Source organism: Enhydra lutris, unplaced genomic scaffold, assembly GCF_002288905.1.
Source record: "Enhydra lutris kenyoni isolate GAN:26980312 unplaced genomic scaffold, ASM228890v2 scaffoldscaffold44, whole genome shotgun sequence".
NCBI classification, from domain to species: domain Eukaryota; kingdom Metazoa; phylum Chordata; class Mammalia; order Carnivora; family Mustelidae; genus Enhydra; species Enhydra lutris.
The window spans coordinates 5,809,819-5,881,907 of NW_019154128.1; positions in this window are offsets into that span (position 1 = coordinate 5,809,819).

The window sequence follows — 72,089 nt, forward strand, 5'->3', positions numbered from 1 at the left end:
TCATTGGGAGCGGCCTCATCCTGGGAGCAGCTTCCTCCAGAGTGGCCTCTTCTTTGGAGCGGCCCTGTCCGGGAAGCGACCTCACCAGCAGCGGCCTTCTTGGGAGTGGCCTCTTCTTGGGAGCGGCTCCAACCAGGGAGCGGCCTCATCTGCGGAGCAGCCTCGTCCGGAGCGGCCTTCTTGGGAGTGACCTTGTCGGAATCATCGTCGTCGTCTTTTCGTAAGAGACAGCCCTGACCGGTCAGTTTGATGTTTGATGCTTGGCGTGAAATAAAGCTTTGTTTGATTTTCGCTTTATATCAGTCTCGTTCCTTTGATCACGGACCCCAACATTTAGTATCTCACAAGAGCTGAATGTGCGTATCTTTGTCCCACTTCCTTGTGCAGTGACATCACATTGGTATCTTGAAATTATACTTGGTGAGAGCATTTGTGGGACAAATTTGGAAAATGCTGCAAATCTGGGTGGGTTTTGTTGTTGTTGTTGTTTTGTTTTTTGTTTTTTTCCCAAAAGCTGGTTATCTACACACTACTATAGTGTGTTGTTTCTTTTTTTTTTTTTAAGATTTTATTTATTTATTTGACAGACAGAGATCACAAGTAGGCAGAGAGGGAGAGAGGAGGAAGCAGGCTCCCTGCTGAGCAGAGAGCCCGATGTGGGCCTTGATCCCAGGACCCTGAGATCATGACCTGAGCTGAAGGCAGAGGTTTTAACCCACTGAGCCACCCAGGTGCCCCTGGTGTGTTGTTTCAAGTTTAAAGCTAAACTTGCCAAATTGAATGGTCCTATTTGCTATAATTGGTTCACAGAATATTGTATGGGGAAGAATTTACTGTGAAAATTAAAGATGTAGCTTCCTGAGGTTGTCTGAACATTGTGATATTGGAACTCTGGGATTTGGCCCAGAAATCTTATTCACTTTGTGAGTTTGTATCTTTATGAATTTGTATCATATGACTAACTAGCTATGGGAAGCACTGACCTAAACCCCTTCATAAGGCATGCAGGCAAAATCTTGCCACTTTCTACGTTTCTTTTTTACTCTTTTTTTTTTTTTTCCTTTCCTTCTGGTTTTAACTGTCTCGATCATTGGTCTACATATATGATTTTCTTGGTCTACTTAGCAAGGTAAATATTTCCTGGTGGTTTTCTCCTGCTTTTATTACCTCTTTCTCATTTTCTAACGGATCTGGCATTTCCAAAATAATTTCAGGAAGCAATTATCAAATGTGTACCCCTAAAATCTCCTAAGGTCTTTCAATGATTTTAAAGGAATCAGTTCCCAGATTCTCAGCTGCAATATGTCCTTTCCTAACGTTGATCTGCCTGAGAATTCCCTTGTGTCACACTGCTTTGTAATTCCTCCCTCACTTCCTTAGCATTCCTATTGTTTATTTTTCCAGCACAGAAAAGTATTTGAGATACCAAACAAAGGGACAGTTTGAAATATTCATTCAGGTATTATAAAAGTGAAAAACCCCAAAACCTAGGTAACAAATAATTTTGTGACTCAGTTTATTTCCAAATCTTTGTTTTTAATAAAACTAAAGAAATATTTAATCCAGCAAGAAGTTGATAGACTTCTAAAAATAATTTTTGATGATTATTTGAAGATTATTATAAGATTTTTGGCAAAGGATATGGAGAAAATGTAAGGGAATGGAATCGTCATGGCAAAAATTATGCCATTCTCTTTCTTTTTAAAATTTTTTTTCTTTTTTCTTTTTTTTGCTTCACAGTTTTTTTTATTATGCCATTTTAATTTTTTTAATTTATAGGCAAGTTTTCTCATAGCTTACAATAATAGAAGTAGAATTAATAAATGAGGAATAGAATAGGGTTGAATTCTTGCTCATTCCAGCAAAAAGTAGTATTTATCCTGAATTCAGTAAAAACGTAGTATACAAAATCAACAGAAACAGAAATCTGTTGCATTTTTACACACTAATAATGAAGCAACAGAAAGAGAAATTAAGAATTCATTTTTAATTTTTAAGAAATTAAGAAAATGATTATTTGTGCATTTACAATTGCACCAAAATAAGATACCTAGGAATGAACCTAATCAAAGAAGTGAAAGACATGTACTCTTAAAACTATAAAACATTGATAAAGAAATTGAAGATGATATAAGGAAATGGAAAGGCATTTCAAATTCTTGGATTGGAAGAACAAATATTGGTTAAATGTCTGTATCACCCAAAACAATCTACACACTGAATTCAAACCCTATCAGGACCCTGAGACCATGACCTGAGCCAAAGGCAGAGGCTTTAACCCACTGCGCCACCCAGGCGCCCCGGTCAATTAATCTTTGACAAAGTGGGAAAGAATATCCAATGGAAAATACATGTTTCTTCTAACATGAGAATTGGATTGCTCATTATCTGTGATTCATGACCCAGTTTCCCAAACTCCCTACTCAGCTCACAGTTAAAGATTTGTGATGCTCCTCGCCTTCCCCCAATTCCACCCCCAACCCCCCAATCCGCAACCAAGGTCACAGCATTCTGAGTCTTATGTGTCTCATTTTCTTGATTTTTTAAAATGTAGTTTTATTTGTTATGTGTATTTTTAGTTTAAAACAGCAGTAATGTTCCTGTACCTACTTAGGATCAGTAGAGCATGAGAAGGTGTGTTTTCAAGGCTGCTGGGAAGATTCTCTCTTTTTCTCTTATGCCTTAAAAACTATTGAAGGTTCTTATTCTCTTGCTCACAGGAGATTTGCAAGAAAGCTTACAAAAGCACTGGAGAAGCCAACCTCAGTGTTAGACTCTGGAAAACAAGGCCAAGAGAAGAAAAGAACCAGTGACCACTGGCCAACTGGAAAATATTATATTTTTAGTCCACCTTAGCTTTTGTTTATTTGTTTGTTGTTGTTTGTACTTGTTTCAATACATTTGATGTCCATCACTTTTTGCCCTTAAATTTGGGTTGGTTTTTAGATAAGGTGTACTCCTTCCCAATCCAAGTCAGCCTCCCTCTCTGCCAATCTAATCTCTTCACCACTTCAGAACTCTGCCCAGCCCCCATCTGCATTTCTCTTCAAACCTATCTATCCCCCAGGCACATATTATCTATGACGGGGCTGTGCCTATTTCTGTACCAAAGAGTCAAAATAAACGACTTGCCATTTAGCTACAAGCTATGGACAGAGAAAGCTACTTCCCTGAAAAGGTGTTACTGCATGTGGCAATTGTTCAGAAGGTCACCATGATGAGTTTTTGCATGCAGTGTTCTGGGAAGATGTTCAGAGATCCTATGAACAGGTAATCAGAATCTCTGTCAATCCCTGCCCTTTCTGTGCCCATCATAGCATTCACCATACCCACATGTATGGTGACCAGGTAATCAACCTTCCAAAATAGAACACTTTGGAGAGTAAACAGGAGGGGAACTGTTGGTCATTTTTCTGCAAGTGGTAACTGGGACTGTCCCAGAAAACCTGGGGTGGATGGTTACCCATGAGTGATCCTGAGAGGATGGGGAAGGAGACCAGGAGCTCTCAGCATTCCTCTTAACAACATTCTAGGACAGTTTTTCCCTTAAAAGTCAGAGAAAATCATATGACTTCCTGAATCTCTCATTTCTGATAAACTGCCTCTCCACACAAGAGGGTTAATTTTATTTTTGTTATTTCTAAATGAGCAAACTGAAATTCTAAATGGGAAAACACAAATAACTATTGCATAAATTGGAGTGGGGCAGCAGGGGAGGAGTAGGGGGACTGGAAAGCAAGAAATGCTCTGCTGGCTAATTAGACATCTTAGTCTGCTCCACAATACATAAAGAAGCTAGGTGTTAAGTAGGTGAGTCAGTTGATTCATTGCAGACACAATGCAAAACAAATATTGGGACCCCTTGTTCAAAACACAGAAAAAAAATGTTGTTAAAGGTACTTAAAGGGGTGCCTGGGTGGCTCAGTGGGTTAAAGCCTCTGCCTTCGGCTCAGGTCATGATCCCAGGGTCCTGGGATCGAGCCCCGCATCGGGCTCTCTGCTCAGCGGGGAGCCTGTTCCTCCTCTCTCTCTCTCTGCCTGCCTCTCTGTCTACTTGTGATCTCTTGTCTGTCAAATACATAAATAAAATATTTTTAAAAAAAGTACTTAAATATCCAGTTTTACTTTTTCTTTGATTTCTTTCTCAACTTTTCACAGTGTTCTTTGTTTTTAAGAGATCTTTGTGTCTGAGGGAGACTATGTGTTAGGTACCAATCAATGAACCAGAATGCTAGTTCATAAATCTTTTTTGTTTGTTTGTTTTTGTTTTCAGAAAAAGCATGACATTTTAACATTTATTGATTTCAAAAAATGCATTAATGATGCCTATGGTTTTATGCCTAGTATCCATTGCTTTCTTTATTGTTTTTCCCATTTGGTGAAGTAATCCTCACAAGAACACTGGTTATCACTTTGATTTATTCTTCAGAAATTAATAAGCAAAATAGAAGCTTGCATTGCAAATCTGTTTGTCAGAAGTACAGGGGGCAGAGTTCACTAACAGACAGCAGTTTGTTTCCCTATCAAGGTTATCAATAGCCTTAGAAGAACATACCATTATGTTTAGTTCTGTGCATCTGATAGTATAAAGATGAGGTCAAGGGAAAAGAGCTGAGTAAACCCATCTCTGGAAAACAAAACCAGAAATAGATCATCCTGACTTCTCTCTCTATCTTTGCTTTGACTAGAAGTAAATACATCTTTATGTACTTCCAGAGCAAATGGGTGACCATACTTTACCTCCTCCTTCTGACTTCTTCCTTTGGTAGCAGATAGTGACCATGTTATTTGCCCCAAGACCATCATACAACATGTACGTGGGAAGATTTACTCCCATATCTTGTTAATTTATCTTGACTATTTAGATCTCAGCTTACATACTTCTTTTTTGGATATTTTCCTAAATCTCCCTAGTTCATGCTGTCTACAGTTTCATGACTCTTATCATTTTTATTGGTATGTTTGTGTAATACTGTGGATGGAGATATTTATTTAAAAAATAAATGTTGTTTTTCTGTTTAAAGAAAATAGTAACAGAGATCTTCATTGTTCAGAGTACCATCTTGTGAGGGAGGGCCTCTCATTCTACACAGAAGATCTGGGAGAGGTGGTATCAGGAGAAGAAACTTTCAGACTCTATTTACAATACCTCTGTGGTTCACCTGATACCCTGGTGGCCTCCTTCTTAATTTCATTTATGGTTATAGTGAATAAAATCTGTGAGGGCTTCCAAAGGTTTTGTGCCATCGGTACCTCACCTCAACTATACACATATCTCTTTCTGCTTTCACCTGGTTGCTTTGACAGCCCCTTCGTGGTACTTCCACATGTGCAGTGAGTTCATATGCAGAGGAGTTCCTGACTATGGGACAGTCTCAACCAATGGGGCAGAGGTGGCAACCAATGGACATGTGCTCACCCTTTGTCTCTCCGTGTGGGGACAATTCTGAGAAGATCCTATCATCAAACTTTTATCTCAGCTATGTTCTAAGTGGACCACAGCTTAGAAATATTCTTCTCATGCTAAAAGCTGCTTCTTTCACATAAACTTAAATGTGGCCTTGGCCTTAGTCTTGTATTTGTTTCCTTAAGAGTTTGGAAACCTGGGTGTCCACCATTTTGTCTTTTCATTGGTATAATATTTTAGATTCACTTAAAACATATTATAGGAAATTAAACTTCCTACATTTCACTTATATATAAATATTTGATTTGTGAGGAGATTATTTTGGAAGAATAATGCAGTACCTTAAAAACTTACCTACTAGAGAAAGGACATTTGGTCCTTTTGTGTCTATTTATCAGGGAAATAATAATATGCTTTCTTGGTCATCTGTTTATAGTGTTCTCTTCAGCCTTTTTACAAATCTATTAGGATGTTGACATTTGGGTTGATGTTTCAGGTGGGAAGGACAACTTATTGATTTAATTAAAAGAGAAACTCTAATTCAACACGAGTTAAAAAATATATATAGCTTTGTGACCATGATAACCTACAGTTAATGCATTTCAAAGTACTTGCCATAGATGTAATTCAGACTGCAGGTGAATTGATTATTACACTTACATATGACCAAGTATTGTTTCACATTTTTATTATTGATGTGAACATGACCATTTCGATCTTTTCTTACATAAATCTGATAAAATTGCTACATCACCCTCCTGAGCATTTGATATAATTCATCTTTATTCTTTTTTCATTTTGTGGAGGAATAATCACTCTTTTTATTGACATTTCAGGGAAATTTTTTAAAAAAGAAATTTCCAAAATTTAAAAAAAAAAAGTTGAAAGACCTAATAGCATGCTAATGTCTTGGAATTCAGAACTCTTATGAATTGTTCCACTCATTCCCTTTGCTGTAACTACATATGATAATATGCATGTGACGTATGGACTCTTATCATAAGCCTTTACCATATGACAAGTGTGTGGGCAGGGATAGTGAGTTCCTTCAGATTCCCAGTCACTAGCAAAGAACATGCTAAAATAGAGACATTAGCTAAGAATTCTAGAAAGAATGAATTATCTTTTCTAATACTTCTGTGCTGATATTCTGCAAAAAGAATTAAGCACATTTGATGTTATTTCTAGTTTATTTAGTCCTAGTGTAACTCTAAAAGTGACCAATGTTTCTAAATCTCATTGAAATCAACCCAAAACCCAGTATGGAAGAAAGGAATTATGTAGATATCCTCCAGCTGTCCCAAATAAAAATGAGTATCTAATAGGTGTAATTCAGGTGTTTGAATGCTATGAAATTAGAAAGAATGAAAAACTAACCTCTTTTACTTATGGAACTTCTAGGACATCCTGGGTGGTGTCAGACAGAAAACCAATGTACAGAGGGATTGTTTGGACTTGATTTGGAGTGGCCAGGCCTATAGCACACTGGAGAGTGTAATCCTCTCCCAAGGACAAGAGAACTCTATTTTTTTAAACCCATCAGATTGGGCTAACTTGTCACCATGAAACTGATCTTCCTCTACCTTATCTCTACAGTTTTATGACAACTGCATTTCCTTAAGCTTCTGTAAATTCTTTCCCACCCTGTGGATCTACCATTATATCCCATCAAGTACAACAAATATGTCTCCAGTTTTCACAGTGCTTTGGCAGCAAACAAACAAACAAAGAAACAAAAAACAACCTTTTAAATTGCAAAAGATAATTACTTCAAGCATTTGAATCAAATCCTATAAAACTGGTCTGGGTGAACGGTACAGCACAACACGGGATGATATACCAGGCGGAGATGTGCCTCTCCAGTCTTCCTTCAATGGCCTTAACAAGCTTTATTTGGTGGATTTCATATTTCCAGGTCTTTATTTGGTTTGGTTAGGACATCTCCATCTCCATTTTATACCTGCCCAGATGAGCCAAAGAATACAAGCTCCTTATCAGAGGAAGCTTCCTGATCTTGTTCAAAGCTGTTTCACCACCTCCCAGAAAAGCACTTTGGAGTAAAAGAAGTGCTCAATTCCAGCCCTTGAATAGTGAAGTCAAGTCAGTGCTTCAACTACTTGTAGGTGGGATGAAAGGGATCCCATAGAATTCTTCCTTAAATTTTCAGTATTCAGCTTTCAGAGAGAGTTTTATGGCATCCCAGAGTATCCAAGATGTGTAGGACAAATAAGATAACCTTCCCCTCATAACCATAGCCCACATGGTTTACAAAGGGTCACTGACCCCAAGGCAGGATACCTTAGAGGTAATCTAGAACAGACCCTCCTATTTCTGATTCTCAAATTCTGTTTTTAATCTCCATTGGACAATTGTCTGATATATGGCCATTCCTATGGTAGAGGAATCATTTTGCCCAGAGTTATGTCATGTCAGACAATATTTTCTTATTTAAGATGAAGTATATTTCCTGCAGGGTTCATTTTGTTGTCCTTCCGATGACTCTCAGAATCATAAAAAATGTGACTGACCTCTTTGTAGTGCAATAGTCCTTCAAATATTTGAACTCAATGAAATCATTATTAGCTACCCTAACTTACAGTTTTACATATCTTGAAATACACATTTTATATTAATTTTTGATTTCTTTGTGTGGAAATAAATCCTTGTTTTTCTTTACATTCCTAATAATCATAATTTCTGCTAAAGGAAGTTATTATGGTTACAGTCCGATGACAGTGTTTCTCACACTTGGATCAAGTTTTCTGCTACAAAATCTTTTTTTTTTTCTTCTTCACCTCATCCATTTTTCTTCTGGAGTTGAAAACAATTTTTATTGTATTGTATTTGTACCTCTTATGGTTTTACTGCATATGCTTTTTTTTTTACTTGCTTACCTATCATCACATAATCCTGCGGTACTCCATCCGTCACTAGAGCCTTCTTCTCCCAGCCCTGTCTTACTAAACTAGGGTGTAGGGCTCCTATACAGCTGCCATGTCAGTCTACTCTTTGCTGTCTTCCTATCTGCCATATTCTGGGGTGTGTGTGTGTGTGTGTGTTGGTGTGTGTGTGTGTGTGTGTGTTTTCCCCTTTCTGCATTATACTGAACTCATCAGTAGCATCCTAAGAAAGGGTGCCCATGAGCTAAGTAATTTTGTGTTTTGAGCATCTTATTCTGTTTTCATATTTTGTTGATAATTTGACAAGACTTAGGACTCTAGGTGAAAGTCTTTTTTCTCTCAGGATTTGAAGTTATGGTGCATCACATCTGGCTGTTGACTGTGCTGCTGAATAATCAAATGCCATACCCCTTAGTTACTTGGTATATGACTTTACCTTCCTCTTCTCTGTAATCTTATAGGTGCTCTCTCTTTCTTTCACTCTTTTTTAATCTCTGGTGTTCTGATATTTCAGAATGATGTTCTCTGATGTGGGCATTTATTTTTTATTGGTTTTTCCTGGTGGATCTCTTCAACAATATGTGTTATTTCAGTTAATCCTCAAAATGAAGGTGGCCATTATTTTCCTCATCTTTCAGAGATGAGGAAAGGGAAATTTGAGTAAGTTGTGGGATGTCTCCGGAAACACAGAGCAGAAATAGTAAATGAATTCTGAAACATGAACTTCAACTACCCATCTACCTATTCTTCCTCCATACCACTACTTCCAGCTAAGTTTATATCTCCTACACTCTGATCTCCTGTCATGAGGTTTTCCTTATTTTTTTGGTAATTTCTGTGAAACATATTTGGAAACCATTATGTACTTCTGACTTAGTGAAAATGAAAAGCCTTCTCTGTCTAATTTGACCAAATATATCTGGATACTGACAGTGCCATTAGTTGCATTAATGATTGCTTTCCACTTGATGTCATCTCCAAACCTGGTAAATAAGGCAAAATTTCCCTTCAATAAGAATTTTCCCTCTAACGACCATAAAACCTGTCACTTTGGGATACTCTTGGTAAGGTAACATGAGAATAGCCTGTCACTTAAAACATGGGTTTTGGATTCAGACAGCCCTGAGTTTAGAAACCAAACATGAAATGATTTCTTAACCTTTCAGAGCCACCTGATACAGAAAATTCATATGAAAACAAACTGGTATAAGAAATGTAAAATGGCTATTTAAGAAGTGGCTGTTTTGAAGACAATTTCTGAGATAAGGTATTCATAAGGGACATAAAATACACTTATGATATATTTTGTATTGAATGGAGCAGAAAACAACCCTTCCTTCAAAATACTTAAAACTATGGAATGCAAAATATATGTACATTATTACATTAGTTATAAGAATCCTCTTATAAAGGGGCTAGATTTAATTTCTTTTTAATGAATAATATCTGTAATTTATTGAACAGATGTTAATAATAACTATTTCATTAGAGTAACTTATTTTAAGGAATTTTCAAAGAATATGCGATTAGAATATATAAATCCTTGGCTAATTATTAGGACTCAGTATTTGAGTCAAGGATACTCATCTGTGTGTATGTGTGAGGGGGTATATGGTAAATTCCATTCTGTATAGTATTGTATATTTAATCTCACCTCGCATTAGTGACATTGTGGCTTTAGATAATTCTTACATATTATCTCAGTGATGGATTCTCATAATCTAAAATACATATGTGAGATAGTTACTTGGAACATTATTGATTTTTTGTGTGTGTTTGGAGAAAGAGATAGTAACATTGATTTTTTTTTCCCCCTGAAATATATAGTTGCTACCTTACTGAGGAAGTTGTATTTGAAACTTCATGTGATTTTTTTCATTTTGATGTTAAATCCATGTGTTTGGGTAATGTCTAGAGAGGTGGACAACAAACAAACAACTATGAAAATATTGGTTTAATATATATCTTCAAGGTCATTTAATTAATGCTGGATAATATTAAGAGGTTCTTGTTTGCTTAGAAAAGAATGGACAATTTTAAGTGGAGTCCAAGGAAAATTCATCACTGGGATTGTTATTGCTGATATTTATTGAAGAAACCAAGGATAAGGGTCCAATGGTCTGCCTTGCCATTTGTTGACTGTCTTAACAATCATTCTTCTGTAAATGTTCATAGTCCACTGACTATCTTTGCACCTTAGAAGTAATGGAAGCATTTTATTTTGGGGAGAGATCTTTTCTTTCTTATCAGGCCATCTTGACTAGATCTGTATTAAGTGTAGACACATTCCAAGCCACTGGCAGAGGTCTGGGAGAAGCCCAATGAAATCTCTGATTCAGCACACATGTTATATAGAACATTCCAAATTAGTCAAACTAACCTGCTCTATTTGGGAACTGCAGGTAGCTAATGCTTTGGTTTCCAAAAATTTTAAGAGGATCTGTTTTGGTAGAATAATAGTTGTTATCACTTTTCTCATTCTTAATAACAATTTTCCTTGTTGCCCATTTGCAGTTATGTCTTTAGAGTGATCCAAGGAGGCGGTAGCATTGATTGGCTCCTAAGAGCCATGTAGTCATGAGTCTAGAATGAAGGAGTACAGCCTTCTGACAAAAAGGCCCTTTGTTTTTGTAAACATCAAAAAGCTTAGGCTAGCTTAATGGTTTTCTGCTGGTACATATGTAAGACTGTTTCTCATAATGCTATCAGGAGAAATTTCACATATTCAAATAAAATAATTCGAAGAAAGATGAAGAGGAAACACTGCTTATATGGGCACAAAATGAAAACAAAACAAACATCAAAAGAAATGTTCATTCCAGGTGGAACTTTCAGCAGCAACTAAGAACATAAACATATCACAGAGCATTGTGTGACAATTAAACCACTGCCACACTGTGAGTTCTGATGTGAAACAACTAAAACTAACCCACTGAAAGGGAAGTCTATTTCTTCTCTCTTTCTCCCTCTACACGTATATCCCACATATACAAATATTTCTATATATACGTACATTTGAAAATCTCTATATACACATGTATTTGAAAAGTCACCATCACTGTAAGGTTTAAAAACCGTAATTCTATGAAGTGAGAAATAAAATCTGTTCAACTTCCACCTACGTGGCTTTTAAGCTTTCAGTTTGCAGGAAGTAACCTAGAAACATTTACATCGGGCAGTCTTTTATGCTTAGAAAGGCAAGCTCTGTGATGATATTGATTGATTTCAAGGGCATATTAGAGACGAAGCCAAGTCTCTGGAGAGAGGTTGCCATCACCTTGGCCTTGGGTCAGCGTTAGACCACTGACCTTTGAACCTAAAGACCTATCTACCAGATTCTGATATCTTCCATGCCACCCGAGCAAGTCAGCAGGGGACACGTGTCGATGTGGCTCTTGGCAAATCAGAATTGACTGGCCAGTAGGAAGCCTGCAAGCCACGGGAAATGTGGGTTAAAGTATGTCAATAGTGTTTCAGAAGAACGATTTCTCCCAAGAATTGTAGCTGTTGGAATGTTTTGACATTTATTCGGTAGAGAAATGTAGCATGTTTTGTGAAGCACTTCAAGAGAGCTGCTGCTAACTGCTGTGGTATATTGATCTTTCTGTTAAATTGCACGGGCACACTTGGGAGATCATTGAGATTCAGGCAACAGGACAGAAAGGACCGGCTGCACCCGATGGTCACGAATGGTAATTGGTTTCGATCCCTGCACTTGAAGAAGCCATGATTTACTTGGTTCACTGATGAATTGTAGACACTAAATATTTTGAAAAGAAAAAAAATACATTTTTTTTTTTTTAGTATTTCCAAGGCAACACCTCCATTCTTGAATGTTTCATATATAATAAATTTGGCAATGTAGAAAATATACCAAGTTATATGGTTGAAAGTTCTGATTTCCTTGCTGCTGCTGCTACTCTATAATTAAACCATTTGTTTGTTCATTGGTTTGCTTCTTAACTGGCTCCAAGATGAATTTAAGGTAGCCTACTCTCTTTATGTGTTTTCACTTAAACTTTATTTTATAATTATAAAAGAAATATATCCTCGTGGTGGCAGGAAAAGAAAGAATACGTAAGAGCATAAAGCAGAAAACAAATGACCTCTCCTTCATTCAGTCATGCACTTTCCCCGACCTTTGATTGTACTATAGAATTTTTTAACTTGTGATAACACACATACTTTCACACATATACCAATAATTCATTATTTGAGTGATTACGCGGTAAATAGTATAGTGCTCTTTTTCAATCAATAATTAGACTGCTGCTAGGTATTTTATTTCAATTCTTTTGCTAGTTCAAATAATTCTGCAATATGTATATGTGTACACACACATTATCAGAATGTTGTCTGTGTACTATAAATATATGTCTGATATATATATCTGATTATATATAATTCTGAGATTAGAGAGAGAGAGAGAAAGAGAGAGAGAAACCACTAGCAAAAGAATTTTAAAATGTACCCAGATAAAATATATCCACATATTCTGAGGACTAGTGCTGGTTTGTCTAAAGTACATTCCGAAAAATGTAGTCATTTTAATCTTAATAAATATTGCCACATTTCACTTTAAATAATTGCACCATTTTATATTTTTTAGCTATTTCTTAATTTTTCCTATCTGTGTTTTTGATCCTAAGATAACATTAACTAAAACTTGAATGACTTCATTAACTCTAATATAATTTGGGGATTCAAATATTAAATAAATATTAAAATTAATTGAAGAATAGAATTAATGGAATTATAGCCTTTATAAATCAATGAAATATCTTAAATTTCATCCATATTACATTATCAAGTTGACTTGCACTATCTCTCACCTTTGCGTTCTGGATTTCATAATCAAAGTATGGATAAACTTTGATTCAGGATCTATTTCTTTTTTTTTTTTTTTTTTTTTTTTTTTTTTTTTTAAAGATTTTTATTTATTTGACAGACAGATCACAAGTAGGCAGAGAGGCAGGCAGAGAGAGAGAGAGGAGAAGGAGGCAGGCTCCCTGCTGAGCAGAGAGCCCGATGTGAGGCTCGATCCCAGGACCCTGGGATCATGACCTGAGCTGAAGGCAGAGGCTTTAACCACTGAGCCACCCAGGCGCCCCAGGATCTATTTCTTTAACCCACAGTTGGATGAGAAGGAGATCTTCCTCATTAGAAGCAGAGAAGAGGAGAGAGAACTCCTTTGGCTATTAAAATTGAGGACATGTTGCAATACTGTATTACACAGGGAAGTCCTCACATAATTCACTGAACCACATTCATGAGGAATACATAGTCCTTAGTGGTCTCCATTGTGTTAAAATGTAAAATGTGCACTAGAGGCCCTTGGGAGGCTTTTGACCATGAAGGTAAATAACATTATCATTTCTTTGGAATCTCATTTTCCATTTCTGGATGAAGATAATGTTCATAAGAGCCATCAGCAGGAACCACTGGAGGCAGACCTCTGTAACTGCTGCCCTTAGGGTAGTGGCAGTGAGCTTGCCTTACAGATTGCTGACAATGTCTTTCCATCTTCTTTTCTGGAGGGATCAGCACTAGTGGAGATAAGGGGATTTTCCTTTCTGTCCACCCCATTCACAGGATCTCATCCAACCTTAACAATAAATGTGCTAATTAATGCTAATTGCTCTAATGGGCACTCCTCTAGTAGGACCCCACAGATACCACCAATTCACTCAGATAGGAAAGTATTTTGTTGCAGGCTAGGCATTCATGGGTTTAGACTATTTATTTCAAAGTCGCAGAAAAATATACTTCCAAACTCCCCGTAATTTCTGGTGCTTGTTTCTTTGTGTTTTGAAAGAATGCTTAAAATAAAATAGTTTCTGCTTGATTTTCTAATTTCACCAATGGGGAAAAGTAATTATCTCCCATGGCAATGGATTCATACGAAAGCAGCATGAGACCAATTACAATGCTAGATGTAATTCAAAGTTTCCTCTTTTCCAAATATTTCACATTCAGTTCTTTCCAGCAGTTTTCATATTCCCTGATATTTCCCACAGAAATATGTGTGCATTTTCCTCCTCCAACTAGAGTGTTCCCAACACACAGCCCACAAGTGAGGTCTGAATCTTAGAGATACATAGTTAGAGACAGACATACATATAGACACAGGTGTCAATACAGATAGGCAGTTGACCCTTGAACAACTTGGGTTTGAACTGTGTGCGGGTCCACTTATATGGAGATATTTTCAATAAACACAGTATAGTACTATGAACATATTTTCCCTTCCTTTATGATGTTTTTAATCAGGTTTTTTTTTAATAAAGCTTCCTTTTTCATAAAGCTTACTTTATTGTAAGAATACTGTATATCATACATAAACACATACAAAATATGTGTTAATCAATTGTTGATGTTTTTGGTAAGGCTTCCAATCAACAGTAGGTATCCATAGTTAAGTTTTGGGGGAGTCAAAAGTTAGACACAGATTTTTTTTTTTTTTTTTTTAGATTTTATTTATTTATTTGACAGGCAGAGATCACAAGTAGACAGAGAGGCAGGCAGAGAGAGAGGAGGAAGCAGGCTCCCTGCTCACCAGAGAGCCCGACACAGGGCTCGATTCCAGGACTCTGAGATCATGACCTGAGCCAAAGGCAGAGGTTTTAACCCACTGAGCCACCCAGGCACCCCTAGACACAGATTTTTGACTGTGCAGGGGTTTAGCTCGCCTAACTCCCATATTGTTCAAGGGTCAGCTATAGAAAGATTAAGGTAGAAGTAGAGATAAATCTAGCAGCATGGGTAAGTGGTTGCCCTAAGCCCATGAAATAGAATCATGACCATGTTCGTAGGCCCACAACTGCCCACTACAGCTGAAGCTCCTAGCTTGAACCATGTTCTACAAAGAGTTTGCAGGATTCCCAAAGCTTAAGGATGTTACCCCCAAATCCTCCTTATTTCTGTCATCATCATATTACAATTCTGAGTCTTTTGCCTTTCTGTATAAACTCTAGAATCAGTTTTTGATTTCCACACAGTAACTTGCTGAGATTTTGATTGGGTTTCTGTTGAATCTATACATCAACTTGGGAAGAACTGACATTAACTTAACAATATTGAATCTGCATATACATGAACATGGAATATTTTTCCATTTGTTTAGACCTTTGATTTCTTTCAACATCATCATATTCTACAATTGGCTCAGAAATGCTGTCTTGCGTGTGTAGAGAGTCCTTGAAAAAGCAGAAGTAACCATATTAACCAATGAAATAGTTCTCAGATAAAATAGAAGCTATTTGTAGGATAGAAATTGTTCTTAATGCTAAAAACTCACAGTGAAGTACTATTCAGGGACCTGGTCAAAAATCACACATTCTTAGCCCAGTATCATAGAACAATTTCTGCTATTTAACTGAATAAGTCTACTACATAAAAATGTGAATTTTTTTTAAAATTAGTCAAATGAAAATTTTCTTACACTTCAAAAATTATTCTTTCTTGAAGATGGATTGCAAACTATAGTTGGTGCTTTTCCAATTTAGACCATTTGGTGTCAAAAGGTGAGAGTGGTCAGACAGAGCCAATAAATCCGTACGCTCTAGCACAACACTTAAGGCAATGTGATCTCTTGGAGAATTTGTGAACCATGGTGGTGGCAAATTAAAGAAAGTGAATCAGTTCTTCCCTATTTTTTTTTTTTTAATCTCTTAAAAATTTTCTCCTGAGATCTACAGCTGCCATTTTATAATGTTGAAACACTGGATCAACACATGGTACCATATAAAAAAAAAATGTTAGGAGAAATGAAAATGGATTGATTGTAATTTTAATGACGCTGCGTCCTCTCCAACACTGTTGATGGGATTCCTACTTAGCTCCATAGCATTTACAACTGATTACACAAAATCGAACTTTTGAAATATTTACAAACGTTAGATAACAACAACCCCAGGAGATAATGTGGAAAGCAGCAAGCACAGAGAAGATAGCCCAAGGCAATCGCTGATTAGGTTAGATCTATGCGGTCTGTAGGCTTTACTGGAAATCCTTTGCTAAAATGTCTTCACACATGGTTTTGGGCTTTGGGATGAAGGAACTGTTCACCAAAGGAAGGTAAGGATTATTTGCTGCCATCAGTAACAGGAAATCCAATATTAAATGATACAAAGGTTATTATCTATCACACATGGAATTTACCAGAGCTGTTTGGCAGTTCTCATAGCAACAGATCCCATCTTTAGCAGCTCCAAGCTATGTTTCAGATGAAAGTTCATGTGATCACTTTAAAAGACTGTGTACTGCTAATCAAGAAATTTTGCTCCAGGCCCCTTGTTTGTTTTTCACTCCAGGCTATTCAGCACAATCTAGAAAAGGCTGAATCCCACGGGTCTGCCACCGAGCACGCCTCCATGGGCTTACGTATTTGCGTCAATAAGTGGCAGCCGGTGAGTCTGAGAGTTGAAGTGGTTGTAGTTGCTTATTGGTTACTGTGTCATTGGTCAGGGAAAACCAATGAATAGAGACTGATTTTACCCAGGTCTCAAACTAAATAATTGAATGTTGTTTCTGATGCCATGGTTATACATATACATATTCTGCACTCTGTTGCTGTATCTGCTTCTAATATCTGATGAGAACAGCTTCTCCAATGCAACGCTGAGAGGGAAAAGAAAAGCTTCAGATGCTCAGGTATTGGTAGATTTTCTAATGAGGAATTCTACTCAAGTAATTTGGTTCAACAAGCACTCAAGTTCGCTATGATGAAAATTTCGTATCAATTTCCAATAGTAATTAAACATGTTATTATTTTTTTAAGATTTTATTTATTTATTTGACAGAGAGACAGTGAGTGAGGGAACACAAGCGGGAGAGCTCGAGAGGGAGAAGCAGGCTTCCCTGCTGAGCAGGGAGCCTGACACGGGGCTCGATCACAGTATCCCTGGATCATGACTTGAGTCCAAGGCAGCCACTTAAAGACTGAGCCACCCAGGTTCCGCTGAACATGTTATTTTTGAGCATCTCTATTTGCCCAATACTGTGTGAAATTCTTTATATTCCTACTGTTGTTGTAGAGGAGGGCATTATTTGTACTTTACTTAGTACTGAACTGAGAATGTCTAGACAGTAAGTAGTGAAACTCTGAATTGAAACGTAGGCAGCACAAAATCCGTATCCCATGCTAAGATCCGATTTATTTCTTCATCAACAAATACTTATGGTCTCAACTCCAGGGAGGGGATGGTGTATAAGGTTCTTCTTGGTTTTGTTTTTGTTTCTTTTGTATGTTGTATGTATTTCTCGTTGTTGTTATAACCATGAACTGCCTCTCTCGCTCTCTCTCGCTCTCTCTCTCTTTTAAATTTTTTATATGGTTTCACTCACATGTGGAATATAAGAAACTGGGCAGAGGACCATAGCGGAAGGGAAGGAAAACTGAGAAGTCATCAGAGGGAGGAAATAAAACAGGAGAAACTCTTAAATACAGGAGATAAACTGAGGGTTGCTGGAAGGGAGGTTGGGGGGTGGGGTGTGGTAATTGGGGGATGGGCATTGAGGAGTGCACATGATGTGATGTGGTGAACACTGGGTATTATATGCAACTGATGATTTATTGAACACTACATCTGAAACTAATGATGTTCCATAAGTTGGCTGATCGAATTTAAACAAAAGGAAGGAAGGAAGAAAGAAAGAAAGAAGGAATAAGGTTCCCTCTTTGAAACCCCACAACACCTTTTTTCTCTCTGTTACTTCATCCCCCAGTCCAGGCAACCTAATCTTATCGCTGAGATGGAAGAATTGAGGATGATTTTGACCTATGTTTCTTTTGTCTGCTTTCTCTACATAGCTAAGATTCGGAATCAATTTTGAAAGCTAAAATCTAGGGATTAGGGGCTCTTGGGTGGCTCAGTCTTAAGCATCTGCCTTCAGCTCAGGTCATGAACCCTGGGTCCTGGGATGGAGCCCCGCATCAGGTTCCCTGCTTAGAAGAAAGCATGCTTCTCCCTCTCCCACTCTCCCTGCTTGTGTTTCCTCTCTCGCTGTCTCTCTGTCAATTAAATAAATAAATAAAATCTAGGGAGTAGATTGTTTACTAATCTTGTGTTTTTGTTTTTGTTTTTTTTTCCCTGAGCCAAGAGACTCAGAAATTATGTTTCAATTTTGAAATATATAGAAATATGTTGTAGTGAGCATAAAACATATTCTGCATAAATAACAAATCTCTTCGTGGCATGTCTGCATGTTTGTATACAGCCAGTATTATTTTTTTTTCCAAAAAGTTTTGAGATCTAGTACATGGACTCACCTAAAAGAGTATTAGCATTCATTTATTTTTTGTACTATTTTTAAATGATTTTTCTTGGTTGTACTTAACATTCTTGGTTATGTTTGGAATATCACCATTTATACTGAAGGTTGATACACAGTTGACACCCAGACAGGAACTGATATCTTAGAATAAACATTTACATGTTAGCGTTTTTAAGTGAGGCAAAAAAAAAAAAAAGAGAAAGAAATGTATTTTACCTGAAACTTTTTAAGAAAGAGTAATATCAGAATTATTGTAAAGACAAAAAATCTTCTAGAGAGAATTCTAATAACACTCATGTATGGCAGGAACACATCACCTATTACTATAATCATTAACTTTTCAAATGTAGAAGGTTGGTTCCACTATAGCTTATCAAAATGTCACAAAATTTCAGCGTTCAAAATTATTCCTTAGAGTTAACAAAATTTAATTCGTGCTGTTGTCATTTAAGTTTGTATATATTCTTTATCCACTAGTCAATAAAAAAGTTATCTTTGAGACTGCAATGATATTTTTTCTCATTAATCTTAATGCCAGAGAATATTTTCAAATATACATATAGATTCTATCATACATAGTCTGTTTACTTATACTTCTGTTTACTTATTAAAGCAATGTAATGCCTTTAAGATTGAAGATATTAACTTAGTTCAGTGATGTCTTATACCAAACCTAAAATATCTTTTTTAAAATTTTTAATTTAAATTCACTGTAGTTAACATATACTGTTTATTAGTTTCAGGGGTAGAATTTAGTGATTCATCAGTTGCATGTAACACCCAGTGCTCATTCCATCAAGTGCCCTCCTTAATGCCCATCACCCAGTTATCCCATCCCCCTGCCTGCTGCCCCTCCAGTAGATTTCAGTTTGTTTCCTACAGTTAAGAGTCTCTTATGATTTTTCCTCCCTCTCTGTTTTTCTTCTTTCTTCCTTCCTTCCTCCCTTTTTCTTTCTTTCTTTTTTTATAAAAGTATATATTGTATGAGACTGCAGTCTAAAACTAACAATTCAGTTATTGTTAGGACTGTAAGTGTTCTTATCTGAAAAATTAGGTGGTTAGATTTAGATGCCTTCAAAGACTGAAGGTATAACATTCAAAATAATAAGATTTTGCTGTCGTCTACAGCCACTACGTTTGGGACTGGTTACATAGCAATGGATAAATTGCAGAGCCTGGTAATTTAACCCCTGGAAACTGGGGGAGTTTATGACTTAACCAAAGAAAGATAGGAAAATGCAAACATCCCTTGGATATATACATCCCTAACTTTATCCCCACAATGAACTGATCTGCCTTTACAGTTGTTCATAAGTACTTATACTGATTTGACTTTTCTCCAAAGGAAAAGATACTCTTTTAAAATTTTTTTAAATATTCTAGGATACCTGATAAATATCATCCTTAAAAATCTAAACATATTAAGGTAGTCACTAGTGTACACATTACTACTGGGGAGAAAATAAATATGGGTGAGGAGATGATGCTTTCCACACACTATGATAAGATGTTCCCATTAAACATTCTCAGATTGTTATGAATCTTGTTTGTTTTTAAGATATAGCAGACGGAGCATTATCTTTCTTTTAATTAAAATATTTTCAAGAGTGTGAGGTATTTCAAAATGCCATTATCCTTTCAATTGCATGCCAGAGATTTTATAAAGCAGAATTAGAAGCTTTCATTAATTTCCAGTAATTCAATTTAATGTTAAGAATTATACATTATTTGAGAGCTCAGAATTAGAAGAAGAAAATAAATTCTTCCATTTAGTAATACTGTCTACTTGTAAGAAAAAAAGAACATGTTTATTAATTTATATTCTACATAATAAACATTATTTTCAAAATATCAAGGTTTAAATAAAGGGGGAGTATGCTGTAATTCATTTTTTAGAAGATCCATAAGTGTGTATTCATTTAAGTCCAATATTTGAATAATTTAATTTAGTCCTTTCCAATTAAATAAGACAGGTTTTTGATGACTTAGACTAGGAAATGTATCCTCAGACAGGCTTAATAAAAGCCCCTTTCCAAACACATGACATGTCTGAAGAGCATAAACTGTACCATTTTAATATTTGCATTTTCTGCCCAACATCCCAGCTGATCCAATAGGAATTTAGTATACATTCACTGAAAATGTGGCTTGCAACACCAATCATCTGAAAGCACTTACCCGCTCATGGTGCAAGCATACCTAGACAAAATATTAATTTTTTTATTTATTTTTTTAAGATTTTATTTGTTTATTTAAGAGAGAGGAAAATCAAGAGGGAGCACAGAGGGAGAGGGAGAGGGAAAAGCAGACTCGCCACTAAAAGGAGATCCCAATGCAGGGCTTGATCCCAGAACCTCAATATCATGACCCAAGAGGAAGGCAGACACTTTAACCGATTGAGATATCCAGGCGGGAGTCCTTCTTTTAATTTTTGTGATAACTTTTAAATAATATAAAATGACAGAAACCACAAATTCAAAATTATAAAGTGAGGGCGCCTGGGTGGCTCGGTTGGTTGAGCAACTGCCTTCAACTCAGGTCATGATCCCAGAGTCCTAGGATCGAGTCCTGCATCAGGCTCCCTGCTCCGTGAGGAGTCTGCTTCTCCCTCTGACCTTCTCTCCTCTCATGCTCTCTCTTACTGTCACTCTCTGAAATAAATAAAGTCTTTAAAAAAATAAAATTATGAAGTGACAAACATTGAAAAATAAATCTAATCATAATTCAAATATGAGGAGCCAAAGTAAGTAAAATGGTTTGTAATCAACCATACCTATATGTTTCATTCACTTGATAGTGAATTACAGTGAAAATACATTTAAATGTTTCAAGACTATTAAAAATAATTTAAAAAATCATTTTCTTAGACTAGAGTAAAAATAATGCTTTCATTTTCTAGAAAAGTAATTTTCATATAAATATGGTGTTTTTGAATTGCTGTGCACTATTTAGTAATTTATGCAATAAGCTAAAATAAATCATGAAAAATCCTCAATAGAAATACTAGCAAGAAAAACTAACCATGATTTCAGGAAATGTTCATATTAAAATAACCCAATTAGAAGTGGTAAGAAACCATTATTAGAAAATGGCATCAATATTCCAGGTTAAGGAAATTATTTCTTCCTTTATAGGATATTATCACAAGTTTTATATAAATAATACCATATTTAACTTTAGGTTTCTGATGAAATTATTTTATTACTTAAATTTTATTTTTTAAAAGATTTAATTTATTTATTTATTTGAGAAAGAGAGACCAAGAGAGAGATAGCATGAGTGGGGAGGGTGACAGAGGGAGAAGCAGACTCCCTGCTGAGTGGGGAGCTGGGTGCTGGATGTGGAGCTCAATACCAGGACCCTAAGATCATGATCTGACCTAAAGTCAGATGCTTAATTCACTGAGCCACCTAGACATCCCTCTGAAAAAATTATTTTAAACACTATATTATTTATATTTTATAATTATAGTGATTATTGAAGGCAATTTGGAAAATGCATAAAGAGCAATGACAAATTTAAGTTGTTTGTGTTCTTATTACCTAGTTAGGGATTAGGCCTAGGTACAAATGATAAGATCTCTTAGAGTTCAAAATGATGGAAGTTTATTTCACTGCCATGTAAAGGTTCACACTATTCTGTCAGAGAGCTAGGCTTTTCTCTTGATGCTGAGCCACATAAAACCTTGACCTCATGGTTGACTCCAACATGGTAACATCCTCATTCCAGATGGTAGAATGTGAAAGGAACAAAGAGAGAGCAAATGATGAATGTGGGCTGTTTCTTAAAGAAGACTCTCAGAAATGATCACTTAATCATATTATCACACCCAGTTGCAGTCATCACTAGAAGGCAGCCTATATTCTGAATGGACACTGCCTTGCATTTTTATAATAATGTGAGAAAACCATAAAGTTAGTTAAGGGAAAAGTAGAAAAATATGCCACACATATGATGGCCTCAGTTAAAATGTTAATGTTTCGGGCACCTGGGTGGCTCAGTGGGTTAAGCCTCTGCCTTCAGCTCAGGTCGTGATCTCAGGGTCCTGGGATCGAGTCCCGCATCAGGCTCTCTGCTCAGGGGGGGAGCCTGCTTCCTCCTCTCTCTCTCTCTCTGCCTGCCTCTCTGCCTACTTGTGATCTCTCTCTCTGTCAAATAAATAAATAAAATCTTTAAAAAAAAGTTAATGTTTCCATTTTTATAAGATTATTTTAAAAATTTTGATTCAAGGTATATAATATAGTGACTCAACAATTGCATATATCACTCAGTGGTCATAAAGGGAGACACAGTCTTAATCGTCTTCACCTATTTCCCCCTTACCCCCACCCACCTCCCCTCTGGTAACCATCTATTTGTTCTTTATAGTCTGCTTTTTTGGTTGTGTGTGTGTGTGTGTGTGTGTGTGTTTTCCCTTTGTCTGTTTGTCTTATTTCTTAAATTCCACATATGAGTGAAACCATATAGTATTTGCCTTTCTCTGACTGGCTTTTTACACTTAGCATTTTATTCTCTAGCTCCATGCTGTTGCAAAAGGCAAGATTTCATTCCTTTTAATAGTTATTTAATATTCCAGTGCACACACATGCATGCACATGTGTGTGTGTGCAGCATATCATCTTTATCCGTTTATCTATCAATGGACACTTGGGATGCTTCCATAACTTGTCTATTATAAAAAATTCTGTGATAAACCTAAGGGTACATATATCCCATCAAATTATTGTTTTCATATTCTTTGGGGAAATATCCAGTAGGGTGATTAGTGGATCATAGGGCATTTTAATTTTTTGAGGAACTTTCATACTGTCTTTGACAGTGGTTGCACCAGTTTGTATTCCTACCAACAGTGCTTGAGAGAAGGATAACAAAGCAAACATAATACTTGGGCTACATCAAAATGAAAAGCTTCTACACAGCAAAGGAAGCAACAAAAAAACTAAAAAATTACCTACTGAAAGGGAGAAGATATTTACAAATGACATATCTTATAAAAAGAGTTAGTATCTAATATATATAAAGAATTTATACAACACATCAAAGAAACAAATAATCCAATTAAAAATGGGCAGAAGACATGAACAGACATTTTTTTTAAATTTTTAAAAAGATTTTATTTATTTATTTGACCGACAGAGATCCTAAGAAGGCAGAGAGGCAGACAGAGAGAGAAGAGGATTTGGGGCTCGATCTCTGCTGAGCAGAGAGTGGGATTTGGGCCGCGATCCCAGGACCCCAAGATCATGACCTGAGCTGAAGGCAGAAGCTCTAACCCATTGAGCCACCCAGGCACCCCCAGACATTTCCTCAAAGAAGACATACAAAGGGCCAACAGAAGCAAGAAAAGATGGTCATCATCATTCACCGTTAGGGAAATGCAAATCAAAACCATAATGAGATATTACCTCATATCTATCAGAATGGCTCAAGAAACAAATCAATCAAAAACTCAAGAAACAAATGTTGGCAAAGATATAGAGAAAAAGGAATCCTGAATGTCTCTATTTTTATTTTATTTGTATGCATATGTGTGTGTGTGTGTGTGTGTGTATATAAATATAGTTTTTTTGGTAACATCAAGAGATATTCTGAAATTATTTTTAATTTTAATTAAATTGAATCTAAGCAATTTTTTATTGTTAAAAACTTAGCCTTTCTCAAAATTGTGTTAAAATAATAAATTTGTTGAAGTAAACATTATTGAACTGAAATGTTTTTGTATATCTGGTCATTAATTTATAATTAGTTGTATTTTAATTTTCAAAGACACCTCTTTGGCATGAAAACAAATATTTACATTAAACTTTTTTTTTAAATCAATTGTCAAGTCACTCAAATTATAAGTTAAAAGTTGAGGTTGTGGGGGCACCTGGATGGCTCAGTGGGTTGAGTGTCTGCCTTGGACTGGGGTCATGATCACAGGGTCATAGGATGGAGCTCCATGTGCCTGCTTAGCAAGACGTCTACTTCTCCCTCTCCCTTCACCCCTCCATCCATGCTTTCACCCTCTCTCTTTCTTTCTCTTCAATAAATAAATCTTAAAAAAAAATAAAACTTGAGGTTGCATTAAGCTTTTAAGCTCAATTTATAGATCATGTTATATAAAGCAATTGAAATTTTAAAATGTAGTATTTGTAAGTATAAAATCAATTTTGATTAATTTTATTTATACATTTAAAAAATAAAATTTCCCTATACTATTTAGAGAATTACCAATTTCATTAACTAAATTCCTTTAGACATTGCAAAATAAAATTTCAAATTTAATAGACTTGATTTTTTTGAAAATTTATAATGGCAGAGTTACAAATATAACATAATAACTCTTTATAAGTACTTAACTTCCTTTAAAACTAATAAATAGGGGTGCCTGGATGGCTTAGTGGCTTAAAGCTTCTGCCTTCAGCTCAGGTCGTGATCTCAGGGTCCTGGAATCGAGTCCCGCATCAGGCTCTCTGCTCAGCAGGGAACCTGCTTCCTCCTTTCTCTCTGCCTGCTTCTCTGCTTACTTGTGATCTCTGTCTGTCAAATAAATAAATAAAATCTTTAAAAAAATAAATAAAACTAATAAATAAATGTTTCAAGGATTTCATAATTTTTTTTTTTCTTTTCAGCGTAACAGTATTCATTGTTTTTGCACCACACCCAGTGCTCCATGCAATACGTGCCCTCCCCAATACCCACCACCTGGTTCCCCCAACCTCCCACCCCCCACCCCTTCAAAACCCTCAGGTTGTTTTTCAGAGTCCATAGTCTCTCATGGTTCACCTCCCCTTCCAATTTCCCTCAACTCCCTTCTTCTCTCCATCTCCCCATGTCCTCCATGTTATTTGTTATGCTCCACAAATAAGTGAAACCATATGATAATTGACTCTCTCTGCTTGACTTATTTCACTTAGCATAATCTCTTCCAGGCCCATCCATGTTGCTACAAAAGTTGGGTATTCATCCTTTCTGATAGAAGCATAATACTCCATAGTGTATATGGACCACATCTTCCTTATCCATTCGTCCATTGAAGGGCATCTTGGTTCTTTCCACAGTTTGGCGACCATGGCCATTGCTGCTATAAACATTGGGGTACAGATGGCCCTTCTTTTCACTACATCTGTATCTTTGGGGTAAATCTTTTTAAAAATTAAATAATGGGGTGCCCGGATGGCTCAGTCTGTTAAGCATCAGCCTTTATCTCAGGTCATGATCCAAGGGTCCTGGGATTGAGTCCCTCATCAGGGTCCCTGTTCAGCAGGTAGTCTGCTTCTCCCTCTTCCCTTCCCTCCTGTCCATGATCTCTCTCTCTCTCTCTCTCAAATAAATAAATAAGATTTTTAAAAGCTTTTTTAAATAAAAATTAAGTAATGATTATACCCTTGTTACTATCATACTGCTTACTAAAAATACAAAATTTTTTGTACAACTTACTGGGATTGTACATCTACTCTTACCACCATGAAAAAACAAAGTTACCATTATCTGAAATGTGGATATTCAAATCATCAAAAGACACTATATATTGTTAAAACAGAACAAACAAAACAGAAATTCAAGACTTTACTCATCCTGAGGTATACATAAAATGATAATACAACATCCAATGGAATTATATTTTAGAACTGACATCCATAATAAATATCATGACTTCTTGTCATTTGGTGTATGAATATATTCATTAGTAAAATGAAAACAGTGACACTGAAGTACACTATTCTATCTATGATTTATGTAAGGTCATACTCACTGCTTTTGTTCCTCTCAACCTCTTTTTATACACTGACCTAAAACTGATATTCTAGAAGATATCAGTGACTCGGGTAGGCAGATTAATGGCCTTAATGGTTGTTATGTCCTAACCCTCAGGACCTGTTTATACATTACCTAGATAGGGAGGGGAGCTTTTCAGATGTGATTAAAATTATGGATCTTGAGATAGGTACATTATCCTAGATTTTCTTGGTGACCCAATCTAATCTCAATAGTCCATAAGTATGGAGAATTTTTCACAACAATGGTCAAAAAAAGAGAATTGTAATGATGAAAAAAGAGTCACAGAGATACAGTGTTGTTGGCTTTGAAAAAAGAGTGAGGGAATCCCTAGCCAAAGAGTGCAGATGGCTTCTTGACATTAGAAAAGATAAGCAAATTCTTCTCTATAGCCTCTAGAAAGAAATGCTAACCCTGTCAACACTTTGCATTTAACCTAGTAGGATGCATGTCATGTTTTTGACCTATACAACTGCAAGATAATAAGCTTATGTTGCTTTAAGACAGAGTTTGTAATAATATCCAGCAACTGGAAGCTAACACAGTGACCTCTATAGCACCAAACTCAATGGGTTAAAATTCTTATGCTCCCATATATCATCCTATGATGCCTTTATCTGAATACCAATCATATTATAATATCCCATTTGGCTATTTCTCTTTCAATAAACTCCTAGTGGACAGAAATGAAATCTTATTTAAAGTTGCCTTCAGCACCGTGGACAGTACTCAAAAAGTTGAATTACTGTTTCCAAATTTTCATTCCCATTGCCTTCTGCACCATTTGACCAAGTTAAGCACTTGTTAATTAATTTAACTCTCACAAATATTTGAATGACAATTATACACAAATTTTAGTTGTTTAGGGAATGCAAATTGGAGTAAAACAACCTCTGCCTCCAAGGCATTTGTAAATCTAGTAGATAGATTGGGAGCTCAATAGCTAATTAAGTAAATTGATAGACTAGACCAGAAAATGTCTAATCAAGAATAACCATGCCAAAGAAGATAAAAGGTACTGGGTGAAGGGAGACAAAGTTGTAAATAATGGAATCTAGAGAATATGAACATAATCTAATCACCAAATTAATCTTGCTAGTTATTTTATATATAATTTCATACAGTATGCTCTCCATTGTATTTCTACACTGTCAGCTTGAGTCTCATCCTTTCCTCAGTATACTTCCCTATCCAGATACGTTAGAGCTCCAACATCCTTTCCCTCTTCTCATGTATCCTGTTTTCAGAAATATTTATTAATATTGTTCCCTAGTCTGAAATTATGCTTGAGTAAATTTTGTTTGCCTGGTTCCTATTCTTCTGGTCCCACTCCATGTCCTTTAGTTCAAGTTATGAGCTTCTGCCTAGATCTTTTTTCCTTGACTTAATTCTGACTTGATAGTTAGTTCCTTCATGGGACTGGGATTCTCTGTCTTTCTTTAATCATCCTTGATGAGCTGGTACTGAAAGAAATGCCTGGTTCCAATTACTCATGAAAAATCTTCCAGATGCAGGCCACATGGATAGATAAAATTCCACTTGTGGCTCAGGCCTATTCTGTGCATTTTAGTAATATTAAGATGCACTACTCAACACTTAGCTTGAAATTAGTTGGAACAACTCTATTCTGTTTTCTCCCACCACCCCCACACCCCCAAAAAGATCCTCAGCATATGCTACTGCAAAGTTTCCATGAACCTGTTGTTTCTCTGAGCAGTTTCAGTTCTCAGATTAGTCTCAGGTTCTAGCTCTTCCCTCTCCTTCTGTCCTACTGGCAAAAAGATTACAAAGACTAACCAAACTCTATTGTCACAGGTAGGTAAATAGCCATACATAAGTAAGATCACCCTACTACTAGGGCAAGTGGGTGGCTCAGACAGTGAAGCATCTGCCTCTGGCTCAGGTCATATTCCAGGGTCCTGGGATCCAGCCCGACATTGGGCTCCTGGCTCAACAGGGAGCCCGCTTCTCCTTCTACCTCTGCCCCTCCCCCTGTTCATGCTCTCTCTTTCTATATCTCTCTGTCCCTAATGAATAAATAAAGTCTTCAAAAAAAAAAAAATCACTCTATCACTCTACTACTAATTCATTCATGGATTGTGTTAAAAAACAAATGAAACCATTGAATTTAATCTTAATAATTATGACTTTTATGATATATTCCCAACCTACTTTCCCAATCTTCTCTCCTGTGCCACCCACATGTATAACCTGCATTCTCACCAAACCCTACTCCCTACTTTCTTCTAAGGATACTCTTCCTCTTTGTCCCCAGAATATCCTTCTAAATCACTTCTGCTATTCTTTCTTGATGTGTTGTAATACCAACTTAATTTTCATGGCCTGTTCTTAAAGCTGCTTCATTCCTTTAGTTACCAATAACCCTTATTTTGCATTCTTACTATACTACTTTCTGGGAAATATATTACAGTGTATGAAACATGGGTGTCTTATGTCTATTAATGAAGTTTCCTATCTCAGATTGCCCAAATTACTTTGTAATTTTTTTGACTCTCAGACTATAGAATAGAATAAAATAGGTTTATATTAAGTTTGGTTGTGATGGAAAAAAAATAGCAGTGACTTAAATGAAGTAACAATGTACTTGTCTTTTTTATACAAGTTCACAAGTCAGTGGTATTGAGGGCTGAGACAAACTACCCTTCCATAAGTACTTTTCATAAGTAACCTTTATCTGCAAGGTGACCTCATGATTTACCACAGCAATTGTAATTCCAACCAGGAAGACTACATTTTATCCAGCAGGAAATTAAAGAGATGATGATTTTAAGGGCCTGTATGCTTTTAAAAATATTTCCTAGAAGTTGAAAACATTATTTGCAGATTGCTCATTGATCAGAACTAAGTCACACGACTACTGTAACAGAGTTTGACTTCATTTTCTTATCTTTACTGCTCACAGTTTTTTTTTTTGTTTTGTTTTGTTTTTTGTTTTTTTTGTTTTGTTTTGTTTTGTTTTGTTTTTACTGCTCACAGTTTTTAAGTTTCACTCCTTCCTCTTGTCTTTCAGAGCAAGCTGATGAGAAAGCCCAAATGTTCCCTCCTTTGGTTCTGGGGGTTAGTTCAAACCCAAAATGCCTCTGTTCATGCATGGGACCCCTCATTCCAGCCCCACTGCATATCACCATAAAAACTTCAAGCTAGTATCCTTTTACCACCAACTCAATCAAGCCATTTTGGATCTGCTCTGGAATCATCTGCCTCCCTCCTCTGCCCAGAAAGTCTCACTATGTGAGTAACATATCTTTTCACACTCATGGTGTGTGTAGATAGCAGCATTAGTTTTGCCATCTGAAGCAAATTTGTGGTGGGGTTTCATCATGTTTATGCAACTACACAGCAAGGAACACTGAAAAATGTGAACTTCTTTTGTGGGGCATTCTGGTGTGGTTTTATAAGCAAAGAAGATGGGGAGAAAGCTGAAAGTGGCAACTAGCAGTTTACTTAGCATATCTTACTTTGTATGCAATAATGGGATTCTGCATTGAGTAAATTTTCAGTAACTCATTAAAATTATTGTTCCCATCCATGTATTGTAATTATAGTTTTAATATGTATATAATTTGGTCGTTTATATTAGATTGTTCTACAGTTGAGCAAAAAAGTGTTACCGAGTTAAAATATCTTTACCCACACAGTACGAACATAACACAATGATGCTCAAAATGACTTTTCTTACATCTTAAGATAAAACTACCACATAACGGGCCAGAATGATACACATTATGAGTCAAAGAGGTCCATTTCAGGATGGAAGAAGAGTCCAGGGCTTTCTATATTATCTCATTGCTGAGAGACATCACTGATAAACCTGTTCATATTTTATAATTAAATGAGTTTTAATAAATGTTTGCATTAGAAATATTGTAAATTGGATGTGCTATATGTATCAATTTAAAGAATATTCTTAATTTATTATTCACCAAGCTTTCAGTTGTGTTAATATCATTGATTTTAAATATTACTCTTTCATCCATCCATTTTGTCAGCTAGAAGACTTCTTTACATGTAGTAAGAACTAACTTATTTCTTTGATTTTATTGATTCTTTTATTTAATTAAATAATAACTTATTTCCTCATTTCCAGAGTCACTTAAAAAAAAAACAAAAAACTTTGACATCTCTTAAACTAAGTTGTGTCCTAAAGAAATCATTTAATTTGTAGTGATTTTTCTCTCTATTGGGACAAAAATAATTAATGTGGTAATGTTAGATATGTACTTTTGATTGGTTGAGATAATAACACTATTCTTGGACAATCGTCAATAGTCCAAAGACATGGAAACTTTACAAACAAGATGCTCTAAGCCATAGGAATTTTTCATTAGGTAAAGAGAATCTCTGATTAAAATTTCCTCATCACTGCTAAGCATCTCATTTCAGTTGGTTGTTTAATAGTTCACAACCCAAGCAGAAATATATAGAAGGGAATTACTGTAGTGGACAATTTACAATAACTGCTTTCTAATTTATTCTCAAATAATAAAACTATGGATGAGCACCTATGCTCAAGAAAGGTCATCTCTACCTCTGAAATGAGTAAGTCAATGTACATTTTCAACTTTATTAGGCAGGAGAAGTAAAATCGAGTTTCATGGGTCTTTTTACCCTGAGGAAATAATTTAAGATCTACAATTGCAAGGACTTTATTTTGGGATACCACAGCAGGTCATCTTTATGCCCCCCAAAACATTGCTGGAGACACATAAAAACATTAAACAATAGATACATTTTTACTTAGGCTTAGTTTCAGCTATATGAAATAGTAAATCCAAATCTGGAGGCTTAAAATAACAAGGGTTTATTTTTGGATCTCATTTAGTGGCTCCACCATCTTCTCAGTTCCCATGTTCCATATCTCCTTCTGCCTCCCATACTTATCTATGGTTCTGATGTCATCTTCAGACTTGTTATTTCCTCGTTGCAAGATGGTGTGTGATTACACTAGACTACATTGAGACCACGGTGAGTATATGCTTCCTAACATCTTATCATTTTCTCTAAATGATTCATTTTAAAAACTTAATCTGATGAAATTATAAGAGGACATCTTCTAGGAGTCATTAATTTGACACTGACAGGGATGTCTTATGTGGAAATCATGGAGCATACAGCAGGCAGGTCTATTTCAAGAAGAAATTATATAAAATAAGACATAAAATATCCGTCCTCATGCTGCTATCTTTGCTGGAATTCAAGTGGAAATATATTAGAAGGCTTGTGGTATTTGGACAAATATTATCAGATCAATTTTATAATCTGGTTTAGAAAAATAGACTCTTCCCAAAAGAAGGGAAAGAATGCAAACCAGGAAAAGAAAGTCATGGAGGATAAAGTGAAGGAAAGAATAGAGAGACGAAAAGTAGGTAGAGAAGGAGGGAAAAACAGAAACCCATGCAGGTTAATAAATTCTGTCATCATGAAATAGCAGTAAGGGTTTCCCCCAAATTAAGAGGAATTAACAATAATGATGAGGCTAACAACTAGGAAACGTATCCCATGGAAAGAATAGTTTGCAAGTGTTTTTGATGAAAATTTATGAAATGCAAATGCCCAATCAGATGAACCATGGCTAGAATCATAATGTTTAAAAAAATCTGTGTTCCTATAAATGTACTGACTCTGTCTGAGGAAACTGCATGTTTAAGGAAAAGTGATTGTCTACATGGAGTCTAGGGAAAAAAGATGATCTAAAGAACAAACAATTGGCCATCTGTCTCCAGCCTTCTTCCTGGTATAGAATTCTCGGAGAACTGCAAAAAAGTCTCTAGTCAGCTCAAAAGTTCTATCTTTTATTGAAAATTAATAAAGTGGAATTACGATGTGTATCTGATATAAAAAATCATTATTCTAAATATCTGTATTCATCATATTAAGGTGTCTAGTTTGGATGAATATTGGTTAGCAATCCACATATTTTCCAAAAAAGAAGAATAGTAGATGTTGGAAAATGTTACATCAGTTGTGAAATCTCATTTGTAGTTCCTTAAAATAAGCCCTGTATCTTTTAAGCTCTCAGGAATGAATACACATATATATGGTTAGGTTAGAGTGAGTAATTGCTTTTCTTTTGTTCAATACTGAGACCTTCTAAGTACACTGAACTTAGTACCATATTGTTAGTATCAGGAATTCTTTGAAGTAAAATGCTATCGAAAGATTGAATATTATAGAAGCCAGAATTTAGAAATGCTGTTTTAAAAATTGCTGCCATTGCAATATAATGCAGATGTGTGTGTAAACTAATATCTTGGGGTTCCTAAAGGCAGTTGTGAAATAAATATAAAGGAATATCAATATACCATAGAATTTCCCTTGTTGACAGATTTATAATGGCAGAAAAATCAGACTTATCTAACAGATTGGTTTCCAATGTCAATACTACATAAGAAATGAACTTCACAGTGAGATATTTAAACCCATCATTGAAGATACTCTACAATTAATGGAGACTACCCTCCCATCTTTTTTTTTCCTGAAGTAGTGAATGTCGACAAAAATTGAAGTATTTTATGTTTCATTGTAGGATATAACATGTTTTTAAAAGGCTATTTCTTCCCTATCCTCTTCCCTCTGATAATTGACATGCAGCAGCAGCATTTGAAAACTCTCCTATTGACTAGCTTAATTCCCTCCCTAGACCTCATTTCCTTATCTGTATAAAATAGATATTAACACTTAACTCATAGGGTTGTGTGAGAATTCAATTATAAGTGTTAATGTAATTTAAAAGATTAGCAGAATGTCTGGGACATCAGAATGTGCTTGATAAACGATAGCTATTACTATATGTGTTTATGATTATTTCAATTTTGTTATTTGGGTTACAAATCTCTTCCCAAGTCCAGGAAAATTCCCCTGAAAACAATAATTTTTTCAGCTATCATCTTTAATGCCTGAAGTATTCACCAATAAAAATGATAGAATATTTTATTAGTGTATTAGTTTCCTGTTGCTGCTGTGGCAAATTCCCACAAGCTTAGTGACTTAACACAGGACAAATTTATTCTTTCATAGTTCTGGGAGTCAGAAGTCTAAAACCAAGGTGTCAGCCGGGTTGCATTGGTCCCGAGTCTCCACTTCCTTATCTTTTCAGTTGTTACACACCTGCATTTCTTGATTCTGGACCCCTTTCTTGCATCCCTCCAACCTCTTCCTCCATTTCCCATCTCCTACTACTGACCCTGATCCTCCTTCCCCTCTCTCTAAAGACCCTTGTGATTACAGTGGTCTCACCCAGATAATGCAGTATAATCTCCTCATTTCTAGATTAATCACATCTCTAAAGTCATTTGCCACTAAAGTACATAATCACAGGTTCTGGGGATTAGGCCATGGATACCCTAATACCCACACGGGGCAGCTTTGGCGGGAGTCATCATTTAACCTACCTCAATCTATATTGTTTGTAGTGAAATTCTATGAAAGATCTACAGTAGTTCCTGTAGAATTTATGTGTTATCCTTTCCACCACATGAGATTCCTTGCTACAGGCAGGCCAAGATAGTCCTCATTCCCCATTACTTAATTTATTTTAATTTTTTAAAAGACTTTATTTTTATTTATTTGAGAGAGAGGAAGAGCAAGAGATATCACAGAGGTAGAGTGAGAAGCAGACTCCCTGCTGAGCAGAGAGCTGGGTCCTGGGGCTTGATCACAGGATCCCAAGATCATCCCTGAGCCAGAGGCAGATGCTTAATCCACTGAACCACCCAGGTGCTCCCTAAATTGCATTAATTTTAAGAAAAAAAAAATAGGAGAAAAAAATACTCTTCAAAGTTTAAAAATCACTCATTACAATCTTGTTTGCAAAGTTAATTCTCTCTGATATTTTGTTCCTGAAATAAGTAGAACTACACAAAACTGTTTTTTAAGGGAAAAAAAAAAAGGAAGGAAGAAAGAAAGAAAAAGAAAAAGAAAAAAAGAATCTCTCTTATTAATTGATAATCTAAAATGTACTTTAGAATGTATCACTCCACTGAACACACTGGCATTTCTTTTTAAATTTACAATTCCCTTTGTTCACTGAATTTCTCACCTGCCTCCTATCCCATCCATAGCCTGGTATTTTATACAATAAAGGAAAGACCTAATAGATTATCAAGGGAAATGTGCTCACCAGTCACCATAAGTGGTTTTTAATATTTATACATCTTTTACAAATTCAAACAGAGAATTATTCTTAATGCTATTATACCAGTCTTCCTGGATTCTTTTTGTAAATGTGTTTCTTTTCTTTTCTTTTTTTTTTTTTTTTTTTAAGTAGACACTCCTATTTGAATTTTTAGTCCATGTGTCAGTCTTAGCAACATTTTACTATATATTCTTTGGGTATTTTTCACCAGGAAGCCAATGTCAAAATATAAACCAACAGAAGAAAGGAGCTGGAATTTTATAAAGTGAGTGAATCCCAAGAACAGAGAACTTATCCAACACTTGAAGGTTTATGGGATATATTTGCCTACCAACCATACCATGTCACTTTTGAAGTGAAGGATCTGCTGGCAAAAAGGCAAGGATTAAACAAAATTTTCTGTCTCCCACCAGCACTCATTCATCAGCTTTTTTTTTTTTTAATGTTTAGGAGTAGATATGTTTAGAACAATTTTGGCTGATGAAAATCCATATTTTCCACAGTTGTCTCTGGTTGAAAATAATGGACTGTTCGGGGGCATCTAGGTGGCTTAGTGGGTTAAGCGGCTGTCTTTGGCTCTGGTCATGATCCCAAGGGTCCTGGGATTGAGCTCTGCATCGGGCTCCCTGCTCAGCAAAGAACCTGCTTCTCCCTTTCCCTCTGCCTGCAGGTCTGTCTACCTGTGCTCTCTCTCCATCTCTATGTCAAATAAATAAATAAAATCTTAAAAAAAAAAAAAAAAAGGAATGGACTGTTTGTCATAGCACAATGGAGAAAAACCAGAATGTAACATCATTTGGTCCTTTATCTAAATCTTTGCAGTATTTTCTGTTTATGTTTACAGTACAATCATTTTGCTTAATGTCCTAAAAATAGCATATGTCTAAGTTAAGCACTTTTTTAAAAAATGCCTAGCCCTTTCAAAGCCCTCCCTATGACATTCATCAGGACTACTCTTCATGCAGTTTTGCTTCTGGGGGCCTTTGAGTGGAGCCTATTCTTTAGGATGTAGTACTGGCAAGGTTCAAGGTAGGGACTTTTGCAATGTCCACAAGAAACTAACACAATCTTGCTATGGCAAGGAATGGATCTTTAGACTGCTGTCATTGCTTCCCTATGCTTGCCCCCACCATCTGTTTCTAATTCTCTTCTCCCTAATGATTAGGCATAGGGGATGATAAGCAAGTCTGTTGCTTAAGGTGACATCCCAGAAGGGAATGCAATGCTAACCACTGTTTCTGATAGTCATGCCTTCATAGGTGATGCTCTGATCATTCTCTCATTTGCTCCTTGACATAAACACTGAATTCCCCACATAGCCTAGGACATTGATGAGTCTCAGGAATCCTCACCCCTCTGTCCTCGCTACTTTTTAAATATAGATTGAGACAGGTGACTGATGATGGTAGGGCAGTTCTGCCACCTCTTGGCAAAGCAATATCTGGCAGGAATTATTGGTTTGTTTGCCTTAGAGTATGGACCATGCAGTGTTACTTGTTTTCAGCGGAGTGCTCCCAATCCCTGAATCTGGGACAAAAGGAAAAATCCCACTAGGTATTTATTACATTATTCTGGGACATTCCATTCTAACTCAACCTATAGCAGTGGGAAAGGAAAGAAGTGACTCACCTAAATATGACATCTGAATTTGGGCTTAAACTGTTTCTCTTGGTTCATAATTCCATCTCTTTTAAGCTTAATGATAATAAATAAGTATTCAAGAAATATTAATTTGATTGCAATGGGATCTGCATTTCCACTGTTATCTGTGAGTGCTACCTTATTTGAGATCTTTAGAAGTGTATTTTGATTTAAATATTTGAATAAGCTTTAAAATGTGAGGATCAGAGTAAAACAGCCTTTATGAGATGAAGAGAGGTGACTCCATTTAATGTGGCTAGTTTTGAAGTTATTCTGGCACTTTGAAAAATTACAAACTGATGGTGTTTTAGACTCTTGAATGGTTGGGGGGAAACCCATAAAGTGAAGAACACCAATTCTTAAATTATGTACAAATCCAGATGTAGTTGTACTCAGGCACTTATCGTATCTCTATTTAAGTGACGAATTTGTAAGAAGCTGGCAAAAGAGGGAGATAGGAGAGAAATCCATGGCTTGTGACAGGGCCACCCTAGGTTGATGATGAGATAAGAAACCTAACAAAAAAATAGGAGAACCCTTTGGAATTGACAAGAGCTGAAGTCAAGTTGAAGTCTCTGGTGCTGTCAGAGTGGAAGGGGAAAGGTCAAGAGCGTAGATAAAATCTGAGATGTCCTGAAGGAAAGAGTTATTAGTCCAAGATGACACATAAATTATAGCCTCTTTCTGGCTAGGAGGTAGTGAAAGTGCATGGGAAATATATCATTATTATATTTTATTTTTTGAGTGCTCTGCTGGCATTCTCTGCTCTGCTGGATTCTGGATCACTTTAAGCAGGATGGATAAAATGTTACCATAATCCAACGCAGTAATGGATTCAGTTACACAGGCCAGCAAGGGGAGAAAATGATGCAATGACCAACAGTAAATGAGATAATGCTCTTTCCCCCCATTTTTTACACTATTTACTTCTCTCAAAATAAATCTTTAAGTAAGAGACACTAGCTCATTCATTAATTCCATATAAAATGTGTTGGTTTTGTATTATGCACCTATATGAGGCACTAGGAAAACTGATATAATAAGATTTATTTCATATCCTTATAGAAATAATCATTTAGAGAAGAAAAGAGATGTGAAAAGTAGTAATTAAAAAACTACACAGCCATTGTCAGCAGCAGATATCATTGCTCTGTTCATTGTATTTTCTCATAAGAGCAATATTTTTCTTTTCTGATGAAATAATATTCCCCTGACCATCTTATAACCATGGTTTCTATATCTCAATTACATTACCTGGCCCAGAACCCAAGCCTGACCACTTAGAGTCAAAACTTCTCTCATTGAGATCAGGGATGAGGCTTGGCCCCTCCAGGTGGTGAAGCTAGAGGTTAAGCACCTAACGTTCCTGTGAGTGGAAGAATCCAGGTTGCTTTAGTGATCATGAAGGCAGTCATCTGAGAGACTGATTAGAAGGTTGGGGGTTCCATTCTCTACGTGGTCATCCCTGAGATTCAGATATGCTCTCACCCTTGCTTCACTGTTTTTTAACACAATATATATATATATATATATATAAATTATATATATATATATAAAATATATATATATATATTTTACTAAGCTAATTCTAGTTTAATTTTATAAATCAACTGTATCAAGAAAGAGATTGAATTTCTCTGAAGTTATTATTTGGACAAGCATTATTGAAATTGTCATATGTGGCATATGGGTAATAGAATCATATGAAAGGAAATAAGACCATGTCTCACAGTTAAGCCCAAGGATTCTTTCCCTAGTGACCCCAACAGCAATTTGTTTTGTTCCAGATATAGAATAATGATAGTTGGTATTACTCCATTCATCCTGTAAAGGTGCTATCAGGGATTCAGGGATCTGGTGTAGCAGAAAAATGAGAATCTTTCAGGCACAGTGGAAAGTGGTAATGAGAACTAAGATAACCAGAGAAATAACACATGCCCCTCAAACGACTAGAAGAAAGAAAATCAAAGAAAGGAAGGGAAAAGGAAATGCATGGATGGCTACAGGTGGCAAAATTCAGGTTTTAAAAGATGTACAAAACAACAGGAAGTAAGAGATGAGAATAAGTCATAAAGGTGAGGTCAAAAGTAGCAGTGAGGTGGGAAGTATCATCTTATTAAGGGATAGACCCTAGCATGTGGGACAAATATGAGCAGGGATAAGAATGAGAAAATAAAAACAAGCTAAGATGAGAAATTCAGTCTTTAACATGTACTTAAAGAGAAATGATGGAAGAACTCTTATAGGTATTTTGGAGATTATAGAAGCCTCCATTCACAGAAGCTAGGGAACTATTTTCTTCCAAGATTTCAGTTGCAAGCTTTGAGATTCAGCATATTTCGAATGTTCTTCATTTCTAGATTTCTACTTCTTAGTTTTAAACTTATTCTTGAAGTCAGCAGTTGTAGTTTTGTATAAAATGCAGAATTTGAAACCAGAAAAACACTTTATAAATAGACTGCCTTTTGAAATATCACCTTGTCCTGGACACCAATACTTAATACTTTATTTCAATGAGAAGAGACATTGGCCTATGGTGTTGTCAATCCCATACTGTATAAGATGTAAAAAAATAAAAATTAAAAAAAAAGTTGACAACAAATGGCACGTTGCTTGTAAATTCAAGCAAAACGCTTCTCTTTAGAAAAACCAGAACTGAGAGAGCAAGGTTTTTGAATCGTTTCTAAAACATTCTTAAATTGTGTTTACCAAAAATGATGGAGGGGCGCCTGGGTGGCTCAGTGGGTTAAAGCCTCTGCCTTCAGCTCAGGTCATTATCCCAGGGTCCTGGGATCGAGCTCGGCATCAGGCTCTCTGCTCAGCAAAGAGCCTGCTTCCTCCTCTTTCTCTGCCTGCCTCTCTTGCCTACTTGTGATCTCTGTCTGTCAAATAAATAAATAAAATCTTTAAAAAAAAATGATGGAACATAATAATAGTTTTAAAGGATGATTATAAAAGGCATTGTTGATGACAATATAAAATCTGATTTCCTATCAATTACTTAGTGCCTTTATTCAGATATTTAGGAAAGCATTTTGTTAGTATTAGATTGGCACTAAAGCTAAGGAGTTAAGATACTCTAAAATCACTATTATGGAAAGCTTCTATTTTGATCAAATTTTTACAACAAAGTAAAGAAAATTTTTCTTTAGAAGACCAGATAATAAATATCTGTTCATCATATCATCTCTCACATAACTACTCAACTTTGCATTTCAGTGCAAAAGCAGCCATGGACAATACATAAACAAAAGAGCATGGCTGTGTGTTAACAAAACTTTATTTACAAAAAAACAAGGGATGTGCTGTATTTGACCCACAGGCTATAGCTTACTGACCTCTGCTTTATAAATAGCAAAGAGAAACATGACCATTCTAATTGTACTTTCCCCTATTTCTTCCAACTGATGGTACTTAATAGAAATACAAGATAAATAGCACAATGGGTCAGTAAGAAATGGACTTCACAAAAGAGAGCTAAACAACATTGCCTAATGTTCCAAACAATAAAGTAGAATGAGGGATACATTTCAAATAGCACTTAGTTACTAAGTGCTGACATAGTTCTGAATAGAGGTGTGCCTAGCATCCATGCAGTCTTCACTCCATTAGTATGTGAGAGACCAGCTATGAGAATCCAAATCAGGGGATGGCAGCCAGATACACTGCTCCTTGCTTCATCTCTCCATTAAGAATTTTCCTACCTTCTAATGCATGTTGAGCTGTGCAAATTATACAATTTATCATCCTTTTTCTAATTGTTTGTATTTGCGGTTTAGGTCTTCTCCATGTTGGAGGATACCAAATGTATGAATTTAAATAGTACTCTTTGGCTTATAGGTTGTATAGAAATGGGTGGAGTTTACAATTAAATGGTAAACAAAGGACTTTATGAACTACTAGACCTGATTATATTTTTAAGACCTTGAAAGAAATACTTTCTGTTTCTAACTGAAACTTCACTGTGTCTTACTCAATAATTTAAGGATTAGCTCCAATTAGAAAAAAAAAAAGGATAAAATGACTTTATTTTTTTCAAAAATGCTAATTAAAGCAATTAGTACTTTTTAATCAGAGCAGCTGGACTCTTTGTGCAGTTACTCTCTTGGCAGAAACATAGGTAATCCATTGAAAATTTATTTATTGCATATTTAAACATGAAATCTACTACAGTAAGAACCACCCAGAAAATGTGGATTGGAACCAGCCTCTTTAAAATATCTGCTGAAGAGAAACAAGATATGTACAAGAATTGATGACAGCATAATTAATGATAACTCTTGAGAATTGTAAACTAGTGTTATAAAAATGACATATATATAATATTTTGGTGGGTTAAAATTTGCAAGAGTGAAGTAATAGAAATGGAATAGGGCCAACCAGAGAAGCAAGAGTAAGAACTGTTGTAACGCCAGTAATAAGTGTGAATGGAGGAGGGCATTTGCCTTTGAGAAGTCAGCACAGATATGAGGTCAAACAAAACACTGCAAGAGAACTGTCAAGACCAGCTATAGTTAAATTAACACAGTGGGTAAAAACTGTGGTGACCCATTCCACCTTTAATGCCTTTTCATGAAACTGTGGCATCTCTTTTCCATAAGTCTTCAGTATTTCCATTCGCTAATTTATTCATTCAATATAAATATTCATCGTTATTTCTTAGTGACAATTGTCATGGCCACCGTGACTTGGAGACCACCAACCAAGACCAAATGGCAATACCAATGGACTAGTATTCAAGGAAAGCACATGCGGAATCTCAGCTGGTAGATCAGCAGTGCTCATTCAAGTGCACCAGCAAACCTGTGCCTGATTGGAAGAGACTCTGTGTGTTGGATCAGAAGGGAAGGAATTCATCATGTAAGAAGAGAAAGCTGTTGTACATTAAAAGAAATCTAACAACAAAGGCCTGGAAACGAAGGAGAGAGAGAGAGACTGTATGCCCAGAGTCTTTATTCTCTGTTACAGCAAAGGGTGCCACCTGTCCCCACAGCTGGAGACTAAAATGACAGTAAGGAAAATACATTTAGAAACTTTGTGAATACATTGATGGGAAATAATGAAGAAGAGCTAAAGAAAGAGAGGTATTCCATGTTCATGGGTTAGAATTTCAATATTGTGATGATGTGAAATCTTTCTCACATGATCTATAGATTCAACAAAATCACAATACAAATCACAGTAAACAATTTCTAAATATCAACAAACTGATTTTAAAGATTATTTGGAAAGGCCAGTGACCTAAAAGAGCCAAACAAAGCCTAAAGAAGAAGAGGAAGAAGAAGAGGAAGAGGAGGAAGAGGAAGAGTAAGGAGAAGGAGAAGTGGGCGAGGAGGGGGGAAAGGACGGGAGGGAGAAGGTGAAAAACATAGTTGGAGAACTGATACTACCTAACATCAGGACATAAAATTATACTAATAAAAACAGTATAGTATTGGTGAAACATAAAAATATGCAACAAAATAGGAGCCCAGAAATAAATCCACACAAGCAAATTTGATAAAGTTATAAAGGCAATCAAGTAAAGTAAAAAATGATATTTTCAACATATACTGCCAAAACAATTGGATGTTCATATGCCCCCCAAATTTTTATTTCAATGAGCTTTAGACACATTTGTGTCTGTAAGACAAAAAGCTGTAAGACAGACACATTTGTGTCTGTAAGACAAAAAGCTGTAAGATACCTTTTATCTTACACAAAATAGATAAGTGTAAAATGCAAAACTTAAAATTTCTTAAAGAAAATGTATGTGACTTTGGGTCTGACGATGAGTTTTTAGATACAGCATGAAAATCACAGTATCTGAAAGAAAAATCTGGTAAGTTGGACTTCATTAAAATTTAAAAATTTTGCTCTTTCAAAAATACATGAAAGAATGAAAACACAAGTCAATGACTGAGAGAAAATATGTGCAAAATGCATACATAATAAAGGACTTACATCTAAATTTTTAAAGTCAAAATAAGAAAACAAACAGCCCAATTAGAAAATAAGCAAAAGATCTGATCTAAAAAGATCTGAAAAATAAGCAAAGAAAATATGAAGATGGCAAACAAACATACAGAAAGATGCTTGACATTATTTGTCATTATGGAACTGAAAATGAAAATAACAATGAGATACTACTACATATCTATTAGAATATCTAAAATCCAAAAAACCCAAAAACTAACAAACACAAAAAAACAAACTAAAAAACCCTTACAAAACCAAATTACTATCTGATCTAGTAATTGCACTCCTAGTTATTTACCCAACTAAAACTTATGTTATTTGAAAACTGACATTCATTCAAAAAACTGCATGAAGAATTTTATAGTAATTCACTCATAATCTCAAAAAGAACTTGGAGCAACCAGGATCTCTGTCAATAGATAATGGATGAACAAACCATAGTACATCCAGAAAATGGAACAATATTCATTAAAAAAAAAAGATGAGCTATGAAATCATGCAAAGATATGGATGGACATTAAATGAATATAGCTAAGTACAAGAAGCCAGTGTGAAAGGGTTAAGTAATAGGTGACTCATATTATATGACATTCTCCAAAAGATAAAATCACAGACAATAGAAAGCTCAGTGGATGCTAGCCATTTTAGAAATGGGGAGCGTAGTTTTTTATTTTCTTTACTTTTTTTTTTTTAAGGGTATATAATACTGTAATGGTGGATATGTGACAGTTTGCATTTGATTAACCAATATAGTTTTTTAAAATTATTTTTATTAACATATAATGTATTATTTGCCCCAGGGATACAGGTCTGTGAATCATCAGTCTTACCCATTTCACAGAAAAAAAGAGTGAATCTTAATGCATACAAAAAATAATAAGTTATTTAAGTATAAAATGATGCCAGAATAAAATGCAGAATGTGACAGTAAGGAAGATCTAATCACTTTTAAATTGTATGAAACATCTGTAAAAAGCATAAAGGAAAAAATACTTAGTATTAAGTTCTTACTGAAATGAAGAATTTGTAAGAATAAAGACAAAAGAAATTGTACATAAGACCTATATTCTAGCTGATAAAGTTGTTTCTCACCAGACATGTACATTAATAATTTTGAAACCTCTATAAATGCTTACTGAAACTGAACAATTATATAAATGGATGATGGAAGGTTGGAGCCAGTTTTCTCAGTGTTGGGTGGAAGTTTAAAGATAAGAGCCTAGAAGGTTAGAATGACCCATATAGTAAAGGATCAATGTTGGCAAGATCTGTATGAACTTATGCTTAGCTTAATATTGATACAGATGGTTACATATAGAAATATTTATAGTGTATATACATGGGCTAGTATACACACAGATTTCCTTGCTCTGTCAGCTGAGAGATCTGTATGAACTCATGTTTAGCTTAATATTGATACAGATGGTTACATATAGAAATATTTATAGTGTATATACATGAGCTAGGATACACACATAGATTTCCTTGCTCTGTCACCTAGAGCCAACAATACCAAAGTAGTAATGAATGTATCTAATGCCCAGATCTTGATTTCTCCAATATAAAGAACCAAGATTCCTTGGAAAAATGGCCAATTGGCTGATTATAGGACTGAGGCAGGAAATATATAAGATGATTCTGGGTCATCTTACTGTGAGAGAAGCAACAACAAAATAAACAAAAAACATCCATAATGATAGATCAATGTCAAAGAGACACACGAGCCAACTGAAAGAGCCTCTGGGTCATAGACTGAAGAATTTGAACAACAAAATTAACTAGCATTGGATTATGCTCAAAGTATGAAATATCCATGAGTCAATACTTAGAAAACCAAGTGACTGAATGTACAAATAAATGGAAGAAAAAGAAAAAAAATTTCCCACATAAAAGAATTTGTTTCAATTCTTCACTCTTGAGGAAGTGAAGGATAACTCCCTACCTTCTAAGTGTGATCTTTGCCCAGTGTCTTCCTTCCAAAAATAAAGTATGGAATGGGGGTGGAAAGAAAAGAGTAAGTTTATGGTAGAGAGACCTGGATAAATATGACCTCAGCCAGGTGATCAAGATTAATATTAACAACAATATCATACTGGTATTATGTACCCTTGATAAGATCTGATGAAAATGGTACTTAACTTCTATGATTTTCCTCCTAAAATTTCATAACCCCATTCTACCCATGAGAAAAGTATCACACAAATCCCAGTGGAGGGGCATTCTACAAAATAACTGAAAACTCTGGAAGTCTTTAAAAATGAGAGAAGTCAGAGGTGCCTCGGTGGTTCAGTCAGGTAAGAGGCCAACTCCTGCTTTCAGCTCAGGCCATGATCTCGGGGTTGTGGGACTGAGCCCCACATAGGGCTCCACGCTCAGCATGGAACCTGCTTGAGATTCCCTCTCCCTCTGCCTCTGTCCCTCCCCCTACTTGCTCTGCCTGTCTCTCTCAAAATAAATAAATAAAATCTTTATTTTTTTTAGTGTGAGACTCCAAATACTAGACTATTGTGAAAGATGATTTGAAATCTGCTCATCAATGGGCATGAAAATGTAGAGGGCAAAGCTGGAGGGTTACCATGTGTGACCTTTCTTGTGTTTCTATTTTGATGCCTAGGTATGTGTGGACATGTGAACACAGAGTCCCAAATATAAGGAGTAGTATACAATAGTGCTCAAGAAGGCAGGTCTAGAGTTATCGTTACAGATTGGAAACCCAGTTTTACCATTTACTAGTTGTGTGACCTGGTGAAAATATTGTCAACTTCAAGCGCCTTAGTTTCCTCATCTACAAAAAAGCATGCAGAAAAAAATGAATGCATACCTCATAAGGTTTTCAGGCTTAAATATGTTAAAAGACTAGTATGAATGCTTGCACATAGTAGACACTAAATAAATCTTAGCCAAGATTTTTATTCCTGTGCAGCTCTGCTCTATAGGCTTATCAAAGTTTTCCTTCAAGTACCTCTCCATTGTTCCCAGTATCTACCCTAGTGTCTCCCTTAAACTAGACACTTCTATTCTTCTACCCCTCTCCTGAGAAAAATATGAGACCATGTGGAGAATTGAGTGAGGTGTTAAGGATAGGGTTGGGATGATTCAGGCAACAAGATGTATAGTGCCCCTCCACCATTTTTGAGATGAGTCAAGAAATCTTTCACATTATTTGGGAAATTAGTTTGTGGGCAATTATTTTTAATTCATGATAATGAGTTTTGGGCCAAGATTATGAAAACTAATAAAATAACTTCTCTCTCTTGAGGTACTGGTTTTCTGGGGTTTTATTTTTCTTCAGCAAACTTTTACTTTATATCAATCTAGATTTTATAAACTAGACAATTTTGGCAGCTGGGGTACAGGTACTTTTTTTTTTTCATATAAAGGAGAACAGAACTGACAAGGTATTTTTCCCATACCATATTATCCTACGTCCAGAATCATTTGACCTAAGGGCTGACTATAAAGTTATATCTCAGGGCACATTAAATATTTCTATAACTGTTAAAATTGAATAAAACTTGACTGTCAATCACATATTAACTTTTTGCCTCAAAGCCACATAATAACCAAATTAATAAGTAATCCTCCAGTTCTGAACTTATTGAGAGTCTAGTCAAAAGATAAGACAGATGGTAATGGAGTATAAATCATTACTAATAAAGGCTACTTTGGAGGATGTGGCTTAGGCAAATGAAGAACAATGAGCTTCCTAATAATCCCAGAAAAAGACAGGCTCCATTCCCTCAGTCACAGATAGTGCAGGATGATGGCAGCTTCCCCAGAGGGGCAGAACTTTTGTGTATAATATGTATGGCTCAGGTAGCTGACCAGAGTGTGCTCCCTACAATCAGGTAGATCATAAAGAGAAAAGAGGATGCACGTACCACATATGCCCACCTCATTTCTCAAAGTCATCTCATAAGTCATCCCACTGCAAGAGGAGTTGCTCATGCCCATGGTCACATTCTCGACCCACAAACACCCAGAACTGCTCAACAACAGAAATCTTAAATTTGAATACCTGCCTCTCAGATCACTAATTCCCATCCTTTCAGATGTCTTGCTGCAGACCTGTCAGTCACTTGGGCCCTCCATTTCCCCTTGGTTGCCACCTGCTCTTGATCTCACTCACTTCCCTACCAACTCTAGACTACTTGACTAATCACCCAGAACCCAGGCTCCTGAAAAATTTCATATCCTTTTAATTTTAGGAGGTGAATTGGGAAAGGTAGCTGTGGTCAGATCATGAAAGGCCAAAAATGGCACAAGGAATGGCACTGTATGGTGTGGGGATTGTGGGAACATGTGGGGATTGGGGAAATGTGTGGGTTTTGCTGTTGGGGAATGATATGGTTTCACTCATGTCATTGAACAGTAGACCTTCAAAACAGAGCATAGAAAGACAGAATACTGATAGCTGTGGAAGTCGATGGGAGGCAAATAAATACATTCTGATGGAGATGAAGTTAGCCTCAACAAAAGCAATGACCAGGACAGCATTGAAAAGACTATAGTCCTGAGCTACTACAGGATCAATGGGACCCGGAAGTAGAATGAACTGAAGAGCAGGAGGCATCAAAGGCAGTCTAAGAAAGTACCCAGCACGTGAGTAATGTAATGAATATATGTTGAATATTGTGTAGTATTTGTACTCAATATTCTAATAAGATTACATTAATATTAGATAGCTCTGAAGATTATAGAGACCTATCTGCACACTATCAGAATTGTACATAGTTTATGTTATAATAAAATGAAATTCATCTTACATATCTCTTCCTCTTCTCACTTTGGTATTTTCCTCATTGCTTTAATGTAAACCATCACTTTGTTCTTATGCCCCACCACATTTAACTCATTTCTATTAAATGGGCAAGAATTTGATGACATCACTTCTAAGAAACTGCTCTGTATTAAGCACAATTATAAAATCACTAATATATATTCACAACTTACAATGTACCAGACACTTTGATAAGCATTATCTTATTTAATGGTCAGAGCAACTCTCTGGGAAAAAAAAAAGAAGAAGAAGAAGAACAAATCTGCAATATATATTATTATATCCAATTTATGGATGTGTAAACTGAAAGTCAAAGCGGTAAATATGTTTGCTCAAATCCACACAGGTGGTAGACAGGGGACAAGATTCCAATTCAGATTTTTCTAACTGTACTACCTGTATTCCTATAGACCGGGACTCTCTTCACATGTGGTAGACTATAAAATGAAGTGTAAAATTTGCCTTGCCCCCCTTTACTATTGTTTTTGTAGCTCATACCTGGATGCTGTTGAGTAATTATTGCTTTAGAGAATTATTCCTAAGTGTTTTATGCAAATCAAACAGAACACAACAAAAGACATAGGTAATAGTGTTGTATAAAACATGCAACTATGTCCCCAACTATAATTTAAAACTAATAAAACCTGACTATATGTGCATCTTTTTAAAATAAGTCTATTACTTTAATCAAAGATGCAAGGCTATGGGTACCTAGGTAGCTCATTCCTTTAAGCATCTGACTCTTGATGTCGCTCAGGTCATGATCTCAGGGTCCTGTGATAGAACTCCATGTGGTGCTGTGCCCTGGGCTTAGAGCTTGCTTAAGATTCTTTCTCTCCCTCTCCCTCTGCCCCTACCCCCTCCTCTAAGACAACAACAACCTCTGTCCTCCGCCCACCCAAAAAAACCCAAAATGAAAACAAAATGCAAGTCTGAATATTCTCCTACACTGCCTCACTTAACGGAAAGATAAAAAGAGGAACTGATAAAGTCTATACTTCTTAGTCATAATCCCAGACAGTTGCTCTGTTTTCTTTACTTACCAATATTTTCTTCTTTTAAATTCATATTTTGTAATTATTCTCTTCTCTCTTATTAATGACTTCCAAATGTAGCTCGTAGAATTCCTCATTACCAGTGACTTCCTCATTCACCAAGATATGTGTAAGTACATCTGGATTTTCAATCTGATCACCCTGCAAAAAACAAAAAACATTTTCAGAGTAGGAAATTTCTTTTAGATCACAATATATAGTCTTTAACTCTTCTATTTCTTAACCACTTCAGACACAGTATTTGCTCTCCTCTTAAGCATTCTGATTTTTTTCCAGGAGAGTTTCCTTTCCAAAGCTGGATTGACTCCTTTGTTACTGATTTCAACAACCATTACTACCTAGAATGGCCCATCCCTTTGTCTGCTTTGTCAGTTCATTAGCCATGAACACATTCCATTTCTTTTCCCATACTACTGAACAGAGTTGGAAAATATTCTAGAACCACACTGATTGAGTCTCAAAAACAAACAAACAAACAAACAAAACAAAACAAGACAAAAACCCACAATAAATAGATGACTCTCATAGTAGAGGCATGGAGAAATGTACATAAAAATTATAGATAAAATTTAATACATAGCTGATTTTGAAAGAAAGAAATCAAAGTTCCCATAAGGAAAAACACAATTCAAAGCATACAAATCAACTGAAGACTCTGACCTACAAGGTTTTAGATTCTCATAGAACTGAGGGCTTAGGTTTCAATGGCCCTATGGGTTTAATTGCTGAAATTGCTTAAAATGTGCACTTTTCAAGGACTGGAAGCCCAAGAGGCTCACTTTCATGGCTGGAAGTTGAGAGGTATCAACAAGGAGCTCAGCGATGGCTATTGACCAGAGCACCTACATCTGGTACCTGGATTCCTAGAGGGAGCATTCCAAGAGCAAATGTTCCAAGATGAAGCACAAGGACCAAGCTGTTCAATCAAGAGTGAGACGCAGGACTTCAAGGCATTCCTTCTAATGTATTTTTGTCAATTAAAGCAGTCACAAACTCAACCCAGATTTAATTGGGTAGAAAAATAAATGCCTGTCAGCTCTAGCTGGGAAGAGCGGCCATCCTTCATATGTCGTGGGTATCATATTCCCAAGATTCTAAGCCAGGCTTTATTTTCTACAACTTGTGTGATTTATTCTCTTGAACCCTTTTCCTAATCTGCTTACCAGAGTTGTCCTAACAATGAGAGGTAATATTTGCAAAGTGCTGCTCATATAGTAGACATTCAAGAAATGATAACTTCCAAACACAGACAAGTCCTCTAACTACCAGAATTTATTGTATGGATTTTGTGGGGTGCAAAAACATCTGAGTATGGTAAACTCTAAATTAGCATTTGAATGAAAGCATGAATAAGTTAAATCCCCAGTGCAGTAATCTTGTCTTACTTGTCTTTGCAGCATTCCAACAAAAATCTTCCTTCTATTATAGATTCTGTAAATATTGCCTTAATTGGATTGTTGAATTGAAAACTGGTTTTCTTTGTGCATTTGGCACTCACATTGACCAAAATACATGGCATTAAATGAACTAAATATGAAAGATTTGCATACTTAGAGAAGTTTTTATGTAGGTAACTGCTATGCGTTAGTGCTGGGAGTAGAAAAATTTTGTTGAAGAAAAGGCAGAAAGATGAGCTTGTTGATGTATGATTTACAGCTGGTATCACTTAAAAACCGATAGATCAAGATGTGTCTGAGGTTATCAAACAAAGGGATGATACAGTCTACTCAGATATAAGAAAACCTTTTGTTATAGCTGTGTTCATAAACACTACACACCAGGATCTAAACTTTGTAGAGATTACCTCTGTGGTCAGGTTAAGAATAATGGCAGTACAAGTGAAATGCAATAAATATTTGTGACAGTTTTATTTTCTGACATCATTCTGACTCAGCAATAAAATTCACTGTCGAGGTGGCTCTCAATTTCATGACAAATAAGGGTATGTTTTGTGCACTTCAATTATTGTGTATAATTTTTTAAATTGTATTTTCTTAGTAATGTTGTTAGTGTATTGTGTGTCAGAGGTTTCAATGACGCTGTACTTTGTTTTGAAGAGAGCCTCATAAAAAAATACTGTGCAAAAGAATAGCCTTTCCTTTGCCACACTGCAGTTACATCATATTCTATAATGTCTTACAATATAACAAATTTTGTTCAATTATTCACAGTGCACGTAATAATACATTGATAAATCTATTAATTGCCTTTTTATTGTCACTGCTATTGTCAAAATAATAAATGGTAACTTTTAGTTCAGGAAAATTTCCAAGATTGCATATAGTGAAATCTGGCAGCGTTTCAGAAAGATTGGCTCCTCCGTAGAGGTTACCTGCATGCATAAAGGTTAATTACAGCAAATCTTTCTATTTTACAACAATTGGAATAAAGGTCTCCAATTAAATACAAATATGATCTGCATAATGGCAAATCATTTCTATTTATTTTATTAACTCCTGTGTCTTTCTGTCAACATTATTCCAGTATTAGCTACTGTAGATCATCACACAGATTCACCTAAGTATTATGTTCATCTTTACGGTATAGCTTAGCATTAAAAAAAATCTGTTAGTTGAATAATATTCATAGGTGATGAAGATCCAGACAGATCATCACGAGAAATTTACTCTTGAAATCATATCAACCATGCGTTGTTTTAAGCAAGGACAAAACTGTAAGCATATCCAGTAAATTCTGACCATTGGTTTCAGTGGTCCAATGGGAAATGCCCAAGAGGGGAGAGGTGAGAAGGAAGGTTGCTTTTGTATTTTTTGATAATGTATTCATGAATCTATTGAAATCACTTTTCAGATACCGCTTTTATTATTTGAAGGACTAAATGATATTTACCGAGTCTTCTCATAGTTAGAAATGCACGAGTGTAGAATACCTCCCTAGTTTCCACTTACGAGAACTGAGGGTCTGGAACCTGTTTAGTAAAAGAGGAATTATTTATCTGGATTTGGGCAACAAAGCTGTAGCTATGCTTTTTCAACTTATGCAATTTCTATCCACATGTGACACGAGTGAGTGTTAATAATATATAAGAGAGAGGGAGATAGCTCGACTGTGGATTGCAAAGAGCTTATGTTACATCCCATGTTAGAGCCTTTCAGATTTCAGGTTTATCACACGACAGTATTCATTTTGTACCATGTAGTAAGACAACAAGAAAAGTCAGCAATTTGGTGTGCTGACATTGCAGCTAAACATAATTTTAATTAGTTCACACAGAGGACACATTGAGGAAAAAGTGACATTTCATTGAGGAATATACTGTTAAACACAACCCTCCTTGACCTGCCATTTATCAGGGTAAAAGCTGAAAACCGTATGACTGTTAAGACTTTCTCATTGTCCTTTAACCCAGTGGCTTATGGCTCCTTTGCAGAAATATTTATTTGGGAAGTGTTTCAGTTTTTTGACACCTGAGTACTAAGAGTCTTCATACCACCCTTTTAGAGAAGAAAACATTGATCTTTAATGGAATCAAATGTGAATCACGCATATTTTAAAGAAGAAGTTGGTAGTCATTGGAAATAAAAGTTGATGCAACTTAATTAGTAATAGGTCATACAAAAGAATTTTTAGTTTCTGTCCTAAGTTGTTACTTTTGGTAAATGATTAATTTGACAGCCCTTTGTCTAATATCCTCTGTCTAAAACTTAAGAATACATTATTATTTTGAACTTGCTTAAAGCTCTCTTGCAATTTATCTAGAGCTTCTGTGCTCATTGGACTTGAAGAGGTTCACTTAGCTAGAAGCATTCTTGAGCACCTTCTCCTCTCATATCCTATAGTAAGTCCATAAAAAATTTCTATTTATACTATGCTCACTGTTACTAGTTTCCTTCAGCTACTGGTCATTTTGTTGATATGGAGGCTTATTATGCCCTCATGACTCAACGCCAAGCTTCACTCTTAAATTCCTTAAGCCTGAGGCGCCTGGGTGCCTGGGTGGCTCAGTCCGTTAGTTGTCTGCCTTCAGCTCATATTAGGATCCTAAGGGTCTTGGGATCAAGCCCTGCATCAGGCTCCCTGTTCAGTGGGGGTCTGCTTCTCCCTCTCCATCTGCCTGCCAGTCTGCCTACTTGTGCTCTCTGTCTCTGTCAACTAAGTGGGTAGAACCTTTAAAAAAATAAAAATTCCTTAAATCTTTTCCCTCATGGTTCCAGTGGAACTATTTGAAAGCAAACACAAAGGAACCTACATTTACTTAAAATGATTTAATGACTCCATTTTTTAGGAATCAACTTGAAGTACAAACTTTTTTTAAGGGCGACATTTCTTTTAAAAAAATTTTTTTAAATATTTTATTTAATTATTTGAGAGAGAGAAAGAGAGAGAGAGTGCAAAAGCCGGGGGAGGGGCAAAGGACTAAGGACCCTGGGATCATGACCTAAACTGAAGGCAGACATTTAACCGACTGAGCCATCCAGGGACCCCTTAAATTTATTTTCATTCAATGTGTAACAAATTACCACAAACTTTGTAGCTTAGAACAACACCAACACTTGTGTAGATCAGAAGTGTGGCATGTTACGGCAGGCTCCTCCACTTAGAATACCACAAAGATGACATCAAAGTGTCATGTTATCATCAAAGTTATCATTTGGCAGCTCTAGAGAAAAAGAAATATTCTTGTTTTTAGCGGAACATAAATAAATAAATAAATAATAAAAAATAAAATCAATCCCTTGCCATCTTAGGGCTGAGGTTCCAATTTCCAGGCTACCAACCTGGAGCCACACTCTGCTCCTATGGGCAGCTTGCAGCCTTTGAAACAGGGACCTTCCAGTGGTAGGTCAAGTCCTCCTCCTGTTTAGAATTTCTAACTTATCCCATTTCTGATATTTAGACCTGTACTTAAAGTGCTCAAGTGATCAGTTCAGGCCTACCTGGATAATCTCCTTATTTGAAATGCAACTGATTGGGACCTTAATTACAACCACAAAATCCCTTCAGATCAAAAGGACTTGGAACAGCACTTGTTTGAATAACAGGAAGAAAGTCCATGCAGGCCAGGAGTCAGTAATCTTGGGAGCTGCCTTAGAATTCTGCTTGGCATGTAGTCCTGTAAACTGGCCCCAACCTACGTTTGAAAATCCACTCTCAGGGGTGCCTGGGGCACTCAGTTGGGTTAGGGTTCTGACTCTTGATTTCCACTGGGGTCATGATTTCAGGGTGTTGAGATTGACACACTTCAGGCTCCATGCTCAGCAGAAAATCTGCTTGAGATTCTCTCCCTTCCTCTCCGTCTGCCCTTCTCCCCATTGGCATACTCTCTCTTTCTCTCCCTCTTAAACAAATAGATAAGTCTTAAAAAAAAAAAAAAAAGAAAGAAAGAAAGAAAGAAAAGAAAATTCACTCTCAGTTATTCACATCCTTAGGTCATTATTCTCAAAAGTATGTTCCCTGGACCTGCGTTATTGGCACAATCAGGAACTTGTGAGAAATACAATTCCTGAAGCCCACTTCAGACCTGCTGCATCACACACTCTAGAATGGAGACCAAAACTAGACATTTTTAATGAGCTTTACAGGTGATTTTGAGACACCCTGACCTTAAGAATCACTTCCCTAGGGGTGCCTGGGTGGTTCAGTTGTTAAGCGTCTGCCTTCAGCTCAGGTCATGATCCCAAGGTTCTGGGATCGAGCCCTGTGCAGAGCTCGGTGCTTGGCTGGAAGCCTGCTTCTCCCTCTCCCACTCTCCCTGCTTGTATTCCCTCTCTACTGTGTCTCTCTCTGTCAAATAAATAAATAAAATATTTTAAAAATCACTTCCCTAGACTAGACTTATCAGTCTTTCATATGCATGAGAATTACCCCAAAATTATTAAACATGGATTCCTCTGCCCTACCACCAAAGACTGTTTCAGCAAGACTAGGATGGGGCCAGAGAATTTGTGCCTCAGACGAGTTCTCTGGCCATGTGCTCCTGGTTGATACACCACACTCTGAATACAACTGTTCTGGAAACTCAGAGAACTCTTCTCAGAAAAAGCAAGTACTTCCTGATGTCTTTGACCTTCTTTGTGCCATTTTGTTCAATCTCAGATGCCCTTTCAGATCTTGTCACCTAGAGTCCTACTTAGTCTTTAACACTCATTTCAAACACCCCATCCCTTTTTTGGTGACTTCCCTGGAAAATGGATGGAGCCCTCCCATCCCTCTCTTTCCCCAGGACTGTGTGTACACATCAGTGATAACACTCGTGGCATTGTAATTATTTAAATCTCTCTCTTCTCCTATGCATTTTCTATCTCTGCTCTCATAAGCTTGAACGCACTTGGCCTTCAAAATATTTGTTGAATTAATATATGTATGAATTAGTGCATGTCAGGCAAAAGAAAATTAATCTTATATGTATTCATGAAAAACATTTTTCTTGTATGTTGTTTATATTATCACAATATTTGAGAAATTAAATGTATAACAATACACTAGGGTTTGCGCAGCTTCATTAATAATAAATACAGCCAAATTTGTGGATGACTGAATGCTTGACTGGTTAGATAACCTAAAAACTGTCATTAGTAATCTTATGGCATGTGGCAACAAGGGCTCGAAATGCTATTGTAATTCTATTAAAATAAGAGACACTAATGTTTGAATAACTAAAGAAGAAGAGAGATTATGTTGAAGGGCAACTTCTTAAGAATCATTACAAGTTAATTTGCAAAGAGAACTACTGAAACACTCCTCAATATTTCCCCCTTCTAATTTCCATAAAATAAACTGGCATCTGAGTGGAAGGTGGATAGGGTCTGTAACTCACATTCATGTAAATTTAAGTTAATTCACGACTTGGTTTAAAATGGCTTGCCAGGGTCTCCTGGGTGGCTCAGTAGTCTAATTGTCTGTCTTTGGCTCAGGTCATGATCCCAGAGTCCTGGGATCAAGTCCTGTGTCAGGCTCCCCGCTCAGCAGGGCGCCTGTTTCTCCCTTTGCTTGCCTCTCGTTTTGCTGGTGCTCTCTCTCTCTCTGACAAATAAATAAATAAAATCTTTAAAAAAAAATAAATAAAATGGCTTGCTGGTTCACAAGTGATAACAATACCTTGAATTTTATAATTTCATTATGTGTCATGTCATTACAGTTTTCAAATCAAGCATTAGAGTAAGCACAGGTTGCCAACAGTATGATATAACCAGATCTTCTAAGAACTAACAATGAAAATATTCCATACTTCTTTGAGGATTCTTTTAATGACAACCTATGTTTATGATGAAATTATAAATAAGGACTCATATTTTGTGGTAGCATATCTGTCAGTCCTTAACCTTTAAGAAGGGATCAAATACATATGGTAAAAATTGCTATAAGTATATAAAAGAAGCAGAGTGGGTATTGGTAAATTATCCTATGTCATTTATTCATTGGTCTATTACACAATTTTTGAGTAACTGCCTTCTGCTAGGTAGTGGGCACATAAAGATGATTAACACGGGGCTCTTAGAAGATGCCAGACTATGTAAAACTTCATCAGGTAGTTATGGTGTGTAACAAACCACAGTAGAACTTAGTGGTTTAAAAATAGCAGCACTTTATTACTTCTTACCCTCGGGTCAGCTGTGTGGTCCTTCGCTTCCCACCTTCTTTCTGGTGCTGCTGAAGTTGGCTGCAGATCACAGGACTAATCCCAGGGCCGAGGTGTAGGACGGAACTCCCTGCCCACAATGGGGCAGGCCAAGAACCCTGTCCCAGGTGCAGTCAAGCTACCAACTAATAAATGAGGTCGAGGTAGGTAGTGGCGGTGGTTTTCCAGGCTAGGCTGCCCACGTGAGTAAAGGTAAGATGGAGCACAGGAGTGTTGAATCACATGAGGTGGCTAAAGCGTGGGGAGTTCTGTTGCAGGGTGTAGAATGGGGATAGCAGAGGGAGAAAGGCTGCAAGGTTATTTATGAGAGGCTGGGGAGTGTGCGATCTACCCCGCAGCAGGCAGTGGGAAGTGACCTGAGGAGCTATGTGCTTTACAATGCTGTTTAGGGCTGGTGTGGGATTGGGGTAGAATCACAACGCATGGACATTTACAGGGCATGATGAGCACCTGAAAGCCACCAATGGCCTTATAGAAGAGCAGTGAGAACTTCGGGGATACATTTAGAAGCTCCTGGTGGAACTTACTCACATCAGTTTCAAAAATCTTTACAGGGCCCGGAATCAGATGTGGTGGGCTGAGTCCTGAGCAAAAAGGAGTAATATTAAAGTAGAAACCACAGGGACTTCTATTTTGAAGGAAACAAGAATTTCGGCAAGATAGCTTAATGTATTACCCATTTTGAGAGCTTCTATAAACTTCATTTTCCGTATCTGTCCCACATGCATAATCTTGGCTGTGTCTTGTTCTGGATATCCTGAGTTACATGGCCATGGCCTCCTTCCTCCTTCAGGGCCATCACCCTTCCGAACTCCCCCATCTGAAGGAGTCCTTCTCCTGGGATGCATTTTTCCACTGTAAACCAACAAGCCCAGAGCCCGCACCCAACCACATCCCTCGCTGAGCTCTCACACTCTAGGTTCCTATACACCTGCCCTAATTACCTTAAGACCAGGTCTGAAACAACTGATGACCCTCCGGCCACAGAGGTCTCTGAAGCATTCAAAGGACCTAACCCTAAACCTGATGATTCTGCCTCATTTTCGTTCTCTTGCGTGGGAAAAAATGCTCTTGCCCTCAGTTCCTCCCCCCTCCCCTGACACGTGACCCACCAGGGTGGAGTGCTTTGCTGTGTGTTCCCCACTCCCCAGCCTAGTGTGTTTCCCTCCTTTAGGGAACTGTGAGTGGTACACTAACTTCTGAATGGCAGTAATCCCCTGGCCTCTGGGCCTTGGAATACCTCAAATTTTCTGTTAATCTGCTATATTTTAATACACTTGAATAAAACACAAGTTTTGAGGAAAGATTGTTTTACTCTTGCTTTTATTTTTAAAGGAAAGGCATTGAGAGTTAGTGAAAATTTTTAAACAGAAAGGGAAACGTTTGGAAGATAAAATAGTTAATATTCAGAACAAGGTCTTATAGGAAGTCAGGAAAAAAATGGAATGGGCAAATTAACCTTGGCAAGGGAAGAGACTCGTCATAAAAAAAGAATTTTGAGGTAGAGTGGGCAAGTTTATTTAGTAGATTTGGGACTGCTGACCTTCATTTCTCTGTGAAGCAGGAAGCAAAGACATCTGGTGTGCGTGTAGGAGGTGCCCGGGGAAACTTGGAAGCATTGCAGAGGTGAATAGGAACAGAATGGGAGTTGCCAAGTACATGCAGGGCTGTGAGTACTGGGGGCGCAGTGGAGGTCTGATAGGATTATTCCGAGTTTGGTGGACCACAGGATTTCTCTGGGTCTAATGCTCTTTGAAAGCCCTTTGTAAAACCGATCCATATCATCGCTGCTTGGCTGCTCTCTGCCTCAGTGAACCAGTCTGACTAATTGATGAGTGGGCATTATTCTGCCTATAATGGAGTTAGCCAAGGGACAATGTATGTGTGAAGTCTCATTTTACCAATGGCAAGCTTCCCAGTTGAGCGTATCAGAATCACTATTCAGAGCCCATGCACCCCTTTAAATTGAAAATAGCATTGTTAATGCACTTCTGGGACGCATTGAACTTGACAAATAACCCAACGAGATACTGGCACGGAGGAAGCTCACAGAAGCTGGGTTCCTGCCTCTCTAGAGTATACCTCTGTTGGCGTCCACTTCCCTCCAGTCTTTAGGTCTCCCTTTCCTCCCTCCCATGACTTTTATGGTTTCCTTTTCTGGCTGCTGTCTCTCAAGCTAGCTGGTACTTGACCACCTCCAAGAGCTGGGCATAGTGTCCACTCTCCTGGGGCAGACTCTCCTATTCTCTTCAGTTGGGAAATAATTTCTCCTCTGGACTTGCAGGCAGCTCTGCTTCCACCTCTGAAACAGTTACAGAGAGGTCTCTTGTATTTCCATCATCTGCTTCTACCTCTCTCGTTGGAATAAGGATTTAAGAAAAAGGACAGGATTGTGAATCATGGAAATCACTGATGTTGAGTTTCCAGAAAGTGCTTTCCGACCTTCCATCTGAGTCTTGTTCTACCACGGTGAAGAGCACAGGACCTCACACACTGCATATGCCTGGTTTATTTTGGAGGGAAGTATATTCCATAATAACAATAATACAATGCTTTTGTATTTCCTTCTGGTGCTGTCTTTACATTCACATGGCTTCATTCGTTTTTCTCTATGAGAGGTTTGTACTCTGTTCAAAGTTTTATCTAGGGGCGCCTGGGGTGGGGGCTCAGTTGGTTAAACATCTGCCTTCAGCTCAGGTCATGATCTCGGGGTGCTGGGATGGAGCCCTGCGTAGGGATCCCAGCTCAGCTGAGAGCCTGCTTCTCCTCCTCCCTCCCGCCCCCTTTTTGTGCTTTTCCCTCTCTCTCTGTCTCAAATAAATAAATAAAGTCTTTAAAAAAATAAAAATAAAGCTTTATTTAATCAATTTTATTGAAGTATGAGTAATATCCTGCATGTTTATATACTGTATTCATTTAAAGTGTATGATTTGAAGACCTCTATCAGAAATATACATCCATGTAAATGTAGCCACAATCAAGATACAGAATCTTCCTGTCACCTCTAAAGATGTTCTTTTTTTCCTTGGAATTGCAGAACTCCAGCCTTCCCAAGCCTAAGGCAACCGCTGATCTGCTATTTGTTAAAATAGATCTATTTGAATTTTCTACAATTTTATACAAATGGAATTATACTGCATGTAGTCTTTTCTGCCTGCCTTCCTTTACCCACATAATGATTTTGAATTGGTCTCTATTATTGTGCATAACAGTTGTCCATTCCTATTTGTTTTTAGGTAATATTCTACTCTACAGGTACATCCCAGCTTATTCATTCACCTGTTAGTAAACATTTAGTGTATTTCCAGTTTTTGGCTATGACTATATTGCTATGAACATTGGCCTGCAAGTATTTATATGGATTGATATGTTTTTGTATCCGTTGGACAAATATCCAAGAGAAGCATGACTGGATTGTATAGAACATATCTATTTAAATTTTCCAAACACTTGTCAACAATTCACCAAAAGAGTTATCCCATTCTACATTCTTACCAGTAATATATGAATGCTTCATGTATTACTTGGTATTTTGGGTCTTTTAAAGTTTTAGCCATTCTAGTAGATATTTTGAAAAATCTCATTGTAGTGTTAATTTGCATTGTCCTGATTCCAAATGGTATTTTTTTGTACTCAATGGACATTTCTATATTTTACTTTCTTCAATTTTAGTATTGGTTGCTTTTAACCTTCTATTACTGAGTTATAAGAATTATTTATATGTTCTGGATGCAGATACTTTTTTGTCCAATATATGCGCTACACACATTTTCTCTCATTCCATTGCCTGACTTTTCCCTTTTTCAATGGTATCATTCAAAGAGCAGAAATTATTAATTTTGATAAAATCAAATGTATTCCTTTTAATTCATGCTTTTTGTGCCCTATCTAGGAAATCATTTTATTCTCCAAGTTAGTAAGGATTTCTCATTTCTCTTCTATTTTAAGTTTTGTAAATTTAACTTTTACATTTAGATCTATGGTGTATTTTGAGTTAATATCTGTGTGTTCTGTGAGATAAGGGTCAGTATTCTCTTCTTCTTTTTTCTTATATGGCTATCCAGTTGTTTCAACACTATTTATTGAAAGGTCTTACCTTTTCCCCATTGAATTGCCTTGTCACCTTTGTCAAGAATTAATTGACAATATATGAGTGTATCTGTTTCTGGAATCTCAATTCTATTTCATTAATCTATACATCTATTTTCATGTGCAAATCACACTGTCTTAATTGCAATAACCTTATAGTAATTCTTGAAATCAGGTAGTTTGTAAGTCCTTCAAATTTATTTTAATGACTTAGCTATTCTGGATCTTTTGCATTACCATATAAATTTTAGAATCAGCTCGTCAGTTTCTATAAACTGCATAGTGGTAGTTTAAATGTGACAGCCTTGACTCTATAGATGAATTTGGGGACAATAGACATCTTATAATAATGAATCTATCAATCCATAAACATGGTTTATTACTCCATTAATTTATGTCTTCTTTAATTTCTCTCAGCCATGTTCTATAGTTTTCAGTGCTAATACCTTGTACATCATTTCTTATTCATTCTGAGTCTTTTAAGATTGTTCACAGAATCATAAATGTAATTGTTTTCAAGTTTAATTTTCTTAAATGTTAGTTGTTAGTATATGAAACACACTAGATTTTTTTTATTATGTACTTCTTATTTTGCATCCTTTCTCAATTTCTTTTGCTGGTTCTAAAATTGAAGTAGGACTATATAAATAATCTTGTCCTCCACAAATAGAGATGGTTTTATTTCTCTTTTCCTCACCTTTCCATCTTTCATTTCTTTCTCTTGTTTTCTTGAACTAACTCTGACTTCATGAAGTATCAAACAAAGTGATGAAAGTACACATCTTTGTCTGTTTCCCAAACTGAGGGAGGAACATTTCAATAAGTCACCCCTGAGCATAATGTTAGTTGTAGGTTTTTCTTAAATGTTCTTTATCAGTGGTCCTCTATTACAATTTTGATGAGCTGTGGTTTTTTTCTTTTTTAAGTCATGATTTGATGTGGAATTGTTAAATGGGTTTCCACATCAATTAAAATGTTAATGTTATTGGGCTCCATTTTTTTTTTTAACTTAGTGGATTCATTGATTGTTTTAAAGTTAAATCCTAACAAGTTACTCCAGAAGTTAGTATCTACAAACAGTGAACATTTATTATACTACCATTTTTTGTGGTCAGGAACCAAGCACTGCTTCGGTAAGTGTCTTTGCCTAAAGAGCTCTCATAAGATTGAACCATTCAGTCGAACCATTGTTTGGGGTTGTGGTCTCATCTGAAGATACAATTGCAAGATTTTCTTCCAGGATCACTTACATGGCCTCATTTCCTCATGGGCTATTGTGCTGAAAGTCTGTTTGTCACTGACTGCTGTTTGCCAGAGGAATGCCATGATACAACAGCTAGCTTCCCCAAGAGTGATTAGTCTGAGAGAAAGAGAGAACAGCAAGACAAAAACTGTAGACTTTTTAGTAACCTAAAATCAGAAGTTAGAAGTGAGTCACTGAATACATCCCACACTCAACAAGAGAGTATAAAAACCTGAATTTCAGAAAGCAGGGACCATCTGGAACCACCTCAAAGCCTGCCTATAACACTTGGATTCCTAGATTAAAACATATTTAGTCATGATAAATTTTATAGTTTACACATTGTTGCTTTGATTCATGAATTTGCTAAGGAATTTTACATCCCTGTTTGTGAGGGATATTAGTCTCTAATTTTCTTATTTTAAAAAAAGTCTTTGTCATATTTTGGTGTACAATTTATGTCCACCTCGCAAAATGAATTGGGAATTATGTGTATCCTCTTTGTTTTCTGAAAGTCTCTGTAAGAGTATTGTTTCTTGCATCATAAATATTGTATAGAACCTATCAGAAAACCAGAATTTACAGAAAACCTAGAGTTTTCTTGGAGGGTAGGTTTTTAATTAAAAAAAAATAGATATAATACTATTGGTATTTTCTGTTTTATCTTTTGCCAATTTTAGTAATTTACTTTGAAATAATTCAGTTCAATTCATTTCACCTAAATTGTCAATTTATTGTCATAAAATAAATATCCTTTTAATATCTGCAAGATATGTGGTAATGTTGCCTCTTCATTTCTGAAAGTGACAGTTGGTTAAGTTTTGTCTTCAAGTTTTATCAGCTTGGTCTATCTCTACAAATAACTAGCTTTCAGTTCCTTTGCTAATTTCTGTTGGGGCCCATTTACTTTACTGATTTATTTATTGGTTGGTCTATTGTCTTTTCTTTCCTCTACTTATTTTGGATTAATTCTCTCCTTTGGTCACCAGCTTAAGTGAAAATGTAGTTCATTGGTTCTAGATTTTTCTTCTTTCTTAATGCACTCATCAAAATCTATAAATCCTCCCCCTCAGACTGTTTTAGGTTCATCTCATTAACTTTGAAATGCTGTGTTTTCATTTCCATGCATTTCATATTTTCCAATTTCCCTTGTGATATCTACTTCAATGGATATATTATTTAAGAAATGCTGTTTACTTTCAGATATTCAAGCTTTTCTAAATATCTTATTTTCATCAATTTCTATTTTAATTTCATTGTAGTCAGAGAACATATTCAATGTAATTTCTTTTTTTTTTAATTTATTGAGTCCTGTTTTGTGACCTAGTTTATGGTTTATATTTTTGAATGTGTGAGTATTTGAAAAAATGCATAGTTTGTCATTTTTGTATGTAGTGTCCTATAGATATCATTTAGGTCAATGTTGTAAATAGTGTCCAGATTCTCTGTCTCTGCTGTTATTTTATCTTTTTAAGTCTCACTGACCTGGTTATTATCTGCTGCTATGATTGGAAGAATCTGTCCATTTTTGCCTTATGTATAGATTTATGACTGTTATATCTTCTTCATGAATTGACCCTTTAATGAAATATCTCTTTTTATCTCTGGAAATGTGCTTTGTCTCTAAGTGTATGTTATCTGACATTAATATATCCATTCTATCCTTCTTCTACTTATTGTTTACACAATACAGCTTTTTCCATTCATTGATTTCCAAATTACCTATCCCTTTATATTTTAAAGTGTATCTTTTATAAATAGTAAACTGTTTGTTGGGCCTTCCTTTTTATACCCATTCTGAAAAACCTGCCTTTAAATTCAAGTGCATAATCCATTAACATCCAATGTAATTATAATGTTTTGTGTTATATCTTTTATTTATTTCCTGTTATCCACTTTGTCATTTGTTCCTCTTTTTTCCTCTTCTTTTGGATTAGATTTTTTTTTTTGATTCATCTTTATTCACTGGCCCTTATTGGTATTGTCTGAGTTGGTGATTCTTTTCTTTTAAGCACTTTGGCCTCCTATAGTTTCTGATAAAACGTCTGCCATTTTTGGAATTACTTTTGCTTTTTAAACATTATGTCATTTTTCTCTGGAAACTTTCAAGATTTTCTCAAAAAATTTAAAAAAAAATTAAAGAAAAGATTGTTCTCTTTATCTTTAATTTTCACTAGGTGGATCAAAATGTGAGGTTTTCTAAGCTTCTTCAATGTAGATTTAGTATTATCTATAGTTACTATAGAACCTAAAAGAACTAATAGAGCTGAGAATGGAGTACAATAAAACATGCAGCTAAGATTTAATGAAGGATACAGCCTCTATATATGTCCTTTTCCCACAGCTGCAATCATTTTATCTCTTTTGGCTTTCCATGTTCCTACCCGACATGCCCCAGAATATGTATGTGTGTGTTTATATATACACTCACACACATACACACTGACCCTAACTGCAAGGACACACATCTGTCCCACTGGTCAGGGACAATCCAGTTTTTATCCAAGAGAGTTTTTGGACTTCTAAACCAGCACCTCTGATCTCAGTAACCAGCAGTCCTTGCTTCCTAGTCCTTATCGCTAACTCTGTGCCAGCTTCAACACATTTAGTTCCATCAATGACAAATGCTACTTAAATCATAGGCAGCATTTCATGCAAGTTGGATGAACTTCTAAGACCATGAACTTTATTAAACATCTATGTAAGAAGTTTTGATAAAACACTTTTAAGACTAAATCTTGTGTTCATGGAAAGGCAGTCAGTAGCTATAAGGTACTGAGAATTCATCAAAAGAAGGTAGTGACACTTCAAAATCAATACACATAATTGGGTCCTTCTTCCAACTGAAATTAAATGCAGGAATGGTTTGTATGTTTACAGGGATTATACAGTCTTGGCTTTTTGAGGTGACAGCAGATGGTCCGATAAGAAGTGGCAGGACTAAGTGCAACAACCAGCATCTCATCTCAAGCTCTCTTAACCATGAAATCTATGAATTTATGCTTAACTGAGCAATGAGGGGGGAAAAAAAATCATGTACAGTCTTAGGGCAAGTCAGGGTGACTGAGTACCCTGTATTTCTCAAGAGTGATTAAATCTTAAATATTTTATCTATCTCACATTTTTAAAAAGAGTATGAATTTCTACTTTTCTTAAAATGTCACTCATCAAAAAATGTCACTTACACATGCTTGTACTGTTTCATTTAGTTTTAGATACTTTGTGACTTGGCTTAGATCCTTTTTATTTCTTATTTCCAAGCTTCAGATCCTTAGCCAAGTAAGCATCAGTGCTGACTCTATTTTCCAAATTTTATCATTCTTTAAATATCATTTGGGATTATTTCCAGTACTTCATTGATTTTCATGTTTTCTCCTTTGTTTTCCACTCAGAATAGTGGTTGTGTATGTCCACATAGTTTTTAGTTTCAAATGTATTTTGAAGGATTGAAACATAGAATCTGACAGCAGATAATGTTATATCTAGAGGAAGAAAGAAAAATAAAGAACATGTACACAACAGACTCTTTTCAAAAAGGTGAAAAACATTTTTGAAAAACAATTCAATTATCACCTACCAGGTTAATAAATATCAATTCTTAATGGTTCTGGAAAAATAATTTTTCACTCATGTTTATCTTTCTGAATAAATTCAAATTATTTTTTTAAAACCAATAGATGGTCTGTCCACAAAAGAAATTAATTCCTACCTCCTTGAAATCATTTAATTTAGACAAACTCATTGGAAGAAAGAAAAATTTGTTCAATCCTTTTTGTATTTAATGATTTAATTGCTGTATTATTTTCTTGTATAATTTAAACAAAGTTTTTTTTTTCTGTTTTAGTGTCATACCAAATATTGGGGTGACATTCTGCTATGCTTAGACATTACACACATTGGGTTTTATGGCAGAATATAGAGACTAAAGCTTTTAAATCAGGATGTTAATGATGATTAATTTTTCAGGTATTGATTTTAGTAGGTAGAGGGAGTCAAAGCTAAAGCCAATGGACTAATAGATTAAAGAGCTATTTATCACTAGATACAGTGACCCCAAAAGTGTCCCTTTTCATTATGTGAAATAATTACACATACAGTAGTAGAAATAAAAAGGAAATCACTTGAATAAATGCATTTCCTTTTATAAAACATATTTAAAATAAATTAAGATGCTTTTAGCCCTTAAATATGCCCAATAGCCAAAGCAATCTAACTTCAAAACTGTCTAGGATGATTTTACATTACTTACATTTAAGTCGCTGGGACTGGCAGTGACTTTGAGGAAGAAGTCAAGAGCCTGATTAATTGTATCTTGATTCCAATCCACAACAAGCAACAGTATTTTCTAGAAGTCTTCAACTACCATCTCCTTGATCTGAATGTTATTCTCTTCAGAAACTCATTAACAGCTGAATAACTGAAAACTCACTAACAAATCCTTTTAACTAAAGTAGCTTTCCAGATCCAAGAAGTATTCTGAAACTAACTCTTATATTTACATTTTTACAACAGATAGTTGTGTTCATAACATACATTTCAATAATTAGAGAATGTTGGCTATCAATTCACATAATGAGGAATTGCATTTAGATGGATAGAGAGATAGTAATAGAGTGAAAAAAGAGATAATGAATTACAGTGAAAACTTGATTACTACCCTTTGATCTACTTTATTCTCTCCCTTCCCACTGCCAATATTACATGACAGGCTCTCAAGCACCACTTCTGAAATAAAGCCAGGTCTCCTGATGACCTGAACTCATTGCTTCTTTTCTGGTCCCTCCTGTACTGGAGGGAGATTAGTGTTTATAAAACAAAGTTAAAAATAATAATAACAATGATGCCTGTCCATTTCCTATGGGAAAAATATCACAAAATCATTAACTTGATATTTATAGCCTTGGCTCCATTTCTTTCCTGCATTATTTCCCATTCCTACCTCCCATCTCTATGATTCACCCAAAGTAATAGACTCCGTGTTTCCCAAACACATTTCTGTGTCTTTGTTCAAAGGAATTCCCTGCTGATTTGCAATGCTTGTCTCCTGATCTTGTAGGCCAAGTGCCTAATTCAGCCAGAAAACAAAACAAAATAGAACATAATCTTTCTCCTCTGAAATCCCTTAGAACTTTACCTGAACATCTTTTTTATTCAACACTTATCACTTTCTACCTCTTGTTATGTTAATTTAGATGTTCAAGACCCAGGCATAGTACTTCGCATTTCCTACAACACTTCCTGTGGGGCTTTGTGCATGATAAACTCTCAAAAACTAATTGGTGAATGAATAAATAAACCAGTTGCCTAATATGAAGACTTTCCCCCTAACTGTCCTAGTTGGTGGTGGACATTGTTAGTGAGAGCTTGGACAGTGAAAAAATTTGTACTGAAAATTGGAGAAAAAAAAAAAAAACTGTTATATAGTAAAGTTTGGCAATATAGTTGTTTGTGGCAGTGAAGTAAACAGAAAATATAACTAGGGACCCTTGCAAAATAGACTAAGGAGATTTTCAAGTAGACTGTAGAAATGGCCAAGTTCCTTCTCTTAGCTGCATATGATAAAACACGGATAAGAAGCGAGCAAAAGTAAAGTGAATTTTTCATTTTTAAGCAGAATGTAGAGGAAATATAAGGGACGAAAGGCTTCCTGGATTTAAAAATAAAACTCTTGGGGCACTGGGGTAGTTCTGTCAGTTAAGCATCTGACTCTTGATTTCGGCTCAGGTCATGATCTCAGGGTCCTGAGATGGAGTGCTGAGTCAGGCTCCATGCTCAATAGGGAGTCTGCTTGAGATTTATCTCTCTCCATCTCCCTCTGCCCACCCCACCCCCCAAATAAATAAATAAATATGTTAAAAAATTAAAAAAAAATAAGATAAAACTTTTTCTCGTTCATGGTTTCTTCTACTGGTTTCTTCTCTGGGCTCAGGGAAAATATTCAGTCCAGGGTTTACTGCTAAGGCATGGTCACAGGACAAAGCTCTCAATGATAGGACTTTAAAATTCTTTATTGAGACTTCAATAAGATATATGTGCTTTCCTAGTGGAAATCATAAGAATATTAAGGATGTGCCTCTTAGAGCCTCTCTACTAGAGGAAAAGACCTCTCTGAATCTTAATGGCCTGCTTTGTAGACCCTTCCAACTAGACAAAATGCTTCTAAACATCTTAACTAAGCACTCTGACACTTAGCCCAAGACAGAGAAAAGCTTGGAGAGGAAAATCGATGTGACTTTCGTCTAGTGGGGAAGATTATAATTTGATACACAGGAAAGTGACAAGGTTTTAAAAGAAATTTTATCAGCTTGATTTATAAAGGACAGACTCAGTTCCAAATGAAGAGATTTTTGGGCTCCAAATCTTCTATAAGTAGGAATCAGGCTGGAGAAAACTACTCAGTTGTAAAGATAGGCCATTTCTTAAAGAAAAGAAGGAGTGACTCAAAGAATGAACCAAAGAGTCCAGCAGTTAGACCCTAGAAGCCATGGGGAACCATTCCCAGAAACTTGGATTGAGCCCTGGGAAAGGATATGGATATATATAGATTTCTGGCTAACTTTCAGAGCTCATAGATAAGTGAGTATACTTATCTATGAGGTACTTGTTACCTCCTGTCTCCACTTTTTTTAAAAAAATTAATTAATTAATTAATTTTTTAGTATGAGTGTTTACTGTAATTGTCCTATCTCTGATTCAGCAATTGTAAGTTGTTTGAGTGGGAGAGGCATACAACTTGTTTTTCTTTGTAATTCAGGAATTCAGACTGAGAAGAACCAATACTTGAGGAAATGGTCCCAAAGAGCCTCATTCTTACTGGACATCATTTAGTGGGTAAGAACTTGATCCTCAAGGTTAAGGTAGTTACCATAATGGTTATATCTTGAATGTGTAAGGACTTTAAGTAGTTTGTAGCCTTATAAAGGACTGGAGTAGTTCAAATATGACCATACACATTTTGCTACTTCTCTGATTAAGAAATGGAATCTCCATCCTCTCCCCCTGGAATCTAGGCCAGCTTTAGTAACTTGGTTGTCAGAGAGGATGACCAACCACTCAGGTTTACATGGAATCATAGGAGTTCTGAGAAAATGAAAAGCTCTAAAACTGACAAAGTCCCAGACCAATGGGATGAGTTGGTCATTTTACCAAAATAATGTGTTAGAAATAATATTATGGGATTTTCAAGTCTAGGTCTTAAGAAAGCTTGCAGCTTTCATCTAAGTCTCTGGAAATCTTCCTCAAGAGGAATCTAACTGCTGTTAAGGGAATCTAACTCCCATAACACCAGCAAGTTGTGGGAAACTCGGGCCACATGGATAGCCTGGAGACTGAGGCACCCATGGAGGAGAAGAAGCCAAGCAACACCAAGATGGCAGGCATACTATCAAATGAGTTTGTTAAAAATAGATATTCCAGTTGTAGTCCTCCCAGTTGATATCAAACTGCCCAGTTGAGATCCTTTGCAAGTTCTTGCTTCATAAGATCCTGAGCAAGTTATAATCCTGTTTTAAGTCTCTAAGCTGTGTGGTAGCTTGTTATATAATAATAGACAAACAAAACAATCTCATTCATAAAAGCTGAACAGTTCATAGCTTTCTCCAGAGTACATATTATAGTTGTGAAGGCATACAGTCTCAAAGTCTAATTTTAAATGAGGGAATGAGTCAATTGGTTGGTCAGAAGACTCCCCCCCCCCCAATATTTATTGCTGAAACTCTGTCTCAGATGTATTCTTGTTATACTTTTTTAACCTTATAAATACCAAATACAAACTGTAACTTTATCTTTGATGACTCAACTTTTAGTACAGACTTTAGGATTTAGCTGAGGTTATTTTTGAATATATGTATGATATCAATTTACTTTTTATGTGTTTCTTTTGATTCAAAAGTCAAATGTTCAAAAAAGCATCAACTGTTTATGATTACATTAGATACAATTTGAGGTTTTGAGGGTTTTTTTAGGCAGCTCAAACTGTTTGCAAGGATTGCTATTTCATGATTTGTTATTTTTTTAGAGATCCTCTAAATAACAAAGGTAAACTGTATTTAAACACTTGATTAAAGCCTCATCACATGTTACAAATCCCTTATAAGATCATGTTCACTGAATTTTGTATAAATCTATGATACACCATATGATCATGATCATTTTATTTTGTCTATATCTTAAATGTTTTTGGCACTATATCATTTCATCTGCACTCATCATTACTTATCAATTATGCCATAAACATTAAATAAAAAGAAAATGGAAGAATATTGGCATTTCCCAGAAAGATGATGCAACACTAAATCATCATTTTTTTCTTCTTCTTCTTCTTTTTTTTAATGGTGTGAGTTGAACTCTTGTAACATCTTTCAAGAAGATATAAAAGAAGTCTGGAGGCACTATAAATGTAGAGTCCATTATAGTTCATTCTTTTTTTTTTTTTAAAGATTTTATTTATTTATTTGACAGAGAGAAATCACAAGTAAGCAGAGAGGCAGGCAGAGAGAGAGGAGGAAGCAGGCTCCCTGCTGAGCAGAAAGCCCGATGTGGGGCTCGAACCCAGGACCTGGGATTATGACCCAAGCCGAATGCAGCGGCTTAACCCACTGAGGCACCCAGGCACCCCCATTATAGTTCATTCTTAACTTTTACTGAACATAACTTAAAATTTAGAATTTTTCATTTTCTGCATGTGTCAAAAAATTACGAAATAAGGATATTTCCCAATTAGACAAATCAGAAGATGAAAGTAAAGAGACAGAGAACAACACTCTGGACTTGCGATGATGATGCAATTGGGCTCAAAAATGAAATCTTAGACTCTGAATCTTCAGATGACAATATCCTAGATAGAGTTCCTTAAATTCAAGAATGGATAAGAAAACTACATATTTCTAAAGTCAAAAATGAGTGAATTTCAATGTTCTCATCGAGTGAGCTATTCAACAAGAAAGAGTTCATCATGGAATATTTTGCACAAGAACTTGGGTCATCTTGTTTTCCTCAAAGGATATATGACAGTATATAGTGTGATACTCGTGTCGAACCAAAATTTACATGATGCAAGGGAATTAACTAAACTTACATTATTTTCAAAATACCTAATAATTGTTTGCTATTCTTTATTCTTCTGTCAATTATTGCAAATAAGATGACTTAATACTATTTTTTAAAATTAGATTTAAGTAACAAGTGACGATCTCAATACTCCTGGTATACTGTGTTATAAAAGAATGTAAAGAAAATTAAAGATTGAAGAAATCTTAAAATCAGTGTTCTCTGGTAAGTTTTCCACCTAAGATATATCTGTTACACCATCCTTCAGGGGAACTTGGATACCTACAGTGAGAGAATACATGCTACTTTTTAAAATGGCCCATTACCTACGTTGGAAAGGTCAAAAGTCATTTTTTACATTACCAAGTGATGTTGTATATAAACATTCCTGTAGATGCCAATAAGGAAAATCTGCATTTCCCTTGACCTCATAACTATTTTTATTTAAGTTTTTATTTTAATTCCGGTATAGGTAACATACAGTGTTATATTACTTTCAGGTGTACAGTCTGGTGATTCAACAATTCTATACATCATTACTCAGTGCTCATCACGATAGGTATACTCTTAATTTCCTTCACCTGTTTCACACCCCCCCCCACTTACTCTTTGATATGTCATGATTATTGTTCAATGAGATATTGCTCCAAAATTAGTATAAATAATGAAGCAAATTCTCCAGATGTATCTTGATCATTTAAGAATAAATGTGGCTACAGTGTCTGAGTATTGAAATTGTACTTTATTAATAACACTAAGATTACTACAGCATTTGTAGACTCATCACACTGTTGGCTTATATTGAAGTTTTAATCAGCTTAAAAACAGGCATATTTTACACATGAATGCTTCCAAGGCTGACTTCTTCCTTCTTATTCATATATAATATTTTAATATAAAACAAGGAACTTAGAATAACTGTATTAAATTCAAAGGCATTGGTTGGCATGTTTCCAGCCACTAATATCATCTTATAATTTGTTTGTGAGGGATAGAAATACAGTTTTCATGCCTGAATCCTGCCATTTACTTCCATTCCTGTCAGGATTTCTTACAAAACTGGATAAATAACAAAACAAAAAAATAAAATGATTAACCATCAAGTAGCCAGTCATTAATCACCCAAATGAAAAAATGAAATAGAGCTATTTTGGAGAATTTAACCTGGGCCAGTGTTTTAAGAACAGAAACTTGAAGTTAGATCTTCGTACATGAATAATTGAGCTAAGAGAATGATCACAGGGCCTGTTCTACAAAGCCTAAACTAAGATATATTTTCTTTATCTGAGAGGCCTCTGGAGGCCAAAGAGAAAGTAAAAAATAGACTTTCACATGAACAATGGAGATGAAGGATGTTTGTAAGTTTTGTACTTTCCACTCCAATTTTACTTAAATCTTTAAATAATCTTCTTAAAAAATATATTTATTTATTTGAAAGAGAGAGAGCGAGACCACGAACAGGGTGGAGGAGCCGAGGGAGAGGGAGAAGCTGGTTCCCCACTGAGCAGGGAGCCAGAGGTAAGGACTCCATCCTTAGGACCCTGAGATCATGACCTGAGCAATCCAGTCACCCTAAACCTTTAAATGATCTTAAAAATAAAGCATATTATCTTAAAATAATAATAATAATTTTATAAGGTCCACTAACAAAGAGCACCATTAAGAAATGTGTATGCAGACTAAAGACAGAGCAAGTATTCACATTGCATCTTTTTGGCAAAATTTTATTTTTAAATCATTGAAAGTATCCCCTCACATCTTAAAGATAATCAAGCCAATAAAAATGAGCAAAATAGTGAAATAAGTCAAGCAGAGAGAGTCGATTATCATATGGTTTCACTTATTTGTGGAGCATAACAAATAGCATGGAGGACATGGGGAGTTAGGAGAAGGCAGTTGGGGGAAATTGGAAGGGGAGGTGAACAATGAGAGACTATGGACTCTGAAAAACAATCTGAAGGGTTTGAAGAGGTCAGGGGGTGGGAGGTTGGGGGAACCAGGTGGTGGGTATTAGAGAGGGCACGGACTGCATGGAGCACTGGGTGTGGTACAAAAAACAATGAATACTGTTATGCTGAAAATAAATTTTAAAAAATGATTAAATAAAAAAAATGAGCAAAATATCAGATGCAAGATGGAAGATATATCCAAAGAACATGGCCAACAGCAAAAAAAAA